The sequence below is a fragment of the Epinephelus fuscoguttatus genome, linkage group LG20 (genome assembly GCF_011397635.1).
Source record: "Epinephelus fuscoguttatus linkage group LG20, E.fuscoguttatus.final_Chr_v1".
Lineage (NCBI taxonomy): Eukaryota > Metazoa > Chordata > Actinopteri > Perciformes > Serranidae > Epinephelus > Epinephelus fuscoguttatus.
The window spans coordinates 1,936,468-2,008,556 of NC_064771.1; the positions used below are offsets into that span (position 1 = coordinate 1,936,468).

A 72,089-nucleotide genomic window follows, 5' to 3' on the forward strand; every position below is an offset into this window, starting at 1 on the left:
TTAGATTGCAGCTGTGTTAATCAAATCAGGTTGGGTTTCCATTACACGTGCCAAACGTGCCAAACAGTGCCAATCCCCTTTGATCTGACATCAGATGTGACGGGACAGTCGATACAGAGATACATTTATCGTCCCCTCAGCTGTAACACACTCACTCTTTCCAGCTGATAGGTCCGCCATCTAACTAGTTCTCCACCATGCGCCTATTTTAAAGGGAATGAGAGGTGACACTGATTGGCTTATTGAATGATACGCCCAAAACACACCCATGACTAATTCACAGAGTAAGTCCAACCCTTTTAGACTCTTCGCCATGGTGCAGTCAGAAAACGCGCTGTCTAACTAGGAAGTGACTGGGACACGCCCATGCGCCGCACGCCTGGCGCTTTGCGTTTTAGACCATCTAAATAGGGCCCTAGATGTCATTCCATTTGGAGCTGCACAGTGAGGTGGCTTGGGTGCAGCTTAAAAAAGTGTTCCCCCACTTTTAGGAGTGGGGGAACACTGCTCTCTCAGAGGCCCAAAGTGTTCCCCTACTTCTAATTTTACAAATTAAGCACTGAAACTAATTAATCTTTTTTCCACACTGTAAAGACAAGACACAGTAGACAAAGTTGACTTAAAAAAACATTTAATTTATGATGGGTCATGCTGCTCAGCCTGTGGAGACAAATGGACAATTATATATAGTAAAAGACAATTAACTTTTGCTGTGCATTTGAATTCACACTTACATCTTTTTCCATCTTCTTGATTTTGAGTTTAATCTTCTTTATTTGAAGTTTTTTGTATTCTGTGGCATAACTTAAGTACCTCTTATAAATGGAGCAGATGCCCTATGATGAGGAAATGTGTCAGTGCAGCCAAATATGCAGTTGTTAAGGTTGATAAAAGGCAACGGCTACTCACTTCACTCCTGCCGGATGTGGTGGCAGTCCTTCCAGCTGAGGTAGTCTCCTGCAGAAGAGTGTGTGGTTCCTTATTAAGGTGATTTTGTCATTGCAAACACAACTAGTACATGTAGATTTAATAATCAGGCTTACATCTTGGAGTTTGCTGTCTCTGGCAGAAACAGTCTCATCATCATCATCATCATCATCATCATTTGGATGGCTGGGGCCTTCTCCCTGCAAATAGAAGAACATCAGTTATTGGAGCAGAGGTAGGGGTTTGACTGCATGTTGTGCAGTGTTTCAACCATAGACTGTATAAGATAATGGACGTAGTCACCGTGAGGTCACCTATCCATTTCTGAAGAGTGGATTTGAAGCTCAAAATACTCAGCTCTGGACATTGCCATCTTGGCAGTGCCTGACAATCAAAAATGGGCAAAGAGGCGGGCTGAAGGAAGCCTGGTTGCTTAAACACGCCCACCTCGCTCGGCGCTGCTAAGTTAGCTAAGGCTAACAAGCTACGAGGCTAAGAAGCTACGCTACTTTGGCTAGCCCTGTGGTGTTGTCTGCTCCCACTTGGTGCCAGCTCCCCTGCAGCTCCCTCACGAAACTTGAGGTAAGTTGAGTTTAGCTGAAACTAACGTTATACAATAAACCTTGAAACAATGATTCAGCTGTTATCTTAAAAAAAATGCTTCAACTTTTTTTAAAAATATATAACGCTAATTATTTATTACACTCATTTTACTTTCATATGCACAGTGTGGAGCACTGGTGACAGCTATGTCCAGCATGGTTTCCAGAGAGCTGCAGAGACCTTGGGAAGCACCCTCAGCATGCCGGGTGTCCGTGTCTGCTGGTTTGGCTGGGGTGGACTGCAGTGGAGAGGCCATTTCTCCTTCTTTTCTAACTTTGTGAAGATAACTAAGCACCTTACACCCAGCAGCAGAGCCTGAGAAGATTTTGGAGAGTAACCTTTGTTTGCTGCTCTGTTAGAAGTCTAGTTTTAACACAGAAGAATGAGACTGGATAAAAGAGCTCAAAGTGAAAAACAAAGAATTAGCTGGACACAATAGTTTTGAAGCCCCCAAGGAGGTATCACTTGTTCGCTATGTTGCCAACTCTGAGAGGGTCTTCCTCAGGCAAAGATATCGTGACGTTTTTATAGTAAGGCAAACATAAAGATAATCAGCCAATTATGTGTTGTTGTTTTTTTTAGCCTCACTATATAAGCCTTAATACTGAGCAATACCCACAGAACCTTCTCATATGTCACAACGTCACAAATAAATAATACCTCCTAAGGGACTTAAAACTATTCAGTGTGCAGATATTTCCTTGTTTTTCACAAAAGGAGAAGAGTTTCTCAGTGAATTTTCTTCATTTGTCTTAAAGAAATGTCCAAACAAAACCAGCACATAACATCAGCTTTTCATTTTTAACTTGGGTAAATGTTAAGACATAAATGAAAACATTAAGATGCCATTAATAATGATTATATTTTGTTAATGGTTTAAAACACCACTATATTTCCAATCATCACAGGAAACTGATGAATGACAGCTTTCAAAAAATTTGCTTTTACTCTAAAGTAAAATTTGTCTGATCCACTTTATATCACAAAAATTCTAACCATTACACAAACAGTTTAACAAAATTAAGTCAAAGCTTGCATTCATGAAATCATCACTATTAAAAGGTTACAAAAGTACACGTGAAATAAATGAAAAGATTTATAACAGTAATTATAAAACCTATGGATTAGGACCCAGTGTCATAATTTGCAAAATCTTCATTTCTTGTGAAACAACCTCTTTACTGTGGAGTAAATATCACATTGGTCGAGGCGTTGTAACTTTCCTCAAGTGTCCTACAAGAGAGAAAGATGACAGGTTAAAAACACAGGTAGAAAACATTGACAACAGCCTGTCTTGGTTAAAAGCCCACTCACCACCAAAATGATCTTATTGCTGAGTAAGTGGCTGTCATTCATAAAATAGTTTTGTGTTTAAGTTCTGTAGATATTCGACTTTATATTTGAATGTGATTTTAAATTTAACTGTACTACCAAGACAACTGGAGTATGAATGTACAATATGCAGTTCATCCACATTAAAATAATTGTTGCTATCAAAAGGAAACTGAACTGTTGTCAAAGCTCACTGCCACTGTGGAATCATGCTATGTTCGGCTGTCTCATTATGAGAATATTTTTTTCCATTGGTTCTTCACAGACTGTGTGTGGGGAAAAAGATAGTAATTCTCACTTTGATAAAGGGTCTTTGCATAAAAGGCACTAAAATGTTAAAGTTGGTAAATACATGTCATGTTCCTTGAGTGATAAAATCTTCATTTGGCCTTTTGCATCAGGGGAACACTAAACTGCGCTGATGTGTCAGTAATTTCACCTTATCAGTAATAGTACAGAGCAAGCTGTGCCCTAATCGAGTACTTAGTAATGTATGACAATTAGTAATTTATGTAATGCATTTAAATGTATTATGGACAATAATTCATCATTTTAAACTAATAAGTTTCTTGACTCTTTGTGAGGTACTGTATGAAAAAAGGTGTCTTTATCCTGGAGCCAGTGCTGAAGTGATGACTCTCAAAGTGTTCACTGCACAAATGGGAAGTCTTGTTCGGAGTCCAGTTCTGTCTCCTCGTGTTGAGTGTCCACTGGTCCAGTCTGTCTGGGTCACCTAGAGGAAAACTTTACACAGACAAATAGATATTAAAAGTAATATATGTGTGTTAGCTACCTACTTCATTCATTCATTCATCTTCTAACCGCTTCATCCTCTTGAGGGTCGCGGGGGGGCTGGAGCCTATTCCAGCTGACATTGGGCGAGAGGCAGGGTACACCCTGGACAGGTCGCCAGACTATCGCAGGGCTGACGGACAATTTAGAGTTATCAATTAACCTAGTCCCCAATCTGCATGTCTTTGGACTGTGGGAGGAAGCCGGAGTGCCCGGAGAGAACCCACGCTGACACGGGGAGAACATGCAAACTCCACACAGAAGGGCTCCCACATCCGGGATCGAACCGGCAACCCTCTTGCTGTGAGGCGAGAGTGCTAACCACCACACCACCGTGCCGCCCAGCTACCTACTTCACATACACTTTTACATGCAAACAATGCAACTTAAATTACTTCAATGTTCAACAGATCATAATCAATTTATTTTAGCAAAACAAAAAGGTGGTGGCCATCACAGTCCCCATATTCTGTCTGTGCATTATCTATTGTTGTGCAACTACAGGCCTATACCATACACTAATCTTCTTAATATTTTATATGTGACAGTCAAATGTCGCATTAGTTTTTTTTAATCACGTTACACACCTTATTGTAATTTCACACAGTTCCCCACTTTTTAATTTACATACACAAATATAGACTTAATGTTACGTTAACATTACACTGCTCATATGACAACGTTAACATTGCATCACGTTAGCTAACTAACATGGTGGACCTTTATTTTCAAACCTCACACAGTCTCAGCCTTTTGTTCAAAATATTCTCTCCCTAAATGCCTAAATCCTAACATTTCTCTGTCAGGCTCTGACTTCGATGCATCCCCAGACTGGCGTCTTGCTCGAAGGCTAACCGTTAGCTGGCTAGTTAGCTAGTTAATGAGCTAAGCTTGTGTTGTATCATATTGTCTGTGGCTCTGTAACTTCATGTGGATGTTGCTGCTGTGATACAGGTCGCACTTGAAAATGAGACCTCCGGTATCAACGTGATTTTACATGTATTAAATAAAGGCTTAATAATATAAGCTGACAAGCTAGGTGGTGACCGTAGTGTCCGCAGATACCAATACCCACTAATTAGTGCTAACATATAAACATAAATGAAATAATACTAGAATTTCCGAATTTCACTTACCGAAAAACCTGGAGCACATACTTCTTGGACGGTCTGTTGATATAATTAATCGAACAGCAAGCCATATTACTCCAATATTTGCCTGAAAAAATATCCAAAAGGCACAAACACGGCTGAGAGGACAGGGCACGAAATGGTGATAGATGACGCCGAGCAGACAACCGAGTCTGAACTCAGCTCCGCACAGCAGAGCCAGCGGCTAGTTAGCATGCTAGTTAGCCACCCGTGATGGTGCGACCTGTCACTCCAAGTGACCACGCCCTTAATTATGCACAATTACAAACCTTAATAACATTTAAACGGCCCCCCCCCCCCCCACACACACACACAGTTGTCATGAACAACCTGATCTCACAGAAATACATTAAATGACCACGACCTATTAACACCGCATTCAGTGGTGGCAGCACGTAATGGGTTGAAATTACATGCTGCCACCACGAAAACAATGCCAATGTAAAGTCAATTAGGGTCCTCTCCCGTGGTGGACACACGGATTCCCTGATTCAATCACGTCACGTCAACCTCGTTTTCTTCAATGATATCTTTAACATTACTGTATACACACAAAAACGCGGAAGTGTTCTTGATATTGAAACGGCAAATATATTCCTCTGTTATAATTTCCCACCCATAATAATAATAATAATGATAATAACGTGATAGTTCGGCTGTTCTAGATATTTGTTATAGCCTATTCAAATATTCAATCCCAAAAACGCTGTTTCTAGAGAACTTGCTAAAATATCTGAAATGAACCATCATGCCTACTTTTTCTTAACATATTTCATCTAGGTGCAGTGTCATTACTAGTTCAGCTTTACTAGACATTTGATATATTCAGTAGATGTATCTTTTCACGACCCTGTTTTACAACAAGCCGCAAAAAACCTACCGTCCCAAAAACGCCGTTTTTAGAGTACTATCTAAAATAACTACGATTCGCCAACATCCTTGCTTTTTTTCTTAACATAGTTCATCTAGAAGCAGTGTAATAACTACTTTGGCTTTACTAGATATTAGATTTATTCAGTAGATCTATCTTTTAACAACCCTATTTTGCAAGCCGCAAACGAACCTACTGTCCCAAAAACGCCGTTTCTAGTGTATTAGCTAAAATATCGAAAATTAGCCGACATCTTTACTTTTTCTTACCATAGTTCATCTAGGTGGAGTGTAATAACTAGTTCGGCTTTACTTGATATTAGATATATTCAGTAGATATATCTTTTTACAACCCTATTTAGAACGCTACTTTGCAAATCAGAAGAACTACAACTATGTTGCTGATATGTATCAAACTGCATGGCGCGGTCCCAGGGAATTGTAGTTTTTTTTTTAAAAATCTAAGTGTTTTTCCCAGATTTGGACGTTGTAAATACTGAACTGAGAGTACACTGTGGACTTTAAGGGGATGGTAAACACATTTGTGAAATCAGATTTTAAATATCTAATTTCTAAATGGGTGAAAATTAATTTTATCCATATTTTATCAATATCTGACAGCACCCTCAGTTGTTGACTATGCTCACATGATAGCTGAGGTCAAGAGCTCTCTATAACAGTTGGTCCCATGTCTGTACCCCCTTTCGTTGCTGAGTTATAAGCCCTCAAACATGCACTGAGGTCAAGGTTCAAAGGTCAATGGCTGAAAGCAGGAGCCATGCAGAATCTTCATACTGACATATGTTACTCTCCAGGTTGAGACCTTTCCAATGATGTATTTGGTTTATCTCTATGACAAAGTTTAGATTTTTTCATTTTTTGGACACAAGCCATGCCAGGTGTAGTTTCAGAGAGCACTTTGAAGGCCCAGTGTATAAAATGAGTTTTGTTTGTTTCTTTGCTTGTTTTTATCTTTTTTACTGTAGATAGTTACTAAAATGAGTCATCCTCATACAATACAATACTACTAAAAAGTAAAACCAATAATAACAATAATGAAATAAACAAAAATAATATTAAAATCATATTGAAATTTTAAAATCTATTTACAGAGTGGAATGGTAGCCTAATAGATAACTTAAATAATATTTATTATTTTTTAGACACTTTATTATTGCTTAGATACTATTTAGTCTATTATTGTATTTACTTTTAGCATGTTCTACTTTTGAGTAATTTCCGAGAAGTTATGATAAAAAAAAATAAAAAATTACAGACTATAGGAGACAACCTCTTCAGTGTCTCATGTCAATTAATTAACACTATTTGTTGGCTTTTTATAATGCCTTTTTTTTTTTTTTTTGTTTGTCTTGCTGCTGTCTCCAGTTGAGAGTGGTGATTTGCTAAATACATTCTCCAATAATAATTTGATTAACATTTGGTCTATAATATTGTTGGCTATATTACGCATTTTAATTAAAAAAAACGGAAGAATAAAAGAAATAAACACCGAAATAATTACTTTTTTTTATTGATACTCCTCTCTGACACACACACACACACACACACACACACACACACACACACACATTGAACACGCGATTGAATGAATGAATGAATGAACACTGGAAGTGGTTCAGCCACAGTCCTGCCGGCTGGCGTGGTCACATTGAGATTACATTTGTTTTTTATTACTAACAAAATGTTTTATATTGACCGTATGAATGGTTTTGTTTTCAAATGAATATTTGGAAACGAAAATATGCTTTGGTGTACTTTTACAGAGTTTTGCAATATGTATATAGCCTACCTGTATCAAAATGTATAATTTTCAGCAGCGGTTTGTGTGACAGCTGCCACGGTCGGAGGTATAACCAGAGGGCAGCCACTGGTTCTGTGGCGCTGGCTTGGGGTCCACTCTCCCCTGGTGGAGTGGAGGGTGGTTGGGTTGCCAGGGGCAGACGGCTCCATGTGATGGTGTTTCCTCTCTGGTTCTTCCGTGCTCAGCCTTATTTTTATCTTCTTATTTATTTATTTATTAGTGGTGTTTGGATTCAGTTACGGCAGACGGATGGCAATCTGAAATGGAATGAAGCCCACAGACGGCGGACAGCAGCTACAAAACAGTAGTGGAACGCGCCCCATCCGCCCACAGCACAATGCTCTTAAAGCTCTACGCTATCAAAAGCTTTTGTGTGTATACAGGAATGTTAAAGTTAATGTTGAGGAAAACGAGGTTGACGTGACGTGATTGAATCAGGGAATCCGTGTGTCCACCACGGGAGAGGATCCTAATTGACTTTGGCATTGTTTTCGTGGTGGCAGCACGTAATTTCAACCCATTACATGCTGCCACCACGGAATGCGGTGTTAATAGGTCGTGGTCATTTCACGTATTTCTGTGAGATCAGGTTGGTCATGAAAGGGGAAATTAACTATAGAGACCAAAACCATTTTTTGTACCAAGCTGTAAACATGTTTATTTCTGCTCTAAAGTTGGGCATTTTAACATGGGGGTCTATGGGAATTGACTCACTTCTGGAGCCAGCCTCAAGTGGACAGTCAGTGAACTGCAGTTTTTGGAACTTCGGCATTGGCCTCACTCGTCTCCCCCGGAGGTTGGGGCTTGGTTTCAACAGGTTGGGACCTACCGAATCGTCTTCCAGCCTGACTGCCTCCTCAGGCCCTGGTAGGACTGGAGGATCCAGAAGATTTATTTGATTCCCTACCACTGACAGAAAGACAGGTGTAGAGTTAGTTATACCAACTGAGGGGCTGTCACCAGCCGAAGGGCATTGATGGACAATACCTTGAACATATGTGGCCCGGATCTCTGGGGTCATAGGGTTGGATTAGCCCCCCCCCCGGATCCCATCGATCTTGGGCCCCTTATTGAGACTGAGGGCCAGGGTCTCTGCTGGAGTAAACTCCTCAGATGGGGGTCCACCACCAGTAGCCATTATATTGTTTTTTTCCTGGTAGCTGGAAGGTACAGAGTCACAGCTTCACACCGATATTGACTGATACATTTCACATTTCATTTTGCAGCACTTACCATTCGATAGGATATTCTTATATTTGATCTTCACCTGCTGCCAAGTCCTCCTCTGGCTACTGAGACTGCTTCTGTTGAGACATCACAGTGAGGGATGAAGATGGGACACACACCATTGTGGTCTGCCTGTTCCTCATCCTATAGCACACTCCATACATTTCAGGGGATTTTCCTTATTTTGATATAATAAGGCAGGGGCGGACTGGGACTAAAAAACAGCCCTGTACTTTGACTCAGCCCAGCCCACAACAACCAGTGCATGGAAACTCATCAGCCCCAGACACGGGTGTCAAAACACTTAAATCTTAACACATAATACTATACCTTCCAAATTATAGCAATAGCACCGATGTTGACTAGATGTTGTGTTAAGAGCATAGTGTAGAACACTCACTGAGAAATAAACGACACAGTCCAGATGTCTCTCTGCTGAACAATACAATGCAGGTGACTGCCTGAAACAGGCCCAACATCTATGGGCCAGCTGGCATCCAATTTAACCCTATGGGCCGTAGGCGTTTTTGGGCTATTTTTGCTGCCTTTACTTTTAAGCTCACAGCACAGTCATTATAAAGGCTGCATACACATGCTATATCTTGTTTTTTTCAGGACAATGTGGGCAAAAATGTGTTTTATCCGAAAGAAACATGCAATATTTACATCTAAGATCATAGAAAAATAGTCAACCAAGTGCAATGATGTCCTCCAAGATAATATTTGCCACTTTGTTTGCAGTAAACAAAGTTTGTTGTTGTTTTTCAGTTTCAGTTATATATTGGGGGGCATTTTGGGCATTGTATATCAATGTATATGGTGAGTACGGCCCTGTCAGCATGCATAATTAGGCTGCAGTTGTCTGGGTGCGCAAAGGTGAAGTGGCTGATCTATTTCGACCTCACTCTGACCGTCACCACGGTCTTCACCTTGAATGATGCCATCCTTCTACCTATCTGCGAGACCATAATAACAACAAAGTCATGTGACTGACCTTAAGAGGCTGGCCGTAGGTTATAAAGCATCGTGTGGCAATGTCTCGGGAGACCAAATAATCCGTCACATTATCGTGCAGGCGCCTTGTGTCCCTGAGGATTTTCCATGGTTTTTCCTGCAATTTATGCATTTTTTTTTACTTGTACGTAACTTGCTGTTTGTTTGTAGGTAAGATAAGTGATGTCACCTGTGCTGATTGCTCCATAGCCTGTTGGCAGTTCGGTGAGTCATTTGTGTTGAATAATGAATGGATTTCCCCCCGGAGCGGGTTCTTGCAGGTTTTTTTCTTGACCGTCCCCCTCGTACAAGAGTGGTGATTTAAAATACACACACACACACACACACACACACACACACACACAAAAAAAAAAACAAAAAACAAAAACCCTTAAGTTGAGTACATAATGTCCAGCTGCATTTTTGGCAGCTACGGTTCTTTTTTCTTCGTTTTTTCCCCACGTACGAATGCGTACAAGAGTAGTAATGTACAAATAAAATAAATAAAGAAGGGTCTGAATTGAATAAGTTATTTCCATTCTGCTCTTGCAGTCAAGGTTTTTTTCTTTTGTGATATATTTTCTGTGTTTCCCTTAATTGCTGCTCCCCATTGCCTGCTGTTTGCAGTGGACGGGAGTATTTTGAATTAACATGGTTCCCCTGGTATGTCATTTCTGTGGTGCAGCATTGGACTGGCGTGACGGTCACCGTGAATGTCCTTCCTGTCTGGGTAAGGCACATTTATTAGAGGATGTGGAGTGCTGAGTCACTGGAGTGTGAAGTGACTGATAACAAGATCTGTATAATGGATTGTAAAGAAATTCGTCAGGTTTTTATTTTGTAGACAATTAATCTGGATTTTTAGCATGATGGGATGGCAGCACAATGATGTGTGTGGTATCATTGGAAAGCTCTGCTCCTGCGCTTTCATGTGATATGTGTGGCATTTCTGTGCGAGCCTGCATTTGGGAGTAATCCATCCAAGAGTAATGTGTGTGCAAAGCTGTATGAAAGCTGTATGAGAAGAACAGGTGTGAATTTGGACGCACTATGCGTCGTTTGGGCCCATAGAGTTAAAGGCTGCCACCTAGCGGACTGGACGTGGAACAGTAGATTACCAGGGAGAAAAAGGAAAAAAATAAATAAATAAATAAAGGCGATGACTGCATGGCGGCCGCCGGCCGTCCTGGAGTACCGGCCATTCTGTGATTCTCCTCCAGAACCTCCAGATGGCCAGTCCGCCCCTGTAATAAGGGATATCGCTTAGAACTGACTCCCAAATGATGAGAAATAGATAATTATCAATCACCTGCATTCACTTAATAGGTTTCCTCATCTTCACTGAATTGATGGATTTGCTAAATGTCATTTTCAATCAATAGATAAATTTCATGAAAATGCATCATCTGAAATGTACATAGGAATCAGTAGATAAATGTGATAAATAGTCTGTCATCACTAATATTAATTTACATGTGGTGAATTTCATTAGGCATACTTGAATTGTTAGATTTAATAGGTGTTCTTATCTACATATATTTTGTTCCTTTTAATGCGGGATTTATACAACATGATATTATCATACAGTTCCATAAGGAGCGTTTGCTCCGCCGCTAAAAAAGCCTCCGCTCTCTCCTTTCCTCTGCTTTTTGACATTTTGCAACATTTTCGGCACTCGACTAGTGTGGGCTTTTTATTTTCCCTGGGCTCATGCATGAGTTGAGGCTTAACAGGTGAGGCTTGAATTAGTGTCAGTTGGAGCCAGCTGATTTCAATTGATGGAACGGGTTGGCGCTAGATTGGGAGTTGGCGTTTAGTCAAACTTCAAGATTACACCTTAGTCTGGATATTCTTAGCTACGTTGATGGAATACCCCCCAGGCAGCACAACCACGTCACACGATCCAGGCACAGCTGCGATACGAGGTAACCTGCCAGACAGTGGAGCACAAGGCTCCAGAGAAGAAGCCAAGTTAGTGACATGTAGGGCTGTCAAAAGCACCATGAAATTGAGTTTGAATATTTTCGAATTAATTTAGTATAGTTTGGATAATATTCAAATTTATTATTATTATTAATTTTTTTTTTTTTTTTACAAAAAAACACAAAAAAATAAGATGCTTATTGCTGGCGCAATATGAACGTGACACTCGGTGGAAAACATATGTTCTGACCTCACTGAAGTGCCATGTATGACCAACTTCTGCCTCGCTATCTGAGCAATGTTTGGATACTTCAGTGCTTAGTTTTCCACCACAAGAGTGGATCCTGGTCGGCTCGTAGTGGTGTCTCATTCTGGTAACGTTTCATCTCTTCTTCAAAAAGGGTAAGCAGGGAGGCAGCAGGTACAACACTCTCCCTGTATGTATCCCCGAACAGGTCACGCATCGCGGACAGCGCAGTGGGTGGTTTTAGCGCAGTGGGTGGTTTTTGCGCAGCGGGCTCCTCCGTCGGCGCCCCTCCCTCCGTTGCTGCATCCCTCTCTGGCCCGGCTTGTGCGCCAGCCATCTCCACCCAAACGGGATTTGCCGTGATATACAACATTATTAATAGTATTAATTAATTATTAATGATATTCGAATGATCAAATTTAGGTTTAAACTTATAAAAAATATATATTCTAATATATTTTGAACTTCTTTTTTTTGACAGCCCCAGTGACATGCAGTAGAGCCGAGTTAGTGAGATGCAGTAACAGGACATAAATGTTAGTAAAGGAGAGAGAAAGAAGGAGAGAAGGTGCTCGGTATAATATAGTAGATGTATCATAGGCATTTCTAGCCCATTTTTGGGGGTGCTGAAGCACCCCTAAATTGAATCCCAGCACCCCTCAAAAATGGTTTGATCCACCCCATCCCTTCCACCTTTCCCCGACTCGGGCTCTGAGCAATGCGCTGCCTTCCAGAGAGGTTGATATGCAGTAGTGGTATAAGTACCTGGCTTAAACCAGGATATGTGGCACATTTCTTAACTTCTACCACTCAATACCAACATATTATTATCATTACCAGTCCTCATTTTTGCTGCATTTAATCGTAGGTCACTGTTTATGTTGTTAGGTAGGAGTTAGCTACGTTTTTTCTAGCTATGAAACGTTACAGGTGGTCAGTACCACTGTCCTCTGTTTGAATTGGAATGAGAGAAGTTAGGTGTTGTGTCATGTGCATGTGTTAATATTAAAGCCAAGGTGCTACTGACTAGCTAACTGACTGAATGCCCATTAACATTATAACTCCTATTGTGTGTATTTAATATTATTATTTTGTAGATTTCAAGCACTTTTCTTTTTTGAAGTGTATTTCTATTTATGTATTTGTATTATATAATACAGACAAGAAGGAAAAAGGCAGAGACAAAACACTGAAAAAGTCAATTACTGTTAATGTGTTAATGTTACATGTTGTGCATTGCATTTCAAATAAAAGTCCAAAAAATATGTGCAAGGTCCATTTTTGGTATTTTTGGTACTCACTATAGGGGGCTGGTTTACTCCAGAAACATACATACTGTTTATGTGTATGTTGAGGAGCTGCTGTATCAAAATGAGTTATCCTCCCCCAGAAATTAGGGTTACGATATCTTTCTTTTATGATTCCAATCCATTTCTCTTTTGCTGTGGCTCAGCATTTAAATAACCTTTGTCAGATTTGATGGTTTAGTCACAGACTTTCCCAAACAGTGTTGTGCTTTTCTTTCACAAATGTGGGAATGAAATTGAGTTAAAATATACAAAACAGTAAAATTTTTCTTGCCTGGCTGGGCAGCTCTCTGGGTTAAACCTCTGATCCTAGAATTGCCCCTGCTGGTCACTACGTTTTTATAGAGTCCCAACGTTGTGCTGCTATCTGCTTAGGGCCAAACACCACTACCCAAAGGTTGGGACCCAGAAACATCCTGAACAAACCAAAATAAGAATGAAATAAGAAAAAAGAGGGAAAGGGCAGGTTCTCTGCAGACACAGACACCACCACACACTAAGAGAGGGTCATAAGTAATGATTGAGAGGGCTTACTTTTGTGTGAGTCTATTTCTTATTGTAAAATCCTGTAAAGTATGCCTTCAAATGTAAAAGAAAAGGAAAATAAGTAAATTCAACAAATCAGAGGCTTCTTTGCTGCAGTGAAAGCAATGAAGCAGTGTTAGGTGGGAGGATCTCTCCAGTGACCAGAACACTATAAAGCATTTATTGTCTGTGTTGTTGTTATTAGAGTATAAACGCACATACTGAGTTGCCTGTAGGGGGTAGAAAAAGTGAAAAAGTACACAGTGGGGATGTGTAAAGCAGGGTTGATGCCACTTATGGCCTGTTTCAGTGCCTATTTTATGGGTGTTAAAACAGCAAAATAGGCTTTTAATGCACGCTGAGGCCAGATGTCGATGTTGTTTTGGGCCTGCTCTCTTCCCTCCTGCCTCCCTGTGTACTTCATTAATCGAGATGTTAAAAGATTTATCTGTGTGTTCTGCTTTGTTGTTTTTTCCTCTAACTCCTATCCTCCCTGTTGTCCTCGTTTGTAATTAAACAGTTTAGGATGCTGTTTTGTGTGTGGATGTGTGTGTGTGAGAGAGTATACATGAAATAAGAGAGAGAGGGGAGAGGCAGACAGCGTTTTTCTCCCCTCGTTCGCTGCTTTCTTTCACTTTGCAGCAGATGCTTTTGTTCTGCCTTACCGGTCAAGGATTTCAACTTAATTAACACTAGATAATTAACTGAATAAACATGCTAAGCACAGCAAAGTCACTCACTCACTCACTCACCCAAACACACACACACACACACACACACACACACACACTGATACACACACTGCATCATTTTCAAGGAGCTGGTCATTCAGAGCTGTGAGAAAAGTGAGAAAGAGTGACTGTTGGAAGGGAAGCTTGTGGTAATAAAACAAGCTCATTTTCTAATCAGGGAGGTAATTAATGTGCATAATGCTGTCATTAATCATGTTGTACAGCACAGGTAGCACACTGACAATGGTTTGTCTCCGAGGCCCCAACTGTGCGTGTGTGTGCTATCTGACACCCTCATATTGCTTTCGGGGTTCATGCGAGACCCAGTACAGGTATTAAAAAGAGAGCTGTGGTTTAGTAAAGTGCTCCTAAAGGATTAGTTTAACATTTTGGGGATACACTGCTTTGCCTATTACCCTTATGAGAAAACAATAAAATGAGCATCATATGAAGGTCTGTTTCTCTCTATTTTGCCTCATGCTTGCTGCTCTCTCTCACTAAGACATGCTGCAGTCACTCATTTCCTTGCACGCTTTCCCCCTTGGCAATTACAGATATGATAACTGCCCCTTTATACACAGAACTACTACTTTTAATAACCCACAAACAAGAAAATCTTTGAACATCAAGGGTGTCATAATATGTAACACTAATAATGTGATTTATATGCTCAAACACCCATGTGGTCTGACCTACATCGGAAAAAAACAGAAGACCACTCAAGACAAGAATTTCTGAGCACAGATCTGCAATTAGAATTCATACTGTAGAACCCCAGTAGCAGTTTTGTAACATTTCATCTCGTAGATACTCTGGCATAGAACTGCGGTATTAATTTTGACATCTAATTTAGATTTAGTCATAGTCTTACTAATGCATATTAGTTTTAGTCACATTTTAGTCATTTTTTATTCTCCGTAGTTTTAGTCAGCGAAATTTCAAAACATTTAGTTGACAAAAATTCAAAATGTGTTAGTCGATTGAAATTCAATTTGTTTTTCTCCACAAAAATTCAAAATGTTTAAGTCAACAAAAATTCAAAATGGTTTAGTCACCAAAAATTCAAAATGTTTTAGTCAACAAAAATTTATGACATTTTAGTCAACAACAATTCAAAACGTCTTAGTCGATGAAAATTCAAAACATTTTGGTTGACAAGAATTCGAAACCTGTTAGCCAACTAAAATTAAAAAAAATTAAGTCAACAAAAATACACATTCACACAGACATTTTAGTCCAAGAAATTTTTATTTGTTTTAAACCTAACCATAGTAACTTTACGTGCCTAAATCTAAAGACACCCAACCGTGTTTCTTTTCCTAAACCTAAAAACAGTAACTTTTATTGCCTTAACCTAATCTCTGTAACATTATGTTAGTTACGTAACTGTACGTGAAGGACGTGACATCATTTGTAGGGCGCAAATGTGTAGGAAATCATGTGAACTGTTGTGCATGCATTTTTTCAGAGAATATCATATGAACCGTCCTATGAAAAAAAAGTGCTCCATGGCGGCGACCTGTACGTTGATGATTTTTTAATGCAATTTCACATCATGTGAAACTGATCACTGCTTTATAATGCATATTTAGATATCTACACTAAATACAAGAATGTCTTGGTTAATGTATTCTCTAATGTTATCAGTTACATGAAAATACACTGATAACTTCACCACATCTGTCCCTATGTGCTTCCCAGGGTAAACTATAATAACAATAACAGTATACTCCGAAGGGGCTTAACTTCAGTACCAGCCTGCGGTCTGCAGTTGGGTTGGTAATAATGATCCGAATTGATATTGATATCGGGTAAAAACATATATTATGCATGAATCAATATTTTTACTTACCCTTAATCACAATGCTGAATCTCACTATCAACATATATCCTTCACGATTCAATCTCACCTGTGAGGCTCCTGTCTCTCCTCTATCTCCCCCTGTCTCTCTTCCATTTCCTTCTGTCTCTTCCTGCCTCTCCTCTTCCATCTCCTCCAGTCTCTCTCCTACTTGTCATCTCAAAAAAAATATATTGATGCAAGAGATGTGAACAGTGGGACAATTTGAGATGCAACAGTCATAGATTTTGATTGTTGTATCCTGAGGAAAACATACTGTATTTTACAGTTGTGTAATTCATTAAACAACATCTGAATGTATATAGGCTAAAGAACAGCCATAATGTCAACACAAGTTAGTCAGCTTCATCATGTTAAACATAAATAAAATAAATCAACAAAAATGTAAATGCTCCAAAATCATTATAATACAACTGTGTGCAAAATGTTGCACTTACACCCAATACCTATTACATGAATATGACTCAGTGTTGGTGTTTTTACTGGGAGCAGTGGGTCTCTATTCTCCTAAGTCTCTCCTTCACACACCATGGATGCTGAAGACTGTCACTGAAGGAGCTATTATTTATAGTGTTTACACTTTATTTATTCAGACTGTTTCTATCATGTCATCTTATTAAAAACATTAATTTGAACTGTGTCATCACTACATGACATCTATGATTGCTAATGGAGCATGTGAAGTGGAATTTCATGTTCTCTGGCATATAATATTGATCTAATAGTTGCCAAACTTAGCTCAGCTAGTATTAGCTCGTTAGCATCTCATTATCTAGCAAAGAGTTGCCAAGGAACGCCATTCAGTTAGCCCAACATCAACAGGTGTTGGCAGAAAATACGATTTTTTTAGCTTATTTACTGAACTAACCGACCGTTCACACTCGGCGCTCCGCTGTTGAGCGCTAACGGTGATGCGTGTGTATGTGTCGTTCCCTCACGAACTGCCGTGAACTGTATGGTGACGCGCACCCACAAAGTCAGTGGAGAGAGGTGGGACGTATGGTAGACACTAATGATTGTTAACCCTTTGTGTACCATATTGAGCGAACACTGACGGCCAGTGTTTATATTGGTAGGGACAATACAGAAGGGGCTGAATATTGGTAGGGACGTGTCCCTACCGTCCCTACCCAATCCTACGCCTATGCTTGATGCCCCGCCCGAACTGCCCCAGGTGATTTTGCGGTTTTCTCCTCTGCCTCTCTCCTGTCAACACGGCTTTGACACCTGCATCTTTTGAGAAAAAAATGCTTCTTTTGATGACATTGTGGATTCTTATTGGGCAACATCAAATGAGACAATGCGTACATCACCAGTGGTGGGTTTGATCTGAGCCTGGCATGAACCGCTCGGACTAGGGCTGTCAACAAATATTCTAAATTCGAATTTAAATTCGAATTTGAAAAAAAAATGGACCTTGGAATGTGAAAACTGATATTCGATTGTGGAGAAAAAACAAACCCCACCACCGCAGCTGTCCTCTTTGCGAGTGGGCGTTGGCATCAGACGCGCATTTCTCCAGCCTGGTCGACAAGCGGTTATGCTCCCAGCTGTTGTCTCCGTCACCCGGCTTGACACATTCGCTCACGGCTCACGCAGAAAATAGACCAGACGCCGAAACGATCACTGCAGGGCGCGAGCCGGTCATGGTCCGGTGCTTCGAGGCTATTTGCAGCGGAAATAAAAATACCTACAAGTAGTTATGTTTCCTTGTATTAATACATATACAAGTATGCTTCCTTGTATTAGTTTGCACTCTTGTGGACATAATGCGGAAAAAAAAATATTCGAATGGTTTGAACCTATGAGTTATTTTTAGAAGGAATATTCTAACGTCATTTTTGAGCAATTTTGACAGCCCTAGCTCGGACAGGCTTTGACAGTTTGTCACCAATCTATCACCGGGCAACCAGGAGACTTCATCAAACACCCAGGCAGGGATCTGTACTGAAACAACCCAAGGCAAATTTAATCAAGACCGTAATAAAAGTAAGCTCCGTCATTATCGGTGTTACTTTTTAAAGTTTTGGTTTCATCATCATTGCAGCCTCTCTCCTGCTCTCTGCATGTTACTGTAGGGCTGACCTCCTCCTCACAGTGCGCTCACACACACAGACACACAAACACAACAGAGTGAAGTCAGACAACAGCAGAGAGGCCTGCAGATGAAGTGAATACAACTTCAAGATTACTCTAGTTAACGACAACTATGCTTGTTACTGTAAGTAAGTGCGATAAAACCTCTGCCAGCCAAGCCAATACTTTATCAATACATCAATCAATCAATCAATCAATCAATTTTATTTATACAGCCCAATATCACAAATCACAATTTGCCTCACAGGGCTTTACAGCATACGACATCCCTCTGTCCTTATGACCCTCGCAGCGGATAAGGAAAAACTCCCCAAAAAAACCCCTTCAACGGGGAAAAAAAACGGTAGAAACCTCAGGAAGAGCAACTGAGGAGGGATCCCTCTTCCAGGACGGACAGACGTGCAATAGATGTTGTACAGAACAGATCAGCATAACAAATTAACAGTAATCCACATGACACAATGAGACAGAGAGAGAGAGAGAGAGAGAGAGAGAGATGCAGGTAATGACAGTAGCTTACAACAACATTATTGAAAGTAATAATATTATAGTTATAGTTCTGGCTACTGTGGTACAATATGTTGAAAGTATGTATTAATATCTGGCAGTATACATGTGTGACAATAGTCGTGTATAATAACAGTAGAAGTATGACTAATGACTAATGATGGCAGCAGCAGCAGGAGGCATCTGGCAGGACCATGGCAGCAGCACAACCACACACGTCACGCTGTCCAGGCACCGCTGTGATATGAGTTAATCTGAGAGACAGTGGAGCACAAAGGCTCCGGAGAAGAAGCCGAGTTAGTGACATCCAGAATGGCCGAGTTAGCAAGATGCAGTAATAGAATACGAGAGAGAGAGAGAGAGAGAGAGAGAGAGAAGGAGAGAAGGGGCCCGGTGTATTATAGGGGGGTCCTCCGGCAGACTAGGCCTAAGTCAGCCTAACTAGGGGCTGGTACAGGGCAAGCCTGAGCCAGCCCTAACTATAAGCTTTATCAAAGAGGAAAGTCTTAAGTCTAGTCTTAAATGTGAAGACGGTGTCTGCCTCCCGGACCGTAACAGGAAGATGATTCCACAGGAGAGGAGCCTGATAGCTAAAGGCTCTGGCTCCTGATCTACTTTTGGAGACTTTAGGGACCACGAGTAACCCTGCGTTCTCAGAGCGCAGTGTTCTGGTGGGATAATAAGGCACTATGAGCTCTCTAAGATATGACAGAGCTTGACCATTTAGAGCTTTATAAGTTAACAGTAGGATTTTAAATTCAATTCTGGATTTTACAGGGAGCCAGTGCAGAGAAGCTAAAACAGGAGAAATATGATCTCGTTTCTTAGTTCCTGTTAGTACACGTGCTGCTGCATTCTGAATTAGCTGGAGAGTTTTTAAGGACTTACTAGAGCTACCTGATAACAGAGAGTTACAGTAATCCAGCCTAGAGGTAATACATGTGATCAGCATGTAGAAAGCCATATTTCAACCTGTTCTGTCACTGAAATATGATTCTCTCATTCACCGCTATTATGATTTACAATCGCGGTCAACACAAGCACATGCTAACAGCAAAGTTAACTAAAACAAACTAAAATGAAACCTGTCTGTATGTAAGCTAATACTTTATCTGAAGATAGACTGAGTACAGTTGAGACACTTTTTGCTTCTCCATTTTTGAACAGATATTGCACAAAAACTATACACTGAAAATAAGTGATTTTTCATATGCAGTTTAATTTGTTTGTATACTATGTTATTATTGATGAATATCATTTATAAGTTGTTTATTTTTTCCACAATCAGGTCATAAATAGCAATGCCTAAAATGTCAAGACCTGTGCTGGCACTCCCCTATTTGTGGTCCTAGCTCTGAAGCGGGGCATCTTCCAATAGGCATAGCACAAGAAGACAAACATAAACAAAAAAATCCATACAGGCTACACAACATAGCTAACACACACACACACACACACACACACACACACACACACACACACACACACACACTGCATGCCTTTTTATCTCTGAACTCTGAAGTAGGCTAGGCTACACACATCCAATAAAGGCTGTATCAACTGTACCCGTTCTACCACCTTGCCTATTACACCACACGCTAAATTATCCTTATATCATTCATGGTTAAAAAGATGTCCATTAATATAACACAGTTCAAGTATCACAAATACAAAATTTTATTTTTATTTTCTTTGTTTGTGGTCTTATTATGACTTGTAACCTGTTATCTTTACGCTGCACAACTTAACAGCATGTGATGTAATAGAACACTATCACGGGTACAGTTGAGACATTGTGTCTCAACTGTACCCCGCTAACCACCTTGTGTATTTCTCTAGATTATGCAGTGTGTGTCAACTATACTCACCCTACCTGAGGCAGCCAACCTGCAGACAGTGAGTGTCCTCAGTAGAGGAGGGACAGAGAGCAGGATGAATGACTGATACTGATGTTTGTCTTTGTTGAGATAACGTGACTTTTTTCACTCAGTATTGTAATGTCAGGAGGAATATTTATATTTCAGTGAGATATTATAGGGTTTTATATGGTGACTTTGTTGTTGTAAACATGACTGTTGCTGCCATGCACTGTATAAAACTATATCCTGTGTATCTGACCTCTAAGGAAAGCATCAGGAGGTGAGATGCGTGCGTGCGTGTGTGTGTGGAGGAGAGGGGAGTGGGAGATGCTGGTAGAGAGATAGTGTGTGTTATTAGATACCGTTAATGTCACTTATTATACTTCTGTGCATTGATAGCTCTTTTTAGTCTGTTTCTGCATTATGTTGAGGAGGGCCATGTCTGTCTTTATATGTAAATATATATACAGACCCTTTCCAAAAAATTAGAATATCATGGAAAAGTTGTTTCATTTCCATAATTCCATTCAAAAAGTTAAACTTTCATAGATTATAGATTCAGGGCCCACAATTTAAATGATTTCAAGTATTTATTTGTTTATTTTTACATAATTTCAGCTTCCAGCTCATAAAACCCACGAAAACAGGAATTCAAAAAATTAGAATACTTTGAAGAAATCAGCCCAAATTTTGCAGGGCATGAATGTTTTAAACTGAGTGTCACACACTAATCATCTACTAAACTCAAAGCACCTGCACAGGTTTCCCCAGGTGTCTTTAAATTGCTTCAGTTTGGTTCAATTGTCTCAGTTCGGTTCAATATGGGGAAGACTGCAGACTTGACAACTGGCCAGAAGACCATCACTGATACCCTCCATAGGATGGGTAAGCCACAAAAGTTCATAGCTAAGGAGGCTGGCTGTTCACAGAGTGCTGTGTCCAAGCATATCAACGGAAAGTCTAGTGGAAGGGCAAAATGTGGCAAGAGAAAATGCACCAGCAAAAGAGATGACCGTGGGCTTCAGCGGATTATCAAACAGAAGATTCAAGAATCTGGCAGAGATCCAGAAAGAGTGGAATGAGGCGGGAGTCACAGCTTCAAAAACCACCACATTCAGACGCATCCAGGAGATGGGCTACAACTGTCGGGTTCCTTGGGTTGCCACTTCTGAGCCTGAGCCAGCGTGAGAGCGTCTCAACTGAGCCAAGGAGAAGAAGGACTGGACTGTTGGCCAGTGGTCCAAGGTCCTCTTTTCCGATGAAAGTAAAGTGTGCCTTTCATTCGGGAATCAAGGTCCAAGGGTTTGGAGGAAGACGGGTGAGGAACAGAACCCAAGCTACTTGAGGTCCAGTGTGAAATATCCACAGTCAGTCATGATTTGGGGTGCAATGTCCGGTGCAGGTGTTGGTAAACTCTGCTTTCTTAAATCCAAGGTCACCGCAACAGTCTACCAGAATGTTTTAGAGGACTTCATGATTCCCTCTGCTGAGGATCTGTATGGAGATGCAGATTTCATCTTCCAGCAGGACCTGGCCCCTGCCCATACCGCCAGAAGCACCAAAAAGTGGTTTGATGCCCATGCCATCACAGTGCTTAACAGGCCAGCCAACTCGCCGGACCTAAACCCCATTGAGAATCTATGGAGTATTATCAAGAGGAAAATGAGGGACACCAGACCCAAAAACAAAGAAGGGCTGACAGCAAGCATCAAGGAAATCTGGGCTTCCATAACTCCCAGGCAATGCCACAGGCTGATTGCCTCAATGCCACGGCGCATCGAGGCAGTGATTAAGGCAAAGGGATTCCCAACCAAGTATTGAAGATTGACATATCGTTTTGAAAGTACCATATTTTGATTGATTTGATGTGATCCTAATTTCTTTCTTTTTTACTTCAGTAAATGGTGATTTCTTCACAGTATTCTAATTTTTTGAATTCCTGTTTTCGTGGGTTTTATGAGCTGGAAGCTAGTTTTTGAATGGAATTATGGAAATGAAACAACTTTTCCATGATATTCTAATTTTTTGGAAAAGGTCTGTACGTATGCAAAAAAAAAGAAGAGTGGATTGGTTGCTTGCTGAACCAACACTGAGCTGGGACAAAGAGAGCAAGTCATATCGAGAAGCAGCGTTGTCAAGTTGACATTTTATCAGCAGGTACTTAACGACCCTGAGCTACTTTGAGAGGACACCACACTTCCAAAATAGATGCAAGCATGTTGATGCACTTCAGCTCTACTAAACTAGTGCTTTACTAACCTGTGTTGAAGTTTCACTCTGCTGGTAGGAAAAGTAAAAAGCCCCAAAGAAGAAAAAGAAACTTAACAGTGATCAAAACCTTTATTTATGACTCACTAATCCAAACCTTTACACTTTAAGCAGCAGGGCACAGGAAACTCCCGCTGATGAGGTACAATGTGTGTTATTGTAACACAGTAGTATCACAGGTCTGTATAATGGGCATGTAATCACGCATACATTATACTGGGGTTTGATGGTACCAACAAACCCCTACAAGGAGGCGATATAATGTGTCACTCTTGAAATATACCGTAGCAGAATTATTCCATTTTCTGATTTTTCTGATTCATCATGAGGACATTCACCTACACATTAATGTACATTCCCCAAATTAGATACAGTACATGAGCTGCTTAGTATTCCCCTGAGGAAAGAAATTATGGAAAATGAAAGATCTGATCATGATTCATGAAGACGACCAAATAAGCAGAATACTTGCAGTTACCAGCATTGATGATGCCACAGTAGTCAACCTTTGACGTCCATATTTTAGCGTAAGCATAAACAGCAGCAGTGGTTTGAACTTCTGAAGAAAAGGCTGATAATCTCTATTTTTCTTTTCAGCAGATCCCCAAAAGAGTAAAACCAACAATTAATTCATCCTACTATTGGGTATTACATGAGTTGGCAAACCCTCCTTGCAATAGAGATACATGCAGGAGTATGTTCCTTTACTGCAAATAACATGGCACAGAGGTTTCTGTTGAGTCAATCACAGATACCGCACACTACCCTGATGAACCCCAGGAACAGTGCCAGGCTTTGAAGCTTATTTGACAAAGAAAAATCTGTAGTAAATCAGCAGACATTTTTAAGGTGCATCAATTTCCTAGTACAAATGCAAAAACAGCCTTTATTTAAATCATTATGTCCTAAAACTTGTAAAATTCACTTATAGTAGGATCCAGAGTTATTCTGAACTGACATAGTAAGCCTGAAAATAACCATTTATTTTCAGGCGCGATTAAATTAAACACTAGGATGTGTGCACTATGGGTCCAACAAAGCGGACTACCTGGGTAATTTTACACCTAAGAAGTCAAACTTTTTGCTGCATGCACCACTGAGCGACTTCTGTAGGAATGAACGCAGCCCTGCCTCCAACGCTGCGTCAAGTTCTCTTTACACATCCACGATCCTAATGCAATAAACACTCTCTAGATCACCAAATGTTTATCAATCCACAGCTGAAAATAGTCTCCAACAAGTGCACAATTTACTCCAGTTTAAAAGTAGCATCTAGGTGTTTTAACAAATTACTTAGACTTTTAAAAAAACTCAGTATGTATTTGTCATTTGCTTTAAAAGATTTGTCACAGCACTGGGAGACATTGTTGGTTTTAGTCTTTTGGGTTTTGTCGACAATAAGAAAAACACGGATCCTTCATCATCAAGCCAAACAGATTAAGTGCATGCAAACTGACACCTGTGCACTAAAGCATCTGATATCACGTAAACACTGTATAGCTTAATAATTCTGCGCTTACATTTGTCAATATGCCATAATCATTAAATTAATACCTTAGTGGAACATTCTACTGCCACAGTTTCATCAAGATTAGCAATTATCATTGAAATTAAAAGTGATATGAACTGAAAAAACTTCAGGCTGTGATCCAGGACTATTACACCTAACAATTTTCCCCTGGTGATGCTGGCTGGATGGAGTGAGAAATGGAGGATGTAAAAAAACATGATGCGTGATACCTGTTAGATTGTAATGTCATGAGTAGCACTGTGTTGAGACGTGACCGTTTGCTGAGGGGTCAGGGATCGGTCAGGTCCTCTGTGCTGTTACAAAGTGACTGGTAGAGGTCAGAGCTCAGTGAGTATGCTGAGAGGACCTGTTTGAACTCCTCCAGAGGGCAGTAGACTCCACTACAACCTGGTATAAGTAGATCCTACAGAGAGACAAGCAACTTAGAGTAAAACACAACGGGGAAAAACGCAGCAGCTTATCAATAAACACATTCTCACCCCCTACCTCGCCCACGTATGACACTTTAACGAAGGACTTGTTGGTCTGCTGCTGTTGGTGCAGCTCCAGAGTCATGTCAGCAGCATATGGTGGCCATCTCATGTCAAACACCCCCAGAGCCATTAGACAGGGAATCAAAGTAGTGTCGTGTGCAGAGTACAAAAATAGTTTCCTGTTGTAGGGAGGATTTAAACAGAGGGACATATAAAGAACAAACACAATCAAGTTTGTGCAACAAACGGGTGTGCCCGTCCAGAGGTGTCCAACCTGTTTGGCTCTAATGAGGTGCCCTGTACTTTCTCATCTATGTTGGTTAAAAGTGTGTGCAGGAGGCGTCCAACACACAGCTGCAAGTTCTCCCTGGAAAAAAAAGAGCATGAGAATTAATGGTAGGCTGTTGCACATGAAACAAATGGTCTAAATTCAAAAGCCCCTCTGGCTGTCTTAATCTGACCTCTTGCTGGGTTCATTCACATGGCAGATCATGTCAACTGCTCTCTGTTCCACTTTATTCCTCCAGGTGTCCAGCACTGATGGGCAGGGCAGGTCATGCGTCTGTTAATGTGCAGAGACTTGACACAGTCAGCATCAGCGATGCTGCAAAGCAACACAAGCCTAAGAAAGGAAACTTTCAACATGACTGAAGGTTTGCTAACGTTTTCCAGAGTTGTCATGTTATTATGTGATTTTTTTTAATCCAGTATCCCCTTCATCATAGTCATTTTACAAAGTGGTGTCTACTGCGGGCAACTTACAATAGACAGGGTGTCAATTTTTAGCCGTGAGAGAAAAATTCACCAGAAGCTTTATTTTCTATTTAAAGCTTGGATTGGCAGTTTAATTTTGGCTTAATGGGGCAAAAATTCCACAATAAACTTGAAGTTGTTGTGATTCAAGTGTTCTGGGAATAAAATAGAATTCTGCACCTCCTCTTGGCTCTGTTTTCAGGCTTTGGAAAATGTAACTCGTGATGGGAGGCTTGGGCCAATCATAGGTTATGTCAGGAAGAGGGCATTCATATTGGCTAGTCTACAAATGCAGATGCGTGTGTATGTCGCTTTGGTAAAAGCCTGATTCAATGCAGGACAGTCCTGCAGAGGAAGTTACTATTCCAGCATTGACAACAACTGCCTACACTGCAAAGCAACCCAAACAAGGAAGACTGACTTATCAAAAAGAAGTCTGACGATAAACTAAACAAAAAGACGTCTCAATATTAAACCATTTTAGTAATGGACAGAAATGTGGCCCATCAACATTATCTGGTTTTGAAATGCGGCCCAGTTGTCATAGTAATTGTAATAGCCCTCAGTGAATCAGTTCATCATGTACACTCAAAAATATTTAGGCCTAATATTTCAGATTGTTTGCTCATAAATACATAAACCTGGTTGTTCTATATTTAAAACACATTGGGTTTATTAGTGCTATTAAATAAATCACATTATTACTTATATATATTTATTATTATTATTATTATTATTATTATTATTAAATATAAATATTATTAAATTAAATTCATTATGGACATGGACGTAAAATCATTGTTTTATTTTATGGCCTTGCTGCCCTGGCTTTTGGCCTTTGTGCCCTCAAAAAATTGACAACACAAAAGGCCAATTGGCCTTGCCCCTAGAATGTCGAAATTCCAGGCCTGGTGTGGACTCTATTTTTTGGCTCTTGTATGCTTTTGAACCAGGCAAGTGTGTCAGCTGGTGGTGTGATCTGGTCGGGGGTGACCTGCCTTGTATCCGACAACAACCGCCCACCCCCTCCTCCACACACACAATTTTGTCATTTATTTGAGTGCAATTAGGTTCTTCAGAGGAAGAGTCTCAGTGGCAGACAGATTCATTTTACCAAATCAGCCCTTATTGTTCTGGGCTACACTGAAGCAGAGCTGTGTGTGTGTGTGTGTGTGTGTGTGTGTGTGTGTGTGTCTGTGTGTGTGTGTGTGTGTGTGTGTGCCAGACACAACGAATGAACAAACAGAGAAGATAGGACAAAGAATAAGTCAGCTGGTTTAGAAGGCAACTCGAAGCAGTTAAGGGCCTCACCTAGGCCTGTGGAGGGGCTGTCGTCTGCCCACATGCTAGATTTTAACCCTTGCTCACCAGACCAACCTGCACTAGTGCTGTGTCCAGTGCCCCTGATCTTGTAGCTTCAGCAGCAGCTGCAGTGGCAGCAGTGACTGCAGTACTGGTGTGAATGGTGGTAATTTATGGATTTACACAGTGAGCTCTTGTCAAACACATGCCCAGGGCAGGGAGCTATCCCAGCACACCACGACTATTAAGTTCTTACACACACACACACACACACACACACACACACACACACACACTGGTGAATACAGCTATGAGTCTCAGTATAAAAACCAACCACATAGTTCCAACACAATGTGACACACACAGGCTATTACCTCAACCTGAAGGAGCTTCATTAGGCACTAAAATGGATTATGGGACCATTTGTGTGTGTGTGTGCATGGTGTAAGAGTGTGTACATGTCAGAGAGAAAGGGAGATGGATGACTTATTCCATTGTTAGACAAAGCTGTGTTCTCAAAAAGAGATGGGGATACATGAGATACAATGAGATGTGATGGGATTAGATGAGATGAGCCTAGAGCACATTAAACTATATAAGTGTGCCATAGTTCAAGTCAGTCTGACTTACGGTTTGAGAGGTGTGGCCCTCTCAAAATCGCATTTTTGGGTGTTAACTACAGTTAGGAAAGGACGGCAGAGGAGATACCTGCACACCAATGTAACTGGGCTAGAAAGCCACAAAAAGGTCCACAGGCTGAGATCAATGCAAAAATGAAAAAAAAAAAGTGCAAAAAGAAAATAAAAAAAGAGCAGCAAATGTGTCAGTCCTTGACTTGACTATCCCTAGAAATGATTGCTGCTTTCACTCACACTTAATCATTTTTTTTGCACTTTCAGCACCTTTTTGTGTGCAGATGTCTTAAATAAATAGACTATTTTTGCAATGATCTCAGCTTGTGGATCTTTTTGTGGTTCTCTAGCCCAAATAACAGTGATGTGCGGGTGTCTCCTCTGCCATCCTGTCTTGTTTGTCCATTGTACAGACACATCAAGACAAACTTCTTTGCTGACCCAAGTAGGTGCACTTTCACAGCAAGTAAGACTTGGGAAGCATATGCACATCATGTCCAATTATTGGCCAAGATTCATATTTCTAGCTCATTCCAACTCAAAGCAATTTGAGCCACAGCAAAAGACGACAAATAATAATGATAATGACAACAACAACAACAACAACAACAACAACAACGACAACAACAATAATAATAATAATAACAATTATTATTATTATTGTTGTTGTTGTTGTTGTTGTCATTATTATCATTATTATTATCATTACCATTGTTACAATGCAGCGGCCACTGTTTTCTGGGCTTTACCCCTAGATAAGCTTTTTGACAGGGGTGCTGCAGCAGAACTAGAAGTGATTATTATGAGGTCAGGGTAAATTCTTCTCTTCTACTGCTTTTTCTCCAAGTGTCATCATAAGATAGATATTTGGTAAAAAATTGGAGTTTTCCATCTTCCATCTATCTGAGCCTTTTCACATTTTCTTGCCTATCCCTCCTCTGAATATCTCAGGCTGCTGGTTTCCTTCAGGCTGGGAGAAAAAGGCAGTAAATAGAAACGGAGGAGGAGTGGAAGAAGAGGGCAAAGGAAGTGGATAGTATTGTAAACACAATCTGGCATCTCTCTCCGATTGCATTCATCCATTTTAAATACCTGCTGGCTGAGCTGCCTGCCTGTCTGCAGGCCAAGTGTGTGTGTCTGTGTGTGCATGTCTGTCTGTCTGTCTGTCTGTGTGTGTGTAGGTGAGTGGATGTGACTGAGAAGATGACCAGTGGTAAATAAATCCGTGTATCATTCGTTCATTCGTTTTTCAAAATAAAACCAAATATGAAAAAACAAAATAATGACTTGTTTTTTTCAATATTTGTTTCCAGAACCAAAATGAAAAAAGGGATAACAACTCATTTTCTGATTTCTGATTTCTGATTTTCTGTTTAAATGGAAAAAAACGGATAATAGGCTGGGATTCAGGCCTTTCATACACTTTCAATATTTTCATCTCTCGCATATTGCGAGTTTTTTTTTTAAATTATTATTATTTTTATTAAATATTATTATTGAATAAGTATACAAAGATATTACACAAAATATCGGGACAAAAAGATTACATCAGTGAATAAAAAAAAAAATAAATAAATAAATAAATAAAGGAGACTCGAGGCTCTCTGTCTTTATTCAAGAGAGTGGTATATCAATTTGAGAGCATTATTTATTGATTTCACGTTCAGATTTTGTAATATTGTCCCTCAAACCCTGCCCTTGCACTCAAATAGCCTCTGCTGTTATAGTAAAAAAAGAATAAAAATACAGGCACACGTGTGTAAAGTAACAGTCCCTTTATCCCCTTGATGCCTGAATGTATTTACAATTATATAAAAAAATTAATTACATCAATCAATCAATTTTATTTATAAAGCCCAATATCACAAATCATAATGTGCCTCACAGGACATCATGACATCATCCAGGTCAGAGGTTAGTAGGTCAGTATAAATGACCTGGATGATGATGATGAGAAGCAACTCTAGCGATTCATAAAAACATATTGGTGAAATGAACGAGTTTCGCGGCAGATAATGTGTTATTTAGAGCCTCATTGTTGCTGCCCCGATCACTCCCACCATATGGATGTATGCAGCTCTTGTGGATCTAAATATCTTCCGTAGGACTCCAAATGACACCAAACTTATCTGGGTGAGTAAACAACCGCATTTAATGCCAGAAATAAGGTCCAGGTTGTAAAAAACAGAACTTCCCCTTTAACGGGGGAAAAAAATGGTAGAAACTTCAGAAAGAGCAACTGAGGAAGGATCCCTCTTCCAGGACGGACAGACGTGCAATAAATGTTGTACAGAACAGATCAACATGATAAATTAACAGTAATCTGTATGACACAATGAGACAGAAAGAGAGACAGAGACGGAGAGACAGAGACAGAGAGATGCAGGACAGATGGTAATGACAGTAGCTTACAACAACAATAATGAAAGTAATAATATCATAATTAATATTACAGGCTATTTTGGTACAATATGTTGAAAGCATATATTAATATCTGATAGTATACATATGTGACAATAATCATATGTGTATAATAACAGTAGAAGAATGACTAATGATAACAGCAGCAGCAGGAGGCATCTGGCAGGACCACGGCAGCAGCACAACCACACACATCACACTATCCAGGCACCAATGCGATATAAGTTAACCTGGGAGACAGTGGAGCACAAAGGCTCCGGAGAAGAAGCTGAGTTAGTGACATGCAGTATGGCTGAGTTAGCAAGATGCAGTAACAGGACATGAGAGAGAGAGAGAGAGAGAGAGAGAAGGAGAGAAGGTGCCTGGTGTATTATAGGAGGTCCCCCGGCAAACTAGGCCTAAGTCAGCCTAACTTAGGGGCTGGTACAAGGCAAGCCTGAGCCCGCCCTAACTATAAGCTTTATCAAAGAGGAAGGTCTTAAGTCTAGTCTTAAATGTGGAGATGGTGTCTGCCTCCCGGACCACAACAGGAAGATGATTCCACAGGAGAGGAGCCTGATAGCTGAAGGCTCTGGCTCCTGATCTACTTTTGGAGACTTTAGGGACCACGAGTAAAACTGCATTCTCAGAGCACAGTGTTCTGGTGGGATAATATGGCACTATCTCTCACTCTCTAAGATATGATGGAGCATGACCATTTAGAGCTTTATAAGTTAACAGTAGGATTTTAAATTCAATTCTGGATTTTACAGGGAGCCAGTGCAGAGAAGCTAAAACAGGAGAAATATGATCTTGTTTCTTAGTTCCTGTCAGTACACGTGCCGCTGCATTCTGAATTAGCTGGAGAGTTTTTAAAGACTTACTACCTGATAATAGGGAGTTAGAGTAATCCAGTCTAGAGGTAACAAAAGCGTGGATCAATTTTTCTGCATCTTTTCGGGTCAGCAGATGAAAAAATGCAGTCCATGAGATTTGTTTTAAATGAGAATTAAAAGACAAATCTTGATCAAATATTACTCCGAGGTTTCTTATGGTAGTGCTAGAAGCCAGAGCAGTGCCATCCAGAGAAACTACGTCATCAGATAAAGAGTCTCTGAGTTGTTTGGGGCCAAGAACAATAACTTCAGTTTTGTCTGAATTTAACATCAGGAAATTGGTGCTCATCCAAGTTTTTATGTCTTTAAGGCAATTACGAAGTTTAGTTAATTGATTAGTTTCTTCTGGCTTGATCGATAATACAACTGTGTATCATCCGCATAACAATGGAAATTTATAGAGTGATTTCTAATGATGTCACCTAAAGGAAGCATATATAGAGTGAATTGGACTGGTCCGAGCACAGAACCTTGTGGAACTCCAAGACAAACTTTAGTATGTAAGGATGATTCATCGTGAACATTAACAAACTGAAAATGATCAGATAAATAAGATTTAAACCAGCTTAGTGCACAACCTTTTAGGCCAAATAAATGTTCCAGTCTCTGTAGCAGAATTTGATGGTCAGTTGTGTCAAATGCCGCACTAAGATCTAGTAAAACAAGTACAGAGACAAGTCCTTTGTCTGAGGCATCAACAGATCATTTGTAATTTTAACTAGTGCTGTCTCAGTGCTATGATGCACTCTAAATTCTGACTGAAATTCTTCAAATAAATTATTATCATGGAGAAAATCACACAGCTGGTCTGCGACTACTTTCTCAAGGATCTTTGAAAGAAAGGGAAGATTAGATATTGTTCTATAGTTGGCTAACGCCTCTGGATCCAGGGTGGGCTTTTTTAGGAGAGGTTTAATTACAGCTTCCTTAAAAGACTGTGGTACATGGGGTGTCGGTGGCTTAGTGGATAGAGCAGGCGCCCCATGTACAAGGCTGTTGCCACAGCGGCCCGGGTTCGAATCCAGCCTTTTGCTGCATGTCATCCTCTCTCTCTCTCTCTCTCCCCCTTTCACACTTGTCTGTCCTGTCCATTAAAGGCAAAATGTCCAAAAAAAACCTTTAAAAAAAAAGACTGTGGTACATAGCCTGTTAATAAAGATATTTGTTGATCATGTCTAATGAGTGAGTGTTAACTAACAGGGCTTGACGCTAACTTTTTTCCCAAGGAGCACATGTGCTCCTAAGTTGAAAAAGTAAGGAGCGCATAAAGAACTTTAGGGGCACAATGTAAATTGATCAAATAATGTGTTTTCCGTAATAAACGTGATGCAAATAGACATTTACAAGCAAAATTATTTAATGAACTTGTATACAAAATGTACAGAAAGGTAAAATCATCAACTTTTGAAAAAGTATTGCAATTCAATTTTGTCTTTAATGTTATTATCTTATATATATTATCTTTGCAATATGATTATCTTATATAATGTTATTACTATCCTAAAACATTCTCCAGGTCCTCTGAAACTCTGCAGGACTTATTTCCACCCTGCCCAGCAGCAGTACCGTGGCGAACGGTCCCTAACTGCGGAGAGAACGGAGCAGGCTTCCCCGGCGGTCCGCCGCTTTTCCCGGTCCCTCTTCTCCGCCACACTTTGACTTATTCCCACCCACCCGACACCCTGGCCGTGGAGAAAGGTCCCTAACTGCATCAATAAGTGATTAACATAGAGGGGATCAAAATAACTCCTCCGAGAACTGTCACCTTATCGTGGTGGTGGAGGAGTTTGAGTGCCCTAATGACCCTAGGAGCTATGCTGTCGGGGACATTTTGCCCCTGGTAGGGTTTCCCATGGCAGATTGGTTCTGGGCGAAGGGTCAGATGAAGAATGGTTCAGAAGACCCTTCATGATGGAGACGATCAAGGACATGTGTACCCGGCCCGGAGGGTTACCGGGGCCCCGTCCTGGAGCCAGGCCTGGGGTTGGGGCCCGTGGGCGAGCGCCTGGTGGTCGGGCCTTTGCCCATGGGGTCCGGCTGGGCCCAGCCTGAACCGGCTACATGGGCTCGTCCCCCTGCAGGCCCACCACCCGCAGAGGGATCCAGAAGGGTTCGGTGCAATGTGGATTGGGCAGCAGACCAAGGCGGGGGCCTTGGCGGTCCAATCCTCGGTTACAGAAGTTGGCTCTTGGGACATGGAATGTCACCTCTCTGGCAGGGAAGGAGCCAGAGCTTGTGGAAGAGGTTGAGCGTTACCGGCTAGATATAGTCGGCCTCACCTCGACACATAGGTCCGGGTCTGGAACCCTAGTCCTTGAGAAGGGTTGGTCTCTCTCCTTCACTGGAGTTGCTCCGGGTGAGAGGCGGAGGGCCGGGGTGGGCTTTCTGATAGCCCCCAGACTCTCTGCCTGTATGTTGGGGTTTACCCCGGTGGATGAAAGGGTTGCTTCCCTGCGCCTTCGGGTTGGGGAACGGGTCCTGACTGTTATCTGTGCTTATGCACCGAACAACAGTTCAGAGTACCCACCCTTTTTGGAGTCCCTGGGACGGGTGCTGGACAGTGCCCCAACCGGGGACTCCATTGTTCTGCTGGGGGACTTCAACGCTCACATGGGCAATGACAGCAGGACCTGGAGGGGCGTGATTGGGAGGAATGGCCTGCCCGATCCGAACCCAAGTGGTGTTCAGTTATTGGACTTCTGTGCGGGTCGCAGTTTGGCCATAACTAACACCATGTTCAAACATAAGGATGTCCATCGGTGCACGTGGCACCAGGACAGCCTAGGTCGCAGGTCAATGATCGACTTTGTAGTCATATCATTTGACCTGCGGCCATATGTTTTGGACACTTGGGTGAAGAGAGGAGCAGAGCTGTCAACTGATCACCACCTGGTGGTGAGTTGGATCAGATGGTGGGGAAAGACGCCGCTTGGACCTGGCAGGCCCAAATGAACAGTGAGGGTCTGCTGGGAACGCCTGGCGGAAGAACCTGTCCAGATGATCTTCAACTCCCACCTCCGGGAGAGCTTCGACCGCGTCCCGAGGGCAGAGGGGGACATTGAGTCCGAATGGGCATGGTTCCGCTCTGCCATTGTTGAGGCCGCGGTTGCGAGCTGTGGCCGCAAGGCCGCTGGGGCCAGTCGCGGCGGTGAGGGGAGCCGTCAGGCTGAAGAAGGAGACCTACAGGGCATGGTTGGTCTGTGGGTCTCCGGAAGCAGCTGACAGGTACCGGCGGGCCAAGCGGAGTGCAGCGGCAGCAGTCGTTGAGGCAAAAACTTGGGCGTGGGAGGAGTTCGGTGAGGCCATGGAGGAAGACTATCGATCGGCTCGAAAGAGGTTCTGGCAAACCGTCCGGTGCCTCAGGGGGGGGAAGGCGGCAACTTCCTCACACTGTTTACAGTGGGGGCAGGGAGCTGCTGACGTCAACTGGGGACATTGTCGGGCGATGGAAGGAATACTTTGAGGAGCTCCTCAATCCCACCAACACGTATCCCAGTGAGGAAACAGAGACGAGGGTCTCGGGGGCGGGTCGTCCAATTTCTGGGGCAGAGGTAGTGAAACAACTCCGAGGCGGCGGAGCCCCGAGGGTGGATGAGATTCGTCCTGGATATCTCAAGGCTCTGGATGTTGTAGGGATGTCCTGGCTGACATGCCTCTGCAACATTGCGTGGACATCGGGGGTAGTGCCTCTGGAGTGGCATACCGGGGTGGTGGTCCCCATTTTCAAGAAAGGGGACCAGAGGGTGTGGAGCTGAGGAGCAATGTGGTTTTCGTCCCAGACGCGGAACCGTGGACCAGTTCTTTACCCTCGCCAGGGTGCTGGAGGGGGCATGGGAGTTTGCCCAACCAGTCCACATGTGTTTTGTGGATTTGGAGAAGGCTTACGACCATGTCCCCAGGGGCATCCTGTGGGGGGTGCTCCGGGAGTATGGGGTTGGTGGCCCCTTGCTAAGGGCCATCCAGTCCCTGTACCGAAGGAGCATGAGTCTGGTTCGCGTGGCTGGCAGTAAGTTGGACCTGTTCCCGGTGAGGGTTGGACTCCGCCAGGGCTGCCCTTTGTCACCGGTTCTGTTCATAACTTTTATGGACAGAATTTCTAGATGCAGCCGAGTGGTGGAGGGTGTCAGGTTCGGTGACGGGAGGATCTCGTCCCTGCTTTTTGCGGATGACGTGGTCCTCCTAGCTCCATCGAACAGTGACCTCCAGCTCTCGCTGGGGCGGTTTGCAGCCGAGTGTGAAGCGGCTGGGATGAGAATCAGCACCTCCAAGTCTGAGGCCATGGTCCTCAGCCGGAAAAGGGTGGATTGCCCACTCCAGGTCAGGGGGGAGGTCCTTCCTCAGGTGGAGGAGTTTAAGTATCTCGGGGTCTTGTTCACGAGTGAGGGTAGGATGGAGCGGGAGATTGACAGGCGGACTGGGGCGGCGTCAGCAGTGATGCAGGTGCTTAACCGGTCCGTTGTGGTGAAGAGGGAGCTTAGCCAGAAAGCGAAGCTCTCGATTTGCTGGCGTATTGCGGTAAGCGAGTTGTGTCATTTCCGGTGTTTCTGTGACAGCGTCTCTGTACTGCTCTGGTGAATTCCACTTGCCTGCTTTCTCACCTCAGTTGCTTTAACGTCTACTTCAAGTCATAACCCACACTGGTTCTGTTTAAGCACTTATAGCTCTCCTCCTTTCTACGACTTTCTCGCTAATCTCTTAGCTGTTGTTTGCACACTCTTAGCCTTGTTAGCTACATTAGCTTAGCCATGGCTTCTCCTTCTCCTGCTCTTTCTTGCCCGGTGTGTCAAATGTTCAGTTATGCCTCTGCCTCCTTTAGCGACAGTGGTAATTGTAACAAGTGTAGCTTATTTGCTGCGTTGGAGGCGAGGCTTAGTGAATTAGAAGCGCGGCTCCGCACCATGGAAAACCATTCAGCAGCTGAGGTAGTTAGCCAGCCCCCCGTAGCCGGTGCGGAGCCACATAGCCTCTGCTATCTGTCCTCCGGTAACTCCCGTTCAGCCGGGAGGTTGGGTCACGGTCCGCCAGAAGCACAGCTCCAAGCCGAAGCCCACGGCTCACCACCAGCCTGTTCGCGTTTCCAACCGCTTTTCCCCACTCAGCGACACACCCGCTGAGGATAAAACTCTGGTTATTGGCAGCTCTATTCTGAGAAACGTGAAGTTAGCAACACCAGCGGCCATAGTCAAATGTATCCCTGGGGCCAGAGCGGGCGACATTGAATCAAATTTAAAGCTGCTGGCTAAAGCTAAACGTAGATTCAGTAAGATTGTTATTCACGTCAGCGGCAATGACACCCGGTTACGCCAATCGGAGGTCACTAAAATTAATATTGCTTCGGTGTGTGAATACGCAAAAACGATGTCGGACTCCGTAGTTTTCTCTGGACCCCTCCCAAATCTGACCAGTGATGACATGTTTAGCCGCATGTCATCATTTAACCGCTGGCTGTCCAGGTGGTGTCCAGCAAACGATGTGGGTTTCGTTAATAATTGGCAAACTTTCTGGGGAAAACCTGGTCTTATTAGGAGAGACGGCATTCATCCCACTTTGGATGGAGCTGCTCTCATTTCTAGGAACCTGGCAAATTTTATTAGTAATTTAAACCCCTGACAACCCAGAGTTGAGACCAGGACAGAGAGTTGCAGTCCTAAACGCCTCTCTGAGCTTCTAGTTCAGTTACCCAGCCATAGTTTTAATAGTTTTATACAAACGGTGTCTGTCCCCCGACCGCCTAAATTATCTAAATCTAAAATTAAACAAAGAGGAGTTGTGCATAACAACCTCATAAAAATTAAAACCTCTTCTGTGACAGAAAGACAAAACAGGAGAATTAAATGCGGACTGTTGAATATCAGGTCTCTATCGTCTAAAGCAGTGTTAGTAAACGAATTAATATCAGATAATCATATTGATTTACTCAGTCTCACTGAAACCTGGCTGTGTCAAGATGAATATGTCAGTCTAAATGAGTCCACTCCTCCCAGTCATAATAATACCCACATTCCTTGAGGCAGCGGCCGAGGAGGGGGAGTTGCAGCCATTTTTAACTCTAGCCTGTTAATCAGTCCTAAACCTAAACTAGATTATAATTCATTTGAAAGCCTCGTCTTTTACATCCGACCTAGAAAACCTTGCAGCCACTTTTATTTGTTATAGTGTACCGTGCTCCTGGCCCATATTCTGAATTTTTATCTGAATTCTCAGAGTTTTTATCCAGTTTAGTTCTTAAATCAGATAAAGTTATTATTGTAGGCAATTTTAACATTCATGTCGACGTTGATAATGACTCCCTGGCTACCGCGTTTATCTCATTATTAGACTCCATTGGCTTCAGTCAGGGTGTACATGAACCTACTCATTGTTTTAACCATACCCTCGATCTAGTTCTGACGTATGGAATTGAAATTGATAACCTAAAAGTCTTTCCACAGAATCCCTCGCTATCGGATCATTATCTGATTACTTTTGATTTCTTTTTACTCGATTACACGCCACTTAGCAACAGTTACTATACTAGATGTTTATCAGATAGTGCTGTCGCAAAATTTAAGGAAAAGATTACTGTCGTTAAATTCAATACCAATACCTTCAGTAACAGAGGTTTCCGTGCCGACTTTAACCTCTCCCGAATTGATCATTTTGTTGATAGCGCCGTAGGCTCGCTCATAACAACGCCGACTCTGTAGCTCCTCTTAAAAAGAAGTTAAAAGCAAAGAAAGTTCGCTCCTTGGTATAACTGTCAAACCCGTAAGTTAAAACAAATATCGCGAAAATTTGAAAGGAATTGGCGATTAACCAAACTGGAAGAATCTCGTTTAATCTGGACAGACAGTCTCAAAACTTATAAGAGGGGCCTCCGCAATGCCAGAGCAAACTATTACTCAGCATTAATAGAAGACAATAAGAACAACCCCAGGTTTCTTTTCAGCACCGTAGCCAGGCTGACTGAGAGTCAAAGCTCTATTGAGCCTTGTATTCCCTTAGCCCTTAGCAGTAATGATTTTATGAGCTTTTTTAATGACAAAATTCTAACTATTAGAGGCAAAATTCATGACCTCCTGCCCTCAGATAGTACCTATCTAACCTCAAACACAGCTGTAAAATCTAATATATATTTAGATTGCTTCTCCCCAATTTCTCTTCAAGAATTGACTGCAGTGATTTCTTCATCCAAATCACCAACGTGTCTCTTAGACCCCATCCCAACTAGGCTACTTAAGGAGGTCTTTCCTTTAGTTAACACTCATATATTAGATATGATCAATATATCCTTATTAACAGGCTATGTACCACAGTCTTTTAAGATAGCTGTAATTAAACCTCTACTAAAAAAGCCCACCCTGGATCCAGAGGTGTTAGCCAATTATAGACCAATATCTAATCTTCCCTTTATGTCAAAGATCCTTGAGAAAGTAGTCGCAGACCAGCTGTGTGATTTTCTCCAGGATAATAATTTATTTGAGGAATTTCAGTCAGGATTTAGAGTGCATCATAGCACTGAGACAGCTCTAGTTAAAATTACAAATGACCTTCTGATTGCTTCAGACAAAGGACTCGTCTCTGTACTTGTTTTATTAGATCTTAGTGCGGCGTTTGACACAATTGACCATCAAATTCTACTGCAGAGACTGGATCACTTAATTGGCTTAAAAGGTTCAGCACTAAGCTGGTTTAAATCTTATTTATCTGATTGTTTTCAATTTGTTGACGTTCGCAATGAACCATCCTTACGTACTAAAGTTTGTTTTGGAGTTCCAAGGTTCTGTGCTCGGACCAATCCTGTTTACTCTATATATGCTTCCTTTAGGTAACATCATTAGAAATCACTCTATAAATTTCCATTGTTATGCAGATGATACTCAGTTGTATTTATCAATGAAGCCAGAAGAAAGCAATCAATTAACTAAACTCCATAATTGCCTTAAAGACATAAAAACTTGGATGAGCACCAATTTCCTGATGTTAAATTCAGACAAAACTGAAGTTATTGTTCTTGGCCCCAAACAACTCAGAGACTCTTTATCTGATGACATAGTTTCTCTAGATGGCATTGCTCTGGCCTCTAGCACTACCGTAAGAAACCTCGGAGTAATATTTGATCAAGATTTGTCTTTTAATTCTCATTTAAAGCAAACCTCACGGACTGCATTTTTTCATCTGCATAATATTGCGAAAATTAGGCCTATCCTGACCCGAAAAGATGCAGAAAAATTGGTCCACGCTTTTGTTACCTCAAGGCTGGATTACTGTAACTCTCTATTATCAGGTAGCTCTAGTAAGTCCTTAAAAACTCTCCAGCTAATTCAGAATGCAGCAGCACGTGTACTAACAGGAACTAAGAAATCATATCTCTCCTGTATTAGCTTCTCTGCACTGGCTCCCTGTAAAATCCAGAATTGAATTTAAAATCCTACTGTTAACTTATAAAGCTCTAAATGGTCAAGCTCCGTCATATCTTAGAGAGCTCATAGTGCCATATTATCCCACCAGAACACTGCGCTCTGAGAACGCAGGGTTACTCGTGGTCCCTAAAGTCTCCACAAGTAGATCAGGAGCCAGAGCCTTTAGCTATCAGGCTCCTCTCCTGTGGAATCATCTTCCTGTTACGGTCCGGGAGGCAGACACCGTCTCCACATTTAAGACTAGACTTAAGACTTTCCTCTTTGATAAAGCTTATAGTTAGGGCTGGCTCAGGCTTGTCCTGTACCAGCCCTTAGTTAGGCTGACTTAGGCCTAGTCTGCCGGAGGACCCCTCTATAATACACCGGGCCCCTTCTCTCTCTCTCTCTCTCTCTCTCTCTCTCTCTCGTATCCTATTACTGCATCTAGCTAACCCGGCCATTCTGGATGTCACTAACTCGGCTTCTTCTCCGGAGCCTTTGTGCTCCACTGTCTCCCAGATTAACTCATACCGCAGCGGTGCCTGGACAGCATGACGTGTGTGGTTGTGCTGCTGCCGTGGTCCCGCCAGATGCCTCCTGCTGCTGCTGCCATCATTAGTCATTAGTCATACTTCTTCTGTTATTATACACATATGATTATTGTCACACATGTATACTGCCAGGTATTAATACATACTTTCAACATATTGTACCGCAGTAACCAGAACTATAACTATAATATTATTACTTTCATTAATGTTGTTGTAAGCTACTGTCATTACCTGCATCTCTCTCTCTCTCTCTCTCTCTCTCTCTCTCTGTCTCATTGTGTCATATGGATTACTGTTAATTTATTATGCTGATCTGTTCTGTACGACATCTATTGCACGTCTGTCCGTCCTGGAAGAGGGATCCCTCCTCAGTTGCTCTTCCTGAGGTTTCTACCATTTTTTTTCCCCGTTAAAGGGTTTTTTTGGGGGGAGTTTTTCCTTATCCGCTGTGAGGGTCTTAAGGACAGAGGGATGTCGTATGCTGTAAAGCCCTGTGAGGCAAATTGTGATTTGTGATATTGGGCTTTATAAATAAAATTGATTGATTGATTGATTGATTTACCGGTCGATTTACGTTCCAACCCTCACCTATGGTCACAAGCTCTGGGTAGTGACCGAAAGAATGAGATCGCGAATACAAGCGGCCGAAATGAGTTTCCTCCGCAGGGTGGCTGGGCTCAGCCTTAGGGATAGGGTGAGGAGCTCAGACATCCGGGAGGGACTCGGAGTAGAGCCGCTGCTCCTCCACATCGAGAGGAGCCAGTTGAGGTGGTTCGGGCATCTGGTAAGGATGCCTTCCAGATGCCTCCCTTGGGAGGTGTTTCGGGCATGTCCAACCGGGAGGAGACCTCGGGGCCGCCCTAGAACACGCTGGAGGGATTACATCACCCGGCTGGCCTGGGAATGCCTCGGGGTTCCTGCGGAGGAGATGACGGAAGTGGCGGGGGAGAGGACTGTCTGGGCTTCTTTGCTGAGGCTGCTGCCCCCGCGACCCGGACCCGGATAAGCAGAGGACGACGACGACGACGACAACGGTGACGGGATCAAAATAAAATAAATAAATAAAAATCAACCAGCCACCCTCCTCCCCTGACAGTCCCTTCATAAGTAAAGAACAGTCCCTGAAGTACGGTGAGGTTTGTGGACCGTTACCTGCCACAAGAGAGAAATGTGAATGGCTCGTTTCTCCTCTGACACGTCACATACCTGTGTGCTGCCACGGCTCGGTTGTCCAGGTACTACTGGGCAGTCATGACACCAATGAAAGAGGAAATTACTGGACCTGGAGTCAGACTTCTCTGTCACCAGTAAGATGTTATCTTACGCACTATGATCCTCCACCGTATTCCTGTCTGTGACCCCCGTTCAACCCACAACCGCCATGATAATAGGGGCGCCCCAGCACCCACTCCACTAACTTGACGTGGACATGAGTGGTAATCTAGAAAACTGGCAAGTTTTTTTTGTTTGTTTTGGTTTTTTTGGAGGGCACTCGTGCGCCCTCACATAGATTGCACCCTGGGCGGTCGCCCACATTGCCCATAGCAAAAACCATCCCTGCCTCCGCCACACTTTGACTTATTTCCAGCCTGCCAACAGTGGGACTTGTTGCGCCGACAGTGGCTTGGAAAACCACCCATAACCGTGTCACACAGGGAAGAGGGAAGAGGGGAGGCGGCTCGAGTTCCTTTGCAGTTAGATTATCATATTTTTTTATTGACAAAAATATAGGCTGCTTTGGCTGATTTTTTATGCGCACATGTGCCCCTAAATATTTTTTACAGTTCGCACACACCTATTTTTAGTCGCAAATGTGAGTGAAACGCTCGCACTGTCAAGCCCTGAAAGGTAAGACTTCCTTAAGTAGCCTAGTTGGAATGGGGTCTAAGAGACACGTTGATGATTTAGATTAAAAAATCAATGCGGTCAATTGTTGAGGAGAAATCGGGGAGACGCAGTCCTAATATATATTAGGTCTTACAGCTGTGTTTGAGGGCAGATAGGTACTATCTGAGAACAGGAGGTCATGAATTTTGCTTCTAATAGTTAGAATTTTGTCATTAAAAAAGCTCATAAAATCATTACTGCTAAGGGCTAAAGGAATACAAGGCTCAATAAAGCTGTGACTCTCAATCAGGCTGGCTACGGTGCTGAAAAGAAACCTGGGGTTGTTCCTATTTTCTTCTATTAAAGCTGAGTAATAGATTGCGCTGGCATTGCGGAGGCCCCTCTTATACGTTTTGAGACTGTCTGCCCAGATTCTTCGAGATTCTTCCAGTTTGGTTAATCGCCAGTTCCTTTCGAATTTTCATGATATTTGTTTTAACTTACGTGTTTGAGAGTTATACCAAGGAGCGAACTTTCTTTGCTTTGTTAACTTCTTTTTAAGAGGTGCTACAGAGTTGAGTGTTGTTCGCAGCGAGCCTACGGCGCTATCAACAAGATGATCAATTCGGGAGAGTTTAAAGTTGGTACGGGAAACCTCTGTTACTGAATAACATGGTATTAAATTTAACAACGATGGAATCGTTTCCTTAAATTTTGCGACAGCACTATCTGATAAACATCTAGTATAGTAACTGTTGCTGAGTGGTGTGTAATCGAGTAAAAAGAAATCAAAAGTAATCAAATAATGATCCGATAGTGAGGGATTCTGTGGAAAGACTGTTAGGTTATCAATTTCAATTCCATACGTCAGAACTAGATTGAGGGTATGGTCAAAACAATGAGTGGGTTTATGTAAACCCTGACTGAAGCCAGTGGTCTCTTATAATGAAATAAATAGAGTAGCCAGGGAGTCATTATCAATGTCAACATGAATGTTAAAGTCGCCTACAATAATAACTTTATCTGATTTAAGATCTAAACTGGATAAAAACTCTGAGAATTCAGATACACATTCAGAATATGGGCCAGGAGCACGGTACACTATAACAAACTAGAAAAGCACTCGGAGAGTGCAGACCTCCGCCAAGCAGCTCGGATTTTTTTTTATCATCTGTTCCTTTTCCCATTATCAAGCTTTCCTGAAAATTTCATCAAAATGCATTCAGAACTTTTTGAGTTATTTTGCAGACAAACAAACAGACAAACAGACCAACGCTGGCGGGTAATAAAAGTGGCCTCATGTAAAAGACTAAAAGACAGGTCTCATGTAAAAGACTAAGAACAAGGCTTTCAAATGAATTATAATCTAGTTTAGGTTTAGGGCTGATTAACAGACTAGAATTAAAAATGGCTGCAACTCCCCCTCCTCGGCCGCTGCCTCGAGGAATGTGGGTATTATTATGACTGGGAGGAGTGGATTCATTTAGACTGACATATTCATCTTGACACAGCCAGGTTTCAGTGAAGTTGAGTAAATCAATATGATTATCTGATATTAATTTGTTTACTAACACTGCTTTAGATGTTAGAGACCTGAGGGGTATTCCACAAAGCGGGTTATGTGAAAACTCAGAGTAAGTTAACCCTGAGATGAGGGAAACTCTGAGTTATCCATTCCAGAAAGAGAGGTAACTGAAACTCTGAGTCAGTCACAATGGTAACAGACTCTGTGAACATAACCTGCTCGCTGACAGGTTTTCTTCAATAAACCTTGAGTTTTTCTCTGTCTCCTCCCTCTTACACACTGTTTCATTTCCTCATTCATTTAGGAACTGCGCATTGGTCCGACAGCCCACTGGTTCGACATCCTATTGTTCTGACCATATTAAACTCATTGTTCCAAAGTCCGTTCCGAAGTCATCATGATGCCCTGTGGTTAAGGTCTGGTTACGTTTAGGCCCAAAAACCACTTGGTTAGGGTCAGGAAAAGATCATGATGTGGGTTAAAATGAAAAAGAAAGTGACAAACACATAAGCCGTGAGCCTACTTCGCCTCAAGCCTTTCCCAGCTGACCCAGAGCCGGTCGCGGCGGACCATACACTCGCTGCGAGCCGTTCAGCACTGCGGACAGTCGGACTAATGGGATGTCGAACCAATGGGCTGTTGGACCAATGACATGGACCCATTCATTCAGTCCGTGTCAAAGATTGTATCGAAGCGCATTAATTAGCAGAGATTTACACTCAAAAAAGTGAACTTTGTGAGTTGTTGAATGAAATAAATGCACCTATCCAATATTTAAATAACATGTCTGTGTTAGCTGTTAAAATCTAGGCCACCTTAGTAGGTTTAACTTAAACTGGAGACCTGTTAAAGCCAAAAAAAGCCAGTTGAATAAATACAACGTAACAGCGCTGAGTGAATTGCACAATCCAAACCGTACACACTAAGATTGTCCTTGATGTGTTTCCATAGGCCAGACATTGCGCATGCTCAGAAGCTGGCTTCATCAACGTGTCAGGAAAGACATCGTGGCGACAGCGTCTGCAATTTCGAGATGCCAATGTGTGGATAAGCATCGTGCTACATCTGACTAATTATCCGAGTAAGTATATTTTTTTTATGTGGTCTGTGATGTTGGAACGTAGGCATATGGTTAGAAAGTGATATTGATGATGTTTCTGTATATGACTTGCAAAATGTTAGCAATATCTGAGCACATGGTAGTTAATTCTAGCTAGCTAACGAGCTAGTCAATTAACAACGTTAGTAGCTTATAGCAACTGTTGAATTTGAAAATTCAGTTTTTTTGAATTACTGTTTAACAGCCTTCACCGAACGCAGCATTATTACTATTCAGCGTGTTGTGGTATTTGTGGTATTTTAGCGATATAGAGTCTTTCGAAATGCCTGTGATATCTTTCGGCCGGGTGTGGGGTGGCGGTGTCAGGCTTACGCCAGGGCCACACTGCCCGCGGAAGCGCAGCGCACCGAAATTTTCGCGCGCGCCGGAGCACCTCCGTTCACATCAGGCGCGCATTTCTCCACGCCATCGACAAGCGATTCTGCTCCCAGCTCTTGTTTTTCACTGCCTGGCTTGTCAGATTCACTCGCGGCTCGCGCAGAAAATAGACCAGACGCCGAACTGATCGTTGCAAATCGTGAGCCTGCCGCGGAGCTTCCCGGCGCGGCGCGGCCAGTGTGGACGACACAGTTGGTTAACATGGGCGCCGAAAGGAAACTGCCTTCTCTTCTCGGCGCTTCGAGGCTATTCGCGGCACTTCCGCGGGCGGTGTGGCCCTAGCGTTATAGAGACTCTCTGAGCGGCAGGGCTCTTGGTAATGAGGTGAGACAGTCTTAAAAAACTTGTGTTGGTAGCTGTGCCTTGCAGAATGTGGACAGAAAGATTTCTAAGCATTTGTGTCGGAGAGATGTACTAATATTTTTAGGGAGTATTATTGTTTTAGGTCCAGGCTTACAGCTATTGGTAAGCTAGCGGAGTGAGTGAGTGGGCGATCAAGAGAGTGAGGGAGCAGCGTGTGTCTCCGTCAGGGCGGACAGGCAGGTGTACTTCTTGCGCAGAGCTTGGTGAGCAGTATAACGTGAATGCAGTTATAAGGGTAACGATATCATAAGGCATTTTTGTGTCAAAATACGCTGTGCAGTCCTTTTGCGCACAGCACGCTTTCTTAAATGTGTCATTTATTGCGGATTGTTGTGTCAGGAATGAGAAGTCTGCTCCAGTGTTGTGCATGAACGAGTTTTGATGGATAGTTTTAATGTAATCACAACTGCAAAACTAAATTTGTGCTTGTTCTATATATTGTATAGTTGCAACTACTTTTTAACCACGAGTCTCATGAATGTTATATTACAGGATGTCTCTGTGTAGAGGACCATTTTGGAGATTGAGGGCTGGACAGTCCACTTATTTGTGGCTCTTTAGTAGTGGTAAGTACAATTTCCATCTTTTCATGGAATAATTAGAAGTAGTTAACATGATGAAAATTCAAAATTGATCTCAAAGGTTAACACAGTTGTTGGATCCTTTAAAGGATTAGTTTAGATTTAAACTATACTGCACTATAAGTACAACTGTGTTCACTTATACTGTGAAATTATTTTACTCAGTGAATTTCAACTTAAGGAGCAATATATCAATCTTAAATCAGGTGTGCTAATACTTATGTGCAATATCACTTATACTGTGTATATATTTAACTCAGGTGAATTTCAACTTAGGTGCAATATATCAATCTTTTTAATAAGGTGTGCTAATATTCTATGTGCAATGTCACTTATACTGTGTATATTTTTAACTCAGGTGAATTTCAACTTAGGTACAATATATCAATCTTTAAATCAGGTGTGCCAATACTTACGTGCAATATCAACTATATCATCAACCATGTGCAATATATTGTGTCCACTCCCATTTCTTACATTTTAGGTTACTAGTTTCTGTATTTAACCTGCTCAGTTGTTCATACTGTTCCTAGTTTTTCTATATTACTTGTTTATATTGTTTATTTGCTATTTAATGTCTATTGTCTCTTTTTACTGATGCCCTCTTCTGCTGCTGTTACACTGTGAATTTCCCCACTGCAGGGCGAATAAAGGAACATCTTATCTTATCTTATCTTAAAGTGTGGTTGTATGAGATAATTATGTGTGAGATACTTATCCGTGCATTACTCTCTGTATATGGTGGTCAGCACACCCCCAATTTGGAGAAGCAGGCAGGAGACCAGGCACAGAAGCTAAGCTTTGTGCTGCTGTGGACAGGGTCAGTAGAAAAAATGTATTTTAGCTGCATACAAAAGGGCCAACAAAAAAAATCAACATCAGTTTAAGTGTTTGATCAGACTCCATCTGATAAAACTGGAGCTGTATAATGGTCTCTTCAAAACCACCAAATTTCTTTGACAAATAAGTTTTATTTTGTTTTCTTTTTTTCTTTTCATTTTTACCATGGAAAGGTGTGTCTGATGCAGGGGGCAGGGTAATATGGTGTAAATATTTTAAAATTGGCATACTTTGTTTTTCCGTTTGGAAAAAAAAATGAAATGTTATTATGGTGACACTGTCCACTTAGCTTCCATGTTGGCACTCCTGTCTGCTTCCAACCACTGACTACTGTGGGTAATACACTGACTATGGATAAAGTAGCAACAAATATATAAAAGTAATGCTGTATGTGGCATAGTCATTTTGTTGTTTTGTGTCATTTTCAGTACCATGAATGTGGAAGTGTAAAGAGTGTGCTGCAGAGGAAACTACAAGATATCAGTTATTGAAGCACTACAGATTAAAACATGGCCACTTTGGTCGCAGACATCCTTATACATGCACATATTTAAACTGCCCATGCACATTTAGAACTTGGAATGCTCTCCGAAGTCACCTTTGTAGATCACATTTTGATCAGACATCTCAAAGATCAGTAGATTGTACAACATTCAGCTGCCATCATTGTTCATGTAGCCACATTACCTCATTGAAAGAATTTTTAACTCATGTTAATAGCCATCTAAAGAAACATGAAACTGTATGTTGTATGTTTGAAAATTGTTCTTTTCAAACAAATATTTATGGAACATATCAAACTCATAAGAGCAGAAAGCACAAGACATATACACTGAATGATTTCAAAACTGGAATTCTGAAAAATAACACAGCAGATTCACTAAATTTTACTCTGGGAGATACATGTTTGACAGAGAGTGATGAGTTATTTGATGATCCTGAACTTGAAGATGGTGCACTGATCCCAAAACCTGAGGACTTGCTAAAAGTTATAGAACAGGAATTAGCATTTGTCTTATTGAAGTTGGAAAACTGTTTCCATGTACCAGCCTCTGCTGTTGATGAGCTGTTAAGTGAGTTGCAGTTTTTGGTTAGTTCTGCCCTGGTGCCTGTATCTAACAACATTCTTGCTGACTTCTTCAATAATCATAACCTGGTAGTTGACCAATTACTCATCAAAGAGTTGGGATGTAAACTTTCTTCAGCTAACCCCCTGTCAAAAGCCTTAGGCAAGGAAGGACCATTAGCGACTGCTTTTAAACGGAAGCAATATTACAAAGATAATTTTAATATTGTTGAGCCAGTTCAGTTTATACTTGATGCTAAGGCTAAAAGAAGTTTTCACTATGTTCCTTTGATAAAGTTTTTACAGCAGCTACTCAGTCAAAAGGATGTACTCAGTAAGGTTATTGAAAAGAGAAGCCAGCAACAGATAGTGAATGACCAACTGCATTACAGATTTTTTGAAGATGGGCAGTACTGCAAGAATAATGTTTTTCTTTCAGGAGAGGAATTGAGAATCTCTGTCTGTCTATATGTAGATGATTTTGAGGTTTGCAACCCTCTCGGTACTTCACGTAAAATGCACAAACTGTGTGCAGTGTATTGGATTTTGGGAAATTTACCCCCTGGCAGCCATTCCTCTTTGGCCTCAATATACCTGGCTCTCTTATGTAAAAGTGATGACGTAAAGACGTATGGCTATCACAAAATATTTGAGCCACTACTTCAAGATCTCGTTACCTTGGAGCAACAGGGTGTTTTTGTCTCACAGCTGGGTACATTTGTGAAGGGGACACTTCAAGTGTGTGGTGTCGGACAACCTTGCGGCACACGGAATAGGCGGCTTTGTGGAAAGTTTTTCGGGTCAGTATTTTTGTAGGTTTTGCACGGCTCAACGGTCAGAAACTCAAGTTACCTCAGAAACTCAAGTTACCCTCAGAAACAAAGAACTTCATAAATTCCATGTAAATACTGCCCAGGCAAAAGGAGGTAGCTTTTTTGGTGTGAAAAAAGCTTGTGTTTTCACAGAGAGACTTGCCCACTTCTGTGTTACATCAGGATATCCCCCTGATGTTGTCCATGATCTTTTTGAGGGCATAGTCCCCGTTGAGCTCGCACTGTGCTTTGGTGTACTTATTTCTAAGAAGTTGTTTACGCTTGACGACCTTAATAAGCACATTAAAAACTTTCAATACAAGTGAGCTGACAAAAAAAATCGCCCTCACTTAGTGTCACATAATTTTATAAGTCGCAAAACAATTGGTGGCAACGCAAATGAAAATTGGTGTTTGTTAAGGTTATTACCATTTATGACTGGTCATTTGATCCCTGAAGATGAGCCAGCCTGGAAAGTGATTCTAGACTTGAAAGATATTGTAGAGCTGGTTGTTGCACCTGTGCACTGTGAAGAGTCTGTGGCATATTTAGAGTATAAAATCTCAGAGCACAGACAGAGATATAAAGAAGTATTTCCAGATGCGGTACTCCTGCCAAAACATCATTTTCTTGAGCATTATCCAGAAATGATAAAGCTGTTCGGCCCCATTGTTATGTTTTGGACGATGCGTTTTGAGGCCAAGCACAGTTTTTTCAAATAGGTTGTCAGACACACAAAGTGTTTCAAGAACATTACTCTGTCTTTGGCAAATAAGCATCAACTAATGATTGGCTATCACATGCACACAAGGAGTTATGAGAAATCAGCCTTTGATGTGACACACGTCTCGACAATTCAGATAGATGTCATGAAAGAGGATGTAGGACTTCACCTTAGTCAAAAATACCCGGGTCTCACAACAGTTACACTAGCACAGAGTGTCTCTAGCAATGGCATAGAATATAGAAATGGGATGATTATTGTGCATGGATCAGTTGGTGGACTGCCTGAATTTGTAGAGATACTTCAAATGTGTATATTGGAAAACACATTGATCTTCATATGCAGAAAATTAGCTTCATGGTACAAGGAGCACTACAGAGCATTTGAGATACAGTCGTCTTCAGCAAGACAGATTGTATTGGCCGAGTTAACTGAACTGACTGACAACTATCCCCTGGTTGACTACAAGTGTGGAACCCGCAGAATGGTCACCCTTAAAAGATACATACACGTGTCTGGTAATTATTCTTGATTTTTACTTGGCTTTGACTGACTGTCTTAATGGGAATAAACTGTAAAAATGAGACACAAGATGACTGTTCAAAGACAACTGATTTTACACATTAAACTGAGTACCACTTCACATGTGGAAAAAAAATAGTATTAAGGTTTTTGTGGCTCCAGGGGGAGGTGATGATGCTACTTGAGCCAGCATCTGTTGCAACTTAAGACTACAAAATTGACAAAGAAATAAATCAGGGGTTGTAGAGTTAGAAAGAAGTGAGGTTAGGTAGAACAAATAAGATCTCTGTTGACCGTGCCTCATCTCTGCTAGAGGGTACATTAACTGCAACTTGCTTACCATGACTGACTGTACAGTCAAAGGAATCGAGTTTATTTGCATTTTAGATAATGTAATCAATAGGTTGACTGCCCATTGTTAGTCTGTTAATGCGATATGAGTGAAATGATAATAACACTGCAGTCTTTTCTTGAAGGAACATCTGCTACAAAATAACCATTTTATAGCACTCTGAAAATGTCAGAAAAAGTGGAGTGAAGTGTGGTTGTTTGAAGTATTTATCCATAGTCAGTGTATTACCTACAGTAGATGGCCATCAAGTGTCCCGACACAGAAGCTAAACAATGTACTGCTGTGAACAGGAACAGCAGAAAAATTTATTTTAAACACCTGAAATAATCATTTTAAGTCTGTGATACATTGTGATACTTTCACTGCTTAATCTTGCTGTCAGACAGCCTTTTCTGACGGTGAACTGAAGGTGTTATGCCCATCTAGGCACCCATTTAGCACATTAGTTAGGATCAAAACTAACATTAATTGCAGTGGATCATGGCAGCAGTAGACCAGAACCATGTTCTGTGAGGTAAAATTATTGGCAGGACTCTGTTTGCTTTAAAACATGTGACTTACAGCTTCATTTCCTCATCAGAAAAGGCTGTCTGACGGCAAGATAATGCTGTGAGAATATTCTTATTTTAGTGTACACTATTACTATTACTACAACTATTGATTGCTGTTTTCTGCTGCCTCCTTCGACTGCAGTACATTGCATAGCTTCCCTTTAGGGACTCCTGGTTCTCTAAATTGTGGGCATGCTGGTCACCATCTACTGTAGGTAATACACTGGTGACAAGTACCTCATACAGCCACACTGACTTAAATCTGAACAATGACCAAGTAACATAAGATTTTTGAAATATTTGCTAATCTACATGTTTCAGTTTTTAAGTTAAAAAAAATGTGTTGACATAGAGCAGACATTTCCAATCGGTCTGCAGTTTAAAGTAGATTAACATGTAACATTCATTGACAAAAAATAATGCTTACATAATGTTCACTGTGACTGTGTAATTCCACAAAGGATCATGAATCTTAAAAAAATTTAAGGCATTTTAAAAGCCAAAATTAATATTTGCACAACAGTTTGGGGAATACTTGCTTTACACTAAAGGTATGCCTTAATCCCTATGATACTCATTTTGATGATAAACAGATACTGTCCACTCAGTAGAATTGTTTTACCTATAAGCTTTTTTTGTCTGTATTAATTTTCTTCTTCTGCTTTTCTTCAGAATAACCTGTTGACCAATATGGCTTCTTCAGCAGTGCTTCGCATCGTCCTAGGAGAAAATGACTCTAAAAAATTGACCCTGCCTTTGGGAATACCAGGCTCTGTTGAGGAACTAAAAACTGAGATACAGAGACAATGTGAGGTGTCAGGAGACTTTAGACTACAATACAAGGACATTGATTTTGATGAGTTCATAAACCTGACATCCACCTCAGACATTCAAAACAAGGCTACAATCAAAGTGATTTACCTCCCAAACACTCCATCTGCAAGTAGCCTCGCTTCTCAACCCACCCTGGATGAGATTGCTTCCATTTCCATACGTGCTGACGTATTGCGGTAAGCGAGTTGTGTCATTTCCGGTGTTTCTGTGACAGCGTCTCTGTACTGCTCTGGTGAATTCCACTTGCCTGCTTTCTCACCTCAGTTGCTTTAACATCTACTTCAAGTCATAACCCACACTGGTTCTGTTTAAGCACCTATAGCTCTCCTCCTTTCTACGACTTTCTTGCTAATCTCTTAGCTGTTGTTTGCACGCTCTTAGCCTTGTTAGCTACATTAGCTTAGCCATGACTTCTCCTTCTCCTGCTCTCTGTTGCTCGGTGTGTCAAATGTTCAGTTATGCCTCTGCCTCCTTTAGCGCGAGTGGTAATTGTAACAAGTGTAGCTTATTTGCTGCGTTGGAGGCGAGGCTTAGTGAATTAGAAGCGTGGCTCCGCACCATGGAAAACCATTCAGCAGCTGCGGTAGTTAGCCAGTCCCCTGTAGCCGGTGCGGAGCCACATAGCCTAGCCTTAGCCTCTGCTAACTGTCCTCCGGTAACTCCCGTTCAGCTGGGAGGTTGGGTTATGGTTCGCCAGAAGCACAGCTCCAAGCCGAAGCCCACGGCTCACCACCAGCCTGTTCACGTTTCCAACCGCTTTTCCCCACTCAGCGACACACCCGCTGAGGATAAAACTCTGGTTATTGGCAGCTCTATTCTGAGAAACGTGAAGTTAGCAACACCAGCGGCCATAGTCAAATGTATCCCTGGGGCCAGAGCGGGCGACATTGAATCAAATTTAAAGCTGCTGGCTAAAGCTAAACGTAGATTCAGTAAGATTGTTATTCACGTCGGCGTCAATGACACCTGGTGGCAATCGGAGGTCACTAAAATTAATATTGCCTTGGTGTGTGAATACGCAAAAACGATGTCGGACTCCGTAGTTTTCTCTGGACCCCTCCCAAATCTGACCAGTGATGACATGTTTAGCCGCATGTCATCATTTAACCGCTGGCTGTCCAGGTGGTGTCCAGCAAACGATGTGGGTTTTGTTAATAATTGGCAAACTTTCTGGGAAAACCTGGTCTTATTAGGAGAGACGGCATTCATCCCACTTTGGATGGAGCTGCTCTCATTTCTAGGAACCTGGCAAACTTTATTAGTAATTTAAATCCCTGACAACCCAGAGATGAGACCAGGACTCAGAGTCGCAGTCCTAAACGCCTCTCTGAGCTTCTAGTTCAGTTACCCAGCCATAGTTTTAATAGTTTTATACAAACGGTGTCTGTCCACCGTCCGCCTAAATTATCTAAATCTAAAATTAAACAAAGAGGAGTTGTGCATAACAACCTCATAAAAATTAAAACCTCTTCTGTGACAGAAAGACAAAACAGGAGAATTAAATGCGGACTGTTAAATATCAGGTCTCTATCGTCTAAAGCAGTGTTAGTAAACGAATTAATATCAGATAATCATATTGATTTACTCAGTCTCACTGAAACCTGGCTGTGTCAAGATGAATATGTCAGTCTAAATGAGTCCACTCCTCCCAGTCATAATAATACCCACATTCCTCGAGGCGGCCGAGGAGGGGGAGTTGCAGCCATTTTTAACTCTAGTCTGTTAATCAGCCCTAAACCTAAACTAGATTATAATTCATTTGAAAGCCTCGTTCTTAGTCTTTTACATCCGACCTGGAAAACCTCGCAGCCACTTTTATTTGTTATAGTGTACCGTGCTCCTGGCCCGTATTCTGAATTTTTATCTGAATTCTCAGAGTTTTTATCCAGTTTAGTTCTTAAATCAGATAAAGTTATTATTGTAGGCGATTTTAACATTCATGTCGACGTTGATAATGACTCCCTGGCTACCGCGTTTATCTCATTATTAGACTTCATTGGCTTCAGTCAGGTTGTACATGAACCTACTCATTGTTTTAACCATACCCTTGATCTAGTTCTGACGTATGGAATTGAAATTGATAACCTAAAAGTCTTTCCACAGAATCCCTCGCTATCGGATCATTATCTGATTACTTTTGATTTCTTTTTACTCGATTACACGCCACTCAGCAACAGTTACTATACTAGATGTTTATCAGATAGTGCTGTCGCAAAATTTAATTCAATACCAATACCTTCAGTAACAGAGGTATCCCGTGCCAACTTTAACCTCTCCCGAATTGATCATTTTGTTGATAGCACCGTAGGCTCGCTCACGAACAACGCTACGACTCTGTAGCTCCTCTTAAAAGAAGTTAAAAAAGCAAAGAAAGTTCGCTCCTTGGTATAACTGTCAAACCCGTAAGTTAAAACAAATATCGCGAAAATTTGAAAGGAATTGGCGATTAACCAAACTGGAAGAATCTCGTTTAATCTGGACAGACAGTCTCAAAACTTATAAGAGGGCCTCCAAATGCCAGAGCAAACTATTACTCAGCTCTAATAGAAGACAATAAGAACAACCCCAGGTTTCTTTTCAGCACTGTAGCCAGGCTGACTGAGAGTCAAAGCTCTATTGAGCCTTGTATTCCCTTAGCCCTTAGCAGTAATGATTTTATGAGCTTTTTTAATGACAAAATTCTAACTATTAGAGGCAAAATTCATGACCTCCTGCCCTCAGATAGTACCTATCTAACCTCAAACACAGCTGTAAAATCTAATATATATTTAGATTGCTTCTCCCCAATTTCTCTTCAAGAATTGACTGCAGTGATTTCTTCATCCAAATCATCAACGTGTCTCTTAGACCCCATCCCAACTAGGCTACTTAAGGAGGTCTTTCCTTTAGTTAACACTCATATATTAGATATGATCAATATATCCTTATTAACAGGCTATGTACCACAGTCTTTTAAGGTAGCTGTAATTAAACCTCTACTAAAACAGCCCACCCTGGATCCAGAGGTGTTAGCCAACTATAGACCAATATCTAATCTTCCCTTTATGTCAAAGATCCTTGAGAAAGTAGTCGCAGACCAGCTGTGTGATTTTCTCCAGGATAATAATTTATTTGAGGAATTTCAGTCAGGATTTAGAGTGCATCATAGCACTGAGACAGCTCTAGTTAAAATTACAAATGACCTTCTGATTGCTTCAGACAAAGGACTCGACTCTGTACTTGTTATATTAGATCTTAGTGCGCTTGACACAATTGACCATCAAATTCTGCTGCAGAGACTGGATCACTTAATTGGCTTAAAAGGTTCAGCACTAAGCTGGTTTAAATCTTATTTATCTGATCGCTTAATTTGTTGACGTCGCGAATGAACCATCCTTACGCATTTCAAAGTTTGTTTTGGAGTTCAAGGTGTTCTGTGCTCGACCAATCCTGTTTACTCTATATATGCTTCCTTTAGGTAACATCATTAGAAATCACTCTATAAATTTCCATTGTTATGCGGATGATACTCAGTTGTATTTATCAATGAAGCCAGAAGAAAGCAATCAATTAACTAAACTCCATAATTGCCTTAAAGACATAAAACTTGGATGAGCAACCAATTTCCTGATGTTAAATTCAGACAAAACTGAAGTTATTGTTCTTGGCCCCAAACAACTCAGAGACTCTTTATCTGATGACATAGTTTCTCTAGATGGCATTGCTCTGGCCCCTGCCACTACCGTAAGAAACCTCGGAGTAACATTTGATCAAGATTTGTCTTTTAATTCTCATTTAAAGCAAACCTCACGGACTGCATTTTTTCATCTGCATAATATTGCGAAAATTAGGCCTATCCTGACCCGAAAAGATGCAGAAAAATTGGTCCACGCTTTTGTTACCTCAAGGCTGGATTATTGTAACTCTCTATTATCAGGTAGCTCTAGTAAGTCCTTAAAAACTCTCCAGCTAATTCAGAATGCAGCAGCACGTGTACTAACAGGAACTAAGAAACGCGATCATATCTCTCCTGTTTTAGCTTCTCTGCACTGGCTCCCTGTAAAATCCAGAATTGAATTTAAAATCCTACTGTTAACTTATAAAGCTCTAAATGGTCAAGCTCCATCATATCTTAGAGAGCTCATAGTGCCATATTATCCCACCAGAACACTGTGCTCTGAGAACGCAGGGTTACTCGTGGTCCCTAAAGTCTCCAAAAGTAGATCAGGAGCCAGAGCCTTTAGCTATCAGGCTCCTCTCCTGTGGAATCATCTTCCTGTTACGGTCCGGGAGGCAGACACCGTCTCCACATTTAAGACTAGACTTAAGACTTTCCTCTTTGATAAAGCTTATAGTTAGGGCTGGCTCAGGCTTGTCCTGTACCAGCCCTTAGTTAGGCTGACTTAGGCCTAGTCTGCCGGAGGACCCCTCTATAATACACCGGGCCCCTTCTCTCCTTCTCTCTCTCTCTCTCTCTCTCGTATCCTATTACTGCATCTAGCTAACCCGGCCATTCTGGATGTCACTAACTCGGCTTCTTCTCCGGAGCCTTTGTGCTCTACTGTCTCTCAGATTAACTCATATCACAGCGGTGCCTGGACAGCGTGACGTGTGTGGTTGTGCTGCTGCCGTGGTCCCACCAGATGCCTCCTGCTGCTGCTGCTGCCATCATTAGTCATTAGTCATACTTCTTCTGTTATTATACACATATGATTATTGTCACACATGTATACTGCCAGGTATTAATACATACTTTCAACATATTGTACCGCAGTAACCAGAACTATAACTATAATATTATTACTTCCATTAATGTTGTTGTAAGATACTGTCATTACCTGCATCTCTCTCTCTCTCTCTCTCTCTCTCTCTCTCTCTCTCTCTCTCTCTCTCTCTCTCTCTCTCCCTGTGTCATATGGATTACTGTTAATTTATCATGTTGATCTGTTCTGTACGACATCTATTGCACGTCTGTCCGTCCTGGAAGAGGGATCCCTCCTCAGTTGCTCTTCCTGAGGTTTCTACCGTTTTTTTTCCCCCGTTAAAGGGTTTTTTTGGGGAGTTTTTCCTTATCCGCTGTGAGGGTCTTAAGGACAGAGGGATGTCGTATGCTGTAAAGCCCTGTGAGGCAAATTGTGATTTGTGATATTGGGCTTTATAAATAAAATTGATTGAATTGATTGATTGATTGATTTCATCTGTGGACACTGACATTCTCTCATCTTCGGAGTCATCATCATCATCATCATCATCATCCCTGAGATGTGAGCCATGGCCAGACGTCTTTCCTGTGCCCGAGTTTGTCTATGATGTGGAGATCCAACTCCAGCGTGCAAATAGCGACTTTCAAAGTAATGGTACCCTCTTCAGTCCTAGTCCAAGAATGAAGTCTGATATTCTTGAATGTTTGGCATCACAGATCATTAAATACAAAGCTTATCCCTCAACTACTGAATTTGATGCAGTAGCTGAAGCACTAGTGAAGAAACACCCATGTTTAAGGGAGAGAGGTTCTGTTACTGGCTTCTATGGGTGGAAGATCAGTTTGAAATATAAAATGGCAAACTATCGCACAAAGCTGCGCAACATTGGGTGTGTAGAGTTAAATGTTAATTCCTTCAAGCGTAAACAAGGTGATCCACGCACATCTCCAAATCAAGTGAAGAAACCTAGAAGAGCAGAGGTGAACTACTGTCCGAACTACCCAACAGGACAATCCAAAGAGAGCCTAGAGGAGGAGAGGCTGTCACTACTGACTGAGGTGACAAAGAGCAACAACCAACAGGTGATTAAGGAGAAAATAGATAGGACATTTGCTTACAGACGGCATGAGGTGGTTGAAGACAAGCCTTTCATTGCCGAGTTCAAAAGAAGGTGGCCAGCTCTCTTTTCAGAGCGTGAGGTCAGTCATATGCTGTGTTGATTACCAATTTCAGTGTTTTTCTTTTTTTTTTTTTTTTTTTTTTTTTATTAAGGGAAGGAAGGGATAACATAAAAAGGAATGTTCACCCAAAAGTTAAAATTGTGATTATGAACTTATTCTATTGCAAGTTGAACTGTCTTTGTTTGTGTAATGCAATTCTCCAGAAAAAACATTGTGGCAAATGTGTCGAGTTACTTAAACAATGCTAAACTATATCAAATGTGCCGGTCATTGGAACAGGGCTAGAGAATCATACTACCTGTGTGAAAATTACTGCTCCGGGAAAACTAATTGTTCATGAAGGGTGTCCTCATTCTGGACAGGGTAATGCTGCATTGCTCTCATACCTGCCAACAATGTTCTGTGTACTTCATGCTTTATAATCTTAACATACAGCAACCATCAACCATCTCCTTAATATGATTTAATTTATTTGTCACAAACAAATTTAGATTTGTTTCCAGTGAGATGTTATTGATTTCATACAACTACTTTGCTGTTATAACATTGCTGTTGCTGCTCTAGAAACATTTATTTAAAATATAAATATGTATTAAAACTTTGTAATAAATTTTTCAAAAAAGCAATCATTTATTAATGAAGAATTACCTATCGATAAAATTCCAAGAATACCGTCCCAAATTACGGCAAAAATCCTGCATTTAATGTCCTACATAAGTACAAAAGTAAAAGTACTCAGTAACTACTATTGTAGTACCCTACTTAGTCCTTATATTTAATTGCTAAGGTGAATGTAAAAATATGAATGTCAGCAGCAAACACAAACAGCAGATGTAGGTTTGCCTGATGTCAGTTTCGTTGTTGCACCAGAATGCTTTGTTTACATATTAAAATCACATTTTTTTCTTAAGGGGGAGGACACCCTCAGACCCTTCTACAGAGGATTAGTTTACTAACATGTCACCTTTTTAACCTCATATTGCAGGTTGCAGGTCTGTGGTTTAGAATTACCCAATTTATGTGCCACTCTGGCAGAATTTCAGTTATCAAGAAGTGATAATAACATCAGTGGTTCATTAATTAATTTTATACTGTCATTGTTAAATGTTTGTTGGTTGAAGCAGAGTTTACTCGCATCACCACTGTCCCCCTGAGATCTAAGTTCATGCAACAGCTGGATCATCACTCCTCCCGGCTAATGACAGTTTTCCGAAGGAAAGGAGGAGCCGCAGGAAGAAACATAAGGACTATCATTGCAGACATGGACAAGGTGTGTTTTCTATTAATTGTCTGGCCATCCAGAATATTTTTAATAGCTGTATTCCTGTTGTATACTGAGCAATATTTAAGGCATTATCTGTTTAATGGGAGGATATTTTTTATTCAAACACCTGTTTACACAGCTTCTTAAAGGCACACCGATTGAAGTTGCTGCAGTTTATAAAACAATCTCTCAATCATCACTCCTGACCCACTGTCAATGTGTAACAGTTTGTCTCTGCAAAGACCGTCCTCTGCCTCGATTTTCTTAGTTTCTCACTATTTTGCTGTTTTCTGAATGTTTCTGAGAGTCAGCCTTGGGGGCACACAGGAAGTGAGTTCAGCACTCTATGACAACATAGCACCCAGGTTGCACTGCTTTCTCAGTCTCTCCCCTCTGTCTGTGTCTTAGATGTAACTAGCTGAGCTGCAGATCTGTCTGTTTTCCACTGAGAGCGGTGCTGAGATGCACACAGTGGACAGGATGAAGCGGCTGCATTCACATGAAATCTAACAATGTGCACCTTGTGCAGAGTTGTTGTCTTGAAACAAAATTTTTAATTTCTCTAACAAAATAAATAAAATAAAATAAAATAAAAGCACGTTCGACCATGCCAAAAAATGTACTGAAATGCTGCCTGTGAACTTAAAATTGAAGTTGAATATGAAAAATCTGTTCTGAACAGTTTGCTTGAAGAGTGATGCATCTCAAGTGTTATTTGCTGTACAACAATGCCTATACATTTCCCTCGTTCTCTGCTGTAGAATGGTGCCATTGAAACAAGACGAGCCTGCGTACTGAAAGCACTAATTGTTTACCTCAACGAAGACCCTGAAAACCTCATAAGAGACTACCTTGTAAGTATTTTGTTCACTGCTTTGTACATAATTTCTCTCCAGAAACTAAAAATGGGATTGCTTTTTTACCTTTTGAAGCTGTCTTTAAACAAACTATACCACAGAAGAACAGTAACAGACTTGGGGCATACCCACACCTACACACACATACACACAATTACTTTTTAATAGATCAGTTTATTATTGTTTGGATGGGAAAAAATCCCTTCTCACTAACTTTAATAGCAGTGTGTGGAGAACTGTTTAAAGGTTTAAGTCATGGATTGTGCAATGTAGTTTTATCTTTTTTTCAATTTACCAGTCAAAAAATGCATCTAGTTTGCTCTGTCCCTTCAGCTGGAGCACAGCAAAGCAGGTTAAATCCTGAAACTGTGAACTCTTTTTCTTGACAGCTCAGCCAAACACCAGGCTACACATGTAGATGACTGTTGTATTAAAATTCACTGTTATGATATGAAGGGAAAAAGAGGGAGAGAATAAGGGGTAGAATACATACAGACTTCTTTAATGAAGGCTAACTTGTAGGGCTACTTTTCAACAATGAAGAGCACATTTGGAACTATTTGTTCAATTTAAATCTTCCCATCACTGCGCACGGGGAAGAAGCAGAGTACTCTGACAGCCCCTCTGCTCCAGCAGCAGGATCAGCCTGTTGGAGAGCGCATGATTCACCGCAGTCCTGACTATTGTGTTGTAATAATGCAAAAATTTGGGAAAATTTAAATCGAACGCACAAATTGTTCTAAATGCGTCTGTATCTGGCCTTTGCTCCCTCGTTTTCCCTTCATATCACAAGTGAATTTTAACAGAATAATATTCCACATCTGTAGGTCTGTACTGTATTTTTAGCCTGGTGTTTGGCTGCACTGTGTGAAAAAAGAATGGAGTTGACAGTTTCATGATTCAACCAGTAAACAATCTTGGCAGTTCACTGATTAATGGTTAATTCAGATTCAGATTCAGAATACTTTATTAATCCCCGGGGGGAAATTGTTTTTGTTCCAATGCTCCGTAGTAGACAAGTAGAAATAGAAATATAGTATGAAAGGAAACAAGAGATAAAGATGAAGATATAAATAAGATACTAAAATAGCCAATGAAATAAATAAGATAAATATTAAAGTAGACATTAAAATAAAATAAAATAAAATAAAATAAAATATTAAAGTAGACATTAACATAAAATAAAATATTAAAGTAGACATTAGAATAAAATAGAATAAGATAAAATATTAAAGTAGACATTAACATAAAATAAAATATTAAAGTAGACAATAAAGTGAAATAAATAATAAAAATAGTAAAGTAGACAATCTGAAATATATACAATATACAATGAAAAGGTTGTAGCGTTATAAATGAAATAAGAATGAGTAATTATATTGTGTGTTTTGTTTTATAAATAGCCAAATGAGTCCGATAATCAAAGGGAGGAGTTGTATAGTTTAATGGCCACAGGTAAGAATGACTTCCTGTGGCGCTCAGTGGTGCATTTAAGAGCAATCAGTCTCTGGCTGAAGGTGCTCCTCAGTTCGACCAGAGCGTTGTGGAGAGGGTGAGAGCCATGCTGAAGTATCGCCCGCACCTTTGACAGCATCCTCCTGTCTGACACTGCTGTCAAAAGGTCCAGCTGCACCCCCACAACGTCACTGGCCTTTCTGATCAGCTTGTTGAGTCTGTTGGCATCGGCTACTCTCAGTCTGCTGCCCCAGCACACCACAGCAAACAGAATAGCACTGGCCACCACAGACTCATAAAACATCCTCAGCATAGTCCGGCAGATGTTAAAGGAGCGGAGCCTCCTCAGAAAATAGAGGCGGCTCTGTCCCTTCTTGTAAAGGACTTCAGTGTTCTTAGTCCAGTCCAGATTATTGTCTATGAACACACCCAGGTACTTGTAGTGTTCTACGATGTCCACCTTATGCCCCAGGATGGAAACTGGGGTCACTGGTGTCCTCGTTCTCCTCAGATCCGCCACCAGCTCTTTTGTCTTTGTTGTGTTGAGCTGCAGGTGGTTCAGCTCACACCATGAGACAAAGTTATTCACCACAGCCCTGTATTCAGCCTCCTCACCCTTGCTGATACATCCAACTATAGCAGAGTCATCAGAAAACTTCTGAAGATGACAAGACTCTGTCTGGTAGCTGAAGTCCGTGGTGTAAAGGGTGAAGAGGAAAGGAGAGAGGACAGTACCTTGTGGAGCCCCGGTATTGCTGACCACTGTGTCTGACACACAGTGCCGTAAGCGCACGTACTGTGGTCGGCCAGTGAGGTAATCCACAATCCAGGACACAAGGGGGGGATTCACCAGGGGGGGATTCATTCATTCAACATCCCTAAACCAACAGCAAAATTAGAAAAACTACACTAAATGTAGTCTGGAATGATGGAAATGATAAGGTTGGATAAATGTCACTTAAGACAGAGTTTTTTTTTTCTGGTGTCTAAGATGTAACTGAAGGTTTATTTGTTCTGTTTTTGAGGATGTTGAGGACAGCCAAGAGACTATTGAGCAGACGGTCCTGGGAATCTTCACCATAAGCAAAGAGCGTGCGGAACCCAGAGACGACCTGGAAGATGTTGGAATAATCATCGAAGGTGTGGAAGTTGTAATATATGTTGTGGACGACGCCATGTCTGGTGATCAACTCCGTACTTTTATTCTCTGGTCTCAACAACAACACAGTAACAACACCACAAAGCTACAGTGCCACCTAGTGAACATATCGAGTATTGCAGCTCTTATACTGAATACACTACATCTCCTTTTCTCAAGATTATTTTTTCACGTCCCTGTAGAAGAATGTTAGAACAGTTGTGAACCAGGTAATTTACTATATTACCCCAAAAACATTTCCATCATTCTACAGTCCTGACTAGACTTACATAACATTAGTATTCTCATTATCAAATTGCCATCTGATCTTACGGATCAGGTTCACTATACAGTCTGCACATTTTCTTGCATATCAGAAAAGCAATTAACTTCAACCCAACACTCTGTATTTTCAATTTTAACAGAACATATCTGTACCAAGGTCATGACCAAAATTAAAAGATCACAATCCGTATACAACAGCTAAATGTGTAACATTTACCAACTTTTTTTTTCTCTGTTATGATTATTCACACACAATTCTTTATTCAAACCTTGAACCAAACCATAACAGTCTGTACGTTAGCCTGTTCTAATTACTCTGTATATCGTTTTGGCACTCTTACTGGTCTTCCACAGCGTGTTGTAGTCACAGGACTATTTACAGTATTATTAGTCACTACTTTTGGACTGGGTGGTGCAGTGGAACAGTCTGGTGTAGGACTGGGTGGATCAGCACTTGGCAAAGTGTCTTGTCCCACACGACCTGGGTGCTCTGATTGAGTGTCATCAGGTGTCCCTGGGAAAGAAGTCTCTTTAGTTTTGAGCAGGTGTCTGCGATTTCTTCTGTACACTTGTCCGCCTGTTGTTTTGACTATGTAGGATCTCGGCAAGTTGTGTTTCTTTATCACTGTAGCTGGTTCCCACTTGCTGCCTTGTCTAATCCTCACATTTTCACCATCTTGGAGATGAGGCAGTGTCCTGGTTCCTTGATCAAAGTAATGTTTCTGTCTTTGTTGTCTGTTCACAAGGTTGCTCCTCACATTGTCATAGAGAGCTGGCTGCAACAATGTCTTTGTCACTGGTAACTTTGATTTGAGCCTTCTCCCCATGAGCATCTGAGCAGGTGAGAGGCCAACCCCGCTCAGTGGCGTGTTCCGGTATTCCAACAGGGCCAAGTATGGGTCTCCAGAGCTGTCCTGTGCTTTTCTCAGCAGTTTTTTTACTGTCTGAACAGCTCTCTCAACTTGCCCATTCGACTGTGGAAACGTTGGACTGGAGGTGGTGTGTTTGAAACCCCAGTCAGTGCTGAAGTCCACCATCTCCTGGCTCACCAGCTGTCTACCATTGTCTGAGAATAACTCATCTGGCACACCATACCTTGCAAAGACAGACTTGAGTGCAATGATTATATGTTTGCTTGAGGTTCCACTCAGCTTGACAATCTCTGGAAACTTTGAAAAATAATCCACACACAATAAAAACTCTGCATCATTGAAATGAAACAAATCCACACCTATCTTTGCCCATGCTCTCTCAGGCACTGGATGTGACATGAGTGGCTCTTTAGGATTCTCGTTTTTGTGTGCATTGCATACAGCACAGTGAGCCACAACTTCCTCTATCTGTTTTGCCATGCCCGGCCAGTACAGTACATCACGGGCTCTCTCTTTACACTTAACGATACCCATGTGTGACTCGTGGATTTTTCTGAGCATTTCACTTCTCAGTGTGTGTGGAACTACTAACCTTGAGTTCTTGAATATAAGTCCATCAACATAACTCAGTTCTTCTCTAAATGTCCAGTATTGTTTGATTTTGTCTGGAAGCTGTCTCTGTTTATCTGGCCATCCTTTCAGAATTGCATTTGCGACCAGTCCCAACTCTGCGTCTTCTTCCGTGGCCTTTCTGAAGTCCTGCAACTTTTCCTCTGATACTGGAAGCTGCTGGGTGACAAAGTTAACTTCCAGCTCCTCATCAAGAAGTTTCTCATTTTGTTCTTTCAGAAATGCTCTGCTTAGAGCATCAGCGATATGCATTTCCTTGCCTGGTTTGTATTTGACTTCAAGACTGTACTTTTGTAACCTCATGAGCATTCTCTGTAGTCTGGCTGGGGCGCTGAGAAGTGATTTTTTGAATATCACTTCCAGTGGTTTATGATCACTTTCTACATGTACATGTCTTCCATATAGATATTGGTGAAACTTCTCACAGCCGAATACAATAGCAAGCAATTCTTTCTCAATTTGGGCGTAACGTTTTTGACAGTCAGTTAATGCCCTGGAGCCATATGCCACTGGATGTCCCTCTTGAAGTAGCACAGCTCCCAAGCCCTCAGAGCTTGCATCAACAGATAATGTAACTGGCTTGTCGACATCATAGTACTTGAGTACTGGTGCTTGGCTGACGAGAACTTTTAGTTTGTCAAAACTTTGTTGTTGTTCTGTCCCCCAGTGCCATTCCACATTTCCTTCCAGCTTTCTCAGAGGGGCGCTTATGTCCGAGAGGTTAGGGATGAACTTGGAGAGGTATTGCAGTAACCCAGTGAACCTCTGGAGTGCAGCTTTATCCTCTGGTGCAGGCATGTCTTGAATGGCTCTGATCTTTTCAGGATCAGGCTTGAGTCCTTCCTCACTGAGCACATGTCCAATGTAAGTGATTTCAGTCATTCTTATTTTACACTTACTTTTGTTCAGTTTCAGATTAATGTTTCTGAGGCGGTCTAGCAGTTGCCTCAAACGACTGTCATGCTGCTCTATGCTCTCTCCCCAAACTAGAATGTCATCTATTACATTGACTACACCCTCTAGCCCTTCTAGGTGTCTGGCTATGCACCTCTGGAACACCTCCGGTGCCGATGATATCCCAAATGGAAGTCTTTTGAATCGATATCTACCAAATGGTGTGTTGAAGGTACACAGGTGAGAGCTTTCTTCATCAAGTTGGATTTGCCAAAATCCATGATTTGCATCCAAAACTGAAAAGAATTTGGCATTTGGCATTTCAGCCACCACTTCTTCTATTGTGCGCAGTGGATGATGTTCTCTCTTAATGGCTGTATTGAGGTCTTGTGGGTCAATACAGATGCGAACTTTGTTAGGTTTTGTTACAGTCACCATACTGTTTACCCAATCTGTAGGTTCAGTTTGTTTGGTTATCACGCCCAAACTTTCCATTCTTTTCAGCTCTGTTTCAATCTTGTCTTTTAGTGCAACAGGAACTTTTCTGGGTGCATGAACAACTGGAGTAACATCTGGATCTGTCTTGATGTGGTGCACTCCTGGTAAGCAGCCTAATCCAGTGAACAAGTCCTCATATTCACTAAGAATGTCACTCTCTGTTTTAAGTACATGTAGTCTTTTGACAAGACCCATTGCTTCACTTGTCTGTCCTCCCAGAATTGCAGGTGCCTTGTTCTTTATTACTTCAAATTCCACGTCATACTTTTTATCTTTGTACTGACATGTCAACATGATTTTTCCTTTAGCTTGGATTTTGTGACCTGCATATGCAACAAGCTTGGAATGTGATTTGCTCACCTTTTTGTCCAATCTCAACTTTCTGAGGTCACACAAGGAAATGACGTTACAGTCAGCTCCTGTATCCAGCCTGACTTTCAAAACTTTCTTGTTGACAATCAGATTTTCTTGCCACTTTTCTTTCTTTGCATCCACAGTATTGATCTGTGAGACTGGGTGGTCGTTTTTTTCTGCTTGGATTGAGCCAATAAAGAATTCTTCATGATTGGCCTCTGCCTTGTTTATGTGTTGCACTTTATGGTTATCTGTGTGTCTTCTTGAATTACACATTTTCGCATAATGATTTTTCCTGTGGCAGGCTTTGCACACTTGTCCGTAGGCAGGGCATTTCCTGGGCTCATGTCTGTGTCCACATCTGGTGCAGTTTCCTTGATTTTTCATCTTTGTACTCTGTGATGTGGCACCATTATCTTTCTGTTTGTCATGGCGTTTTTGCTTGGTGACTTTGTGAACCGGAATTTCAACCTCTTCATGTAGACTTTTAAGCTGAGTCTGAGTTAGCTCACTGGCTCTACAAATGTCTACTGCTTTGTTTAGCGTGAGGTCTGGTTCTCTTAGTAGTCGTCCTCTAACTTGATCATCCGTGATGCCACACACGATTCGATCCCGAATCAGTGAGTCTGCGAGATGCTCAAACTCACAGTCTCTTGCTTTATTCTTCAAATCAGTCACATATGCATCAATACTTTCAGATTTTCCATGTACTCGTGTGAAGAATAAATGTCTTAAATATGTTACATTTTTCCGTGGCTCACAATGTCGCGAAACAGCTCTTTCAAAACGTCGTAGTCATCCACGTCTTCATCGAAGTCAAACGTATTAAATACCTTAATTGCCTCGTCACCGGCCACATGCAGGAACGTGGCTCTTTTCACTTCGTCAGACTTTTCATTAATTCCGCTGGCGACGAGAAACAGTTCAAACCTCTGGATCCAGATCCTCCAATTTTCCGCTAGATTTCCTTCTAGACTTAGTGAGGTCGGGGGTTTCATCTGCTCCATTTCTTTCTCTTTTCCTTTTTCTGTTTTCCAGTTTTACTCTGACACCATGTAATATATGTTGTGGACGACGCCATGTCTGGTGATCAACTCCGTACTTTTATTCTCTGGTCTCAACAACAACACAGTAACAACACCACAAAGCTACAGTGCCACCTAGTGAACATATCGAGTATTGCAGCTCTTATACTGAATACACTACAGAAGTGCTTCATGACCTTGGTAATGTTGCAAATGCACTTGCAAACTTGTGATGGAACTGGATGGCACCAACCTCTCAACAAAGGCCCAAGTGCTAAAAAACAAACTATTTGAAGGAACATCTTAGACATTGCATGTGGAGTGGGGAACATTAAAGACCTTAATGGTCTGAGGCAGCACAGAAGAAAACTTGAAGGAGAGGTTTCATCCCAAATGATCTGGCAGAAAACTGTCTTGGATCTACATATTGAACTGTTATAATTAGGAGTGGAATTGTTTTGTTTTCAAATAATTAAGAGACTTTCAAAACGTTCACAAAATGTACACTGCTGAAGCCAGGGAGAAAAAATTGAAATTTGCTTTCATATTGCAGTATTTCTACATTGCACAGAACGGTAGCACTTTATAATATAGCCCGTGTTTTACGACGTAACTCCCCGTGTCTTACGGCGTAACTTCCCGTGTCTTACGGTGTAACTCCTCTAAGACCTGCCGGGGTCTTACAGTGGAACTGCTACTGTCTTATGCTGTCACTCCCAGTGTCTTATAATGGAACTTCATGCGTCTTACCTTGCACTTACTGGGACTTCCCGGGTGACTCTCTGACATCTACCATGACATTTTGGGGGAGCCTATATGGTTTAGTTTCACTTATGACTTACAGTGTAACTCGCTATGTCTTACAGTAAAACGTCTTACAGTCCAACTCCTGATGTCTTACCATGTAGGCCTACTTATTAAAACTTATAACTATAAAATCAGATATGATTTACAGTTTTAAAATACACGAAAATCATACTGCAATATGTAACCTGTTTAATCACACAATGACAACTTCAGAGTTATAAAATATCTTTATTCTTTACCACGCAGACACCTGGTACTTACATGCTAAGTGCCCAAGACTTCCCCTGTAAGTACCAGGGACCGGGCTGTATTGTAAAGTGCACACTGTTCACCCTTCCTTACCATGCAGGTACCTGGTACTTACACTCTAAGCACCCGAGACTTCTGCTGTACCTACCAGGGACTTTCCCTGTAATTACCAGAGACCTACACTGTACTTATCAGGGAGCGGGCTGTATTATAAATTGCACACTGTTCACCCTTCCTTACCATGCAGGTACCTGGTACCAGGCAAAGTGCATACTGGTAAATAAACAGTCTCGGGTGCTTAGAGTGTAAGTACCAGGTACCTGCATGGTAAGGAAGGGCGAACAGTGTGCACTTTACAATACAGCCCGGTCCCTGATAAGTACAGTGTAGGTCTCTGGTAATTACAGGGAAAGTCCCTGGTAGGTACAGCAGAAGTCTCGGGTGCTTAGAGTGTAAGTACTAGGTACCTGCATGGTAAGGAAGGGTGAACAGTGTGCACTTTACAATACAGCCCGGTCCCTGGTACTTACAGGGGAAGTCTTGGGCACTTAGCATGTAAGTACCAGGTGTCTGCGTGGTAAAGAATAAAGATATTTTATAACTCTGAAGTTGTCATTGTGTGATTAAACAGGTTACATATTGCAGTATGATTTTCGTGTATTTTAAAACTGTAAATCATATCTGATTTTATAGTTATAAGTTTTAATAAGTAGGCCTACATGGTAAGACATCAGGAGTTGGACTGTAAGACGTTTTACTGTAAGACATAGCGAGTTACACTGTAAGTCATAAGTGAAACTAAACCATATAGGCTCCCCCAAAATGTCATGGTAGATGTCAGAGAGTCACCCGGGAAGTCCCAGTAAGTGCAAGGTAAGATGCATGAAGTTCCATTATAAGACACTGGGAGTGACAGCATAAGACAGTAGCAGTTCCACTGTAAGACCCCGGCAGGTCTACTGTAAGACAAGCAAAACTACACAACAGGTTCCTCTAAAATGCCATGTAGATGTCAGAGAGTTACCATGAAAGTCCCAATAAGTATATGGTAAGACACGGGAAGTTATGCCGTAAGACACGGGGAGTTACGCCGTAAGACACGGGAAGTTATGCCGTAAGACACGGGAAGTTATGCCATAAGACACGGGGAGTTACTTCGTAAGACACGGGGAGTTACGCCGTAAGACACGGGCTGTATTATAAAGTACTACAGCAATTTCAGGGTTGTTAGTTATCAAAGATTTCATTTTACAGTTTTCTGTAATTGAAGAAAAATGTTTATGTAAATATTCAACCATTTTCATTCTGCCTCCTTTTGGAAAGCTTCTCAGGTTCTGTAAGAGAGACTTGGTGTTAATTGGGAATGGTGTAATATTAGCTGTAAACAAAAGTAGTATATAGGGACCAGCTTTGCGCGTGCATGTGAAATGCGCGTGCACGTGAGACGTGCGTGCGTGCACGTGAAGCCCCCCCCCCCCTTCCGGCCCCTCCCCCACTCCGCCCCTCCCCACACTCCGCCCCTTCCGGCTCGCCCCCCCCCCCCCCCCCCACGCCCCTCCCCACACACACACACACACACACACCGTCATATGAAATCCGTCTCTCATTGGTTAAACATAGCGCCTCCTATTGGCTAATCAAAAGCCCCTCCTTGCGGACGGATGTGTGTGGTGTATATATACAAGGGATTTTCTTAACAGGACATCCTCAACTTCTCGGACGGCAAAGCTACGGCGGGACGAGCTCTGATTTTTTCTTCAACGATCGCCTGTATTCTGCAAGACGTTTCTGCAACCATGTCTTCCGGCACCAGCAACAGCGGCATCGGGTCATGCGACCGCCCAGGTATGTCTGATGACCCGGCACCGGTTGTGGATGCTCGGGCCCCTTACAAGAAAAGGAGACGTGTAGGAAGTGGGCTCGTTACGTCGGAGAATCGTGAATTTGAGCTAGAGCTGGAGGGTGTTAATGGGTATGTTTACAATGTTAAATATCAGGACTCTGTTGTCACACTCAGTGCAGCCACCGGTCGCAGTGTGGTTCCAGGCGTTGAAACATGGTCGGTCAGTTTGATGCATAGCGATTGGAAATTGTTTTGGTCTGAGGTCTGCCCTGACCTAGACCAACCTGGTTTCCCAGAGAGTATTTATGTCTCGCAGTGGGTCAGCAAAACGGGCCCTGAGATGTACCGCATTGAGACGGATCGTTTTAACAAAGCGGCGGAGGACTTTATTTTTCTCAGTGTGTGCAAAGATCGAGAATCTGTGATCGCGAGCAGAGGCCGCGACGCGTGGGGACAACAACCCTACCCTCTTACGCTTCAAGAGCGTGACGAGTGGTTTAAAACTGTTTTCTTTATTCAGTGGTGTGACTGGAGATCTCTGCAGAAATTGTTTGTCGAAGCTGACAAGGGCATCAGAAGAGACAGGATCCTCTCTTCTTACCAGAGTGTTAGAAAAGCGTCTTCTTTTCGATGATGCAGACTAATGCGCAGGGTAGTCACCTTCCTTCCCTGTGCGCCCGAAAATCATCAGACACATCGACTACTGATAAAGCCTAGGTTAGCATAACTTTTGTATTTTTGTCTTTTTTAAATTATGATAAACGCTGTATATGATTTTAATGTTGTTTTTCTGTTGTTTTTACAGGCAGTGTCTTGATCAGCACCCATGGACGATGATACTAGAGGGTGTTGGGAAAGCGATTGCGGTGGTGTGGAACCCTGGACACCTCATATGAAGCCGCTTGAGGCGCTGCATGTGAAGAAGAAGAAGGAGAAGAAGGAGGAGGAGGAGAAGGGACATGTCTCGACACGGTCCCTGACAAAAGACGCAGCGTGGACACGATCAAAGACTTTCTATCACGCTGCCAGTATCACGCAGGGCTGGAAAAACAAGAGCTCTCTGCACGGGTGTAAAATCAACCACCCGAGTCAGCGTCGACACTCTTGCTTGTATGATTTTGATCAGATCAGATGTATGTATTTTGACCAGATCCTGGACTCTGTATTCAACCCGTCTCTAGGAAAAGCTCTGCATTACCTGTTTGCGCAGATATCACCGGGGGCTTTCTCACAAGACAGGCTTTTAGGAGCGGCCGAGACTCTGAGACACTATCTCAGACCCGGATGTGACGGACCATCTGCCAAAGAGGAAATGGAGACGGAGGAGGACCACAAGCACGAGACCGCTTTACGCAACGCCTTCACCGTGTGGACCAAGTGCTGCTGCTGCATATCGACAGATTTGTAATATTTACCGCAGAAAAAAATGATGTTGTTCTTTGGGATCACATTAGCCACATATCTTTTCACGTGGAAAAGACGCCATGCCATGCCGTGAACAGACTGACATCACTTCTGCACGGGTAATTACCGGTGACGGTGTCCCTTGCGAATGTGTTACATTCAACAACCATTTAAACGTTATAAGGACAAGTGTTAAAAATTGGAATGATACAGTGTGTGCGGCAGCACACAGTTCATCAGCGGTTAAAGATGTGGTAACGGCATATTTCACAAACTGTAATGAGTCTGAGGCGTTTGCAACACGCCATGTTATTTGTCTTTGTGCATTTCTTTGTGATGCGTGTGTTTTGATGATTAAAAATGGTGTACCATTAGATGTTTGTGATGCAGTTCAGCACCTAGTGCGACACATGATAGACAGAGATGTGACGGTGTGTAAAATACCTAAACATGTTGAAAAACCATAAATAAATAAAAGACGGTGTGTCGACCTCATCTTGGCCACTTGTGTTGTTGACTGAATATGGAGCGCACGCTAGACAAGATTTACCACGACCCCGCACACCCAGGGGGTCTTGGAGGTGTACACAAACTTTGCGATGCTGTTAGAAAATGCACTGGGGAGGCTCCGGGGATGCCTGAAGTAAAGCGTTACTTACAGGGGCAAGATGTGTATACCCTCCACGCTAAAGCAGCTGTACACTTCCCTAGAAATAGGGTGTTGGTTAGCGGTATTGACAAACAGTTCCAGGCCGATCTGGTGGACATGAGTGAATATTCAGCAGAAAATGACAGTGTGTGCTACCTGCTGACATGTATCGATGTATTTTCTAAATATGCATGGGTTAGGTGTCTTAAAAACAAGACCGGTGCATCTGTTGCAAAGCGTTTGAAGACATTTTGAACGAAGGCCACATACCTGTAAAACTCCAAACCGATCAGGGGACAGAGTTTTATAACAAACAGTTTCAACATCTAATGGAGGTGTATAAAATTAAACATTTCTCTACCTCAAACGAGACTAAGGCTATGCGGTTGAGCGTTTCAACAGAACATTTAAGACCCGCATGTGGAGATATCTAACGTCTGTTAATTCGTAGATATGTTGATGTCGCCCAGGACCTCGTCAACGCTTACAACAAGTCTCACCACAGATCGATAAAGATGACCCCATCCGATGTAAACAAAGACAACG

General features: G+C 41.7%; 1 protein-coding gene across 1 annotated transcript; it reads right to left on the reverse strand.

Annotated features, from left to right (window-relative positions):
- Window positions 1-24,734: 24,734 nt before the first annotated feature.
- LOC125881238 (lysophosphatidic acid phosphatase type 6-like) lies at window positions 24,735-27,144 on the reverse strand. Its single transcript, XM_049564318.1, has 5 exons — window positions 27,111-27,144; window positions 25,508-25,583; window positions 25,321-25,413; window positions 25,060-25,225; window positions 24,735-24,976 (listed from the first exon to the last, which is right to left on the reverse strand). The coding sequence occupies exons 1-5, from the start codon at window positions 27,142-27,144 to the stop codon at window positions 24,842-24,844; spliced, it is 504 nt and encodes a 167-aa protein (XP_049420275.1). The 3' UTR covers window positions 24,735-24,841.
- Between the last annotated feature and the right edge of the window lie 44,945 nt (window positions 27,145-72,089).

Coding starts and splice junctions, on each gene's coding strand:
- LOC125881238 (XM_049564318.1), bottom strand. CDS start 27,144: ATGTGGGCAGACGACAGCCCCTCCACAGGCCTAG. Junction 25,226..25,320: donor ACCTCATTAGAGCCAAACAG/GTTGGACACCTC, acceptor TCCCTACAACAG/GAAACTATTTTTGTACTCTG. Junction 24,977..25,059: donor AAGTGTCATACGTGGGCGAG/GTAGGGGGTGAG, acceptor GTCTCTCTGTAG/GATCTACTTATACCAGGTTG.